The sequence below is a fragment of the Buteo buteo genome, chromosome 28 (assembly GCF_964188355.1).
Source record: "Buteo buteo chromosome 28, bButBut1.hap1.1, whole genome shotgun sequence".
In the NCBI taxonomy this organism is placed as follows: Eukaryota; Metazoa; Chordata; class Aves; order Accipitriformes; family Accipitridae; genus Buteo; species Buteo buteo.
In genome coordinates this window covers 2911947-2972371 of record NC_134198.1, presented here as the reverse complement: position 1 = coordinate 2972371, position 60425 = coordinate 2911947, and the positions used below count along the sequence as shown (strand labels likewise).

The window sequence follows — 60425 nt, the reverse complement described above, 5'->3', positions numbered from 1 at the left end:
TTGATGAGGAATTCTGTATCTGTAACTCTCTGGTTTAGCAATGGCAGTAACTGGAGGATGAACAGGAGTCTCTGAAATCCAACCTACCGTGCAATCTAGTTGTGATCCAGGAGAAGTTAATGTGATGCAGAACACCGTCTCTAGAATACGTCCGCCTGTTCATACCAAGAGACATTACCTTCCCCTCCTGTCTATGCTGTCCCTCTCCTGAAGGTTTCCATATCAGGATAAAATCACCCCAGAACAAATCAACAAATAAATCCTAAACTGATGGTTCCTTACATTAATATGCTGTGCAGTTTGAAACATTGATTCTGCTGCCTGTTATGAGGTGGTAACCATTAACAAAAGGGAAAAGCAGATAACGAGAGATGGAAATACCCTCTTTGATTGCTCCGCATGAGTCAGACAAGCTTGTCTGGAAATACCCAGAGAGGGCAGGAGATGATCCACGTTCACTTTTTTTAGTGCTGGTAAGAGTTGGTGCGGTGGTGACAAGGAAGGATGATTCTACTCCATTGTTTTGCATTTGAGAGAGCTCATTTCATCCTTTTGGTAATTCTGAGGCTGCCGGGTCAGTCTGTTGATCCCCTGTGTTGTTTGCATGGGTCTTCTTCAGAGAATGCAGAAAACAGAAATGTGGTTCCGTGTCACACAAGTGGAAAGAGGAGTTGCTCTGAGGCAGCGTCTCTTGGGGGCCAGGCACCTTCTCAGGGGACTCTCAGACCGTTTCTTCTAGTAACTTCTATTAACTAGTTTTAGAGCTGTGTACATTTCTTTAAATGCATTCAGCAAATGTCAAGTCCTAAGCACAACAGGCAATAATCCAAGTGACTAAAATAAGAACAAAACTTGGCTGTAACTTTTAAAAAAAATCATTTTGAACTTCAGGTTATTTGCTGTATAGCTCACATGAATTACATCAATGCCAACACCACCATCATCAGCTTTTCCAAACAGTCATTTAGCTTTGTATTATTATCACATACTTTATGTTGATAACATAATTTGGACATTAGTGATTTACTGCACCCAAACTGGGCTATGTTATTACAGTCTCTAGGCAGTCATCCCCAGCTGATCACCCAGAAACAGCAGTGGAGTCACCCATGAGGTTGCTAGCTAATGGTCCAATACAAACTCAAGTGCTGTTAGCTATCTAATAAACACATTTTTCATAGCAGACTCGCTAATAAGGGCACCACTAAAAAGAACATCCCTTAATCATATATAATACAGTGGGTGTATTTTTAGTGCATAATAAACAATCTTTTTACCCAAAACAGGAATTAAGCATCCACTCTACTAAAAGTACACCTCACTTACTACACTCTAAGAATAATAGTACAGTATGTTCAAAAGTCTGTTGAAATAAATAATTTCTGGCTCTTCCCCCCAAAATAATACTTCAACCAGCCTCTGCTTGTCTGCAGCTGCTTGGTTTGACATTATGGAAAAAGGCAGCTAGGTGGAGGAGTTGTTAACAGTGCTCAAGCAAATGCAGCCATCCTTCGGGCTGGACTGGAGGAGGTGCTTAGCTTTATGCACTATAAAGAGTTTTGTCGAATCGCTGAGATTACCCACGGGATATAAAATTAAGCACAAATGTAATTATTTCCTAGGTCCATCATCACTTGCCTCGGGGGTTTTCTAGGCTGTTTTGGTTTACTTTGTTCTCCTGTGGTTACATTAAAAAATGATTTTCAGCAGTTAAGCTAGGATTTTTTTCCAGTGGACCTTTTTCTGTCTGAAGTTTCTTGGTCCTTTGAATTTAAAATGCTAGAAGAAAATCTAACCAAAGCTGTAAGCACTTTCATGCCTGTAGATAATAACTAAAGATAGTGAAGTAACCTTCCCAATAGGAATTCAGTGAGTTGGGCACCTTCTCATGCCCCCTCTGCTGCAGTCTCGGGGACCCCAAACTGTGGGGCACTCCGTGTGCTGTGGGGTCTCCATCCCTGCTGCTCTCAGCTCTGCGTGGGGGAACAGCGGGACTGCCACGATGTGAACCTGTCACCCAAGCAAGGCTCACAGGATGCAGAGATGAAAGACAAATTTTGGAGTGGTGTCTGAAAGGAAGAGCCATCATCTCTTCATTGGACCCAGGAGATAAAAAGAGTGACTGGGTTGCAACTATCATGTAATGTCAGAAATCAGAAGGGATCTGAGCTATTGAACCCAATTAGCCAGCCATCAAAGGAACCAACACTGTCTTATTTATCTTCTTCCCCCAACACCTTGCAGTTACTGCAGACCTGTTTAGGTGGAAGTGCCTGCAGGTAACTGCCCTCCTTGCCCACAGCAGCTCCTTAGTGGGCCATTGCCCTTCATGGTCCGTGTGTGCTTTTCGCATTGGCTGTATCCTTGTGTCCCGTTCAGGATGGTTGTGTATCTGTTTGTTTATCAGACAGGATTCACAGAATCACAGAGCCGTTGAGGTTGGGAGGCACCTCTGGAGGTCATCTGGTCCAACCCTGCCTTGCTCAGGCAGGGCCACTTAAAGCTGCTTGCCCAGGACCATGTCTAGATGGCTTTTGAATACTTCCAAGGATGGAGACCACAACCTCCCTGGGCAAGTAAGTGCTCAGTCACCTCTGACAGTGAAGAAGTGTTTCTGGATATTCAGAGGGAACCTCCTGTTTCAGGTTGTGCCCGTTGCCTCGGGTCCTGTCTCTGGGCACCACTGAAAAGACCCTGGCTCTCTCCTCTTCGCACCCTCCCTTCAAATATTTGTACACACTGATGAGATCCCCCCTGAGCCTTCTCTTCTCCAGGCTGACCAGTCCCAGCTCTCTCAGCCTCTCCTCCTATGTGAGGTGCTCCAGTCCCTTCATCATCCCTGTGGCCCTTCGCCAGACTCTCTCCAGTAGCTCTCTTGTACTGGGGAGCCCAGAACTGGACCCATCACTCCAGGTGTAGCCTCCCCAGTGGTGAGCAGAGGTGAAGGATCCCCTCCCTCGACTTGCTGCCTAATGCAGCCCAGGATACCATTTGCCTTCTTTGCGGTAAGGGCACTTTACTGGCTCGTGTTCAACTGGTTTTCCATCAGGACCTCCAGGGCCTTTTCTGCCAAGCTGCTTTTGAGCAGGTATGGGGAAAAAGAAAAGAAAATGCTATCAAATTAGATGAGCTGCTTTATAAATTTCTGAATTGGTAGGCTAGAGAGCTAAGTAGATCATATAAATGCCATCCTCCCAGGTTAGTGAGAAAGAAATGTTATAAAGTTTTAATAAAACAGAAACCCACATTTCTGCTGAGGAAGCACATTATATATTTTGTAGCTATTAATAACACTACGCTGTTATGGGGAGTCAGTAGTGACCTGCTCAGTTTGACATTAAAAGTGTGGCTGATTCCATATCTGAGGTGTGACAAACTACATTTCAAGTATTGGGGTACACTGCTCAAAAGGAACACAGTAAAAGGGTGTTTATTTTTGCCTACCTCTTCCAGCTGCTTTAAAGTCTATAGTAGAAGTGCTAGAGAGACTCCAAATAAAATTTTGTACCTTTTCAACAAAAATGAGATCCAGCACCAAGACCGCACCTCTCCAGCAGAGAAGTGATGGATGCTCCGTGTTCAGCCAATCCCTCCGGAATATGTTGGATAGGTCGAACATTTTCTAGCCCTGCAAAGGCAGCTGCCAGCTTCTGGATGCTCCCTTTTTTTTTTTTGTGGTGGGAGAGGTGGACAGCCCTCCCGTGCTGCTCCTCGAAGCCATGCAGCTTGCTCCCCGGAGAGGCTTGTCCTTGAGGTGGCCCTGGAGCGAGCCGGAGCCATGGGCTTGCATGTGGCAGGGGGACAACGTGCTGTCCGCCAGCTTGTACGTGGGCCCCCCCCCCAGCTCCTGGGAACGCTTCCTGGGGCAGTAGTTTGTGGGGATTTCTGTGCTAGTTTTAGTAAAGCAGATTTCTAATTTTTTAGAGGGAAAATGTGGATTTTCAGTTGACTCTGGACTGGCTAATAACCCTTGCAAATTTTGAACGGAAACAAAACCTGTGCATATGCTAGCTACAAGCACCCGTATTTTCTCGAGCTTTAATTACTTAGGTAATTGTGGGAAACGATGCAAAATCCTCTTTGAACAGGGCCTCTTCTGCAAACGAGAAGAGTCAGGATGAGCAGTTGGGAAGCCCCTTCAGACAACCTTCCTGGGGCAGCTCCTGCAAAGCAGCCCCTAAGCAGCTGTTACACGACTGGAGTTGCAGAAGATGCAAAATAACTCAAGTAGCCACATGGTGGAGCTAGGTTTGAGGAGAAGAAAATCGAAGCATCCCGAGAGATGCTCCTCCCGGCTTTGGGAGAAGAGATGCTGCCTCCCAAACGGCTGGCAGGTTTCCTGCTTGGTATCTTGCAGACATAAGTGATCAGTAGGCCTTCAGAGAGCAAACACACACACAAAAAAAGCAATTCTCAACAGGGAAGAGATTTAGCAAGCTGTTCAGCAAAGCTAAATAGCGGGATTGAATGCCAGCAGGCACAGGACCCCAGCTACAGACCCAACTGCTGCAATGAAAACATAAGATTAGGGAAAAAGTTTAATTTTCTAGATGCTTGAACATCGTGCCTAATTTCCACCTGAAAAAGTATTTCATCAGGATCTCAAACACAGCTTGTGACTCAGAATAAGGCTGTGATTCTTTCTGCGGACACTACTAGCTGCGAATGGGAAATGTAACTGAGCAGCGGCATCCTGTATTTCCAGCAGAAAAAAAAAGGATTGCTGCAATAGCTCCTTTCAGACAACTTTCCTGGTCACTGCGATGAGACCGGTTCAAAATTAATTATCAAGCAAGTATTGATTAGCCACATCATTTGAAGGAGATGCTGGGATTTATCACTCCCGATGGGTCTTCCCACCAGCTGGGCAGGAGAACCCGGCGAGCCGCTCCCCACCAGACCCCAGAGCAGTAGGTTGCAGCACGTCACCCCTTGAGAGGACGGTTTGGTGGCTGGGAACTCCAATTCATAACCGAGCTGGTTGGGGGACACCGCAGGCTCTGCAGAGACACCGCTTTATGTCCCTCCAGCAGTCCTCTGCGGGCTATAAATTACCTGTCCCTGGCTTTTGCCGCCAGATAACCACTTATTCACCCCCTTCCTTCCCACCCCTCACAAACACTTCATTGTACGGCAGCACCAGCATTTGGTTTTGCTGTAATTTTATCCCAGTTATCCTTTTCAGAGAGGGCTAAAGGCAGCAAGCTGTGATTGAGCACAATGACCGTCCCTTAGGGAACGGGATGGCCAGAGATGTTAGTTCCTATTAAGCGGCGATGCCAGAACTTCACAGGATCAGGCTGTATATGACCGGACATATTTAGCATTTTAGCAGTACTGTAAGTGAGGATGTGCATCGTTTCCTGGGATTGTCAAGCCTTTGATGGAACTCTTGGTATGCAATGAATAGTATTATTACAATACTGTACTTTCTTAAACATAACGGGCGTAATTAAAGTCCCACCCGCAGAGGTCAGATCCATCTGACTCACTATTGTTAAGAGTTAAGAGACTTCCATTTATTTTAACAATGGCTTGTTTAGAATATGAAGTCAATGAATTTCTTGTCTTTGTGGAAGGTGTCATTTTACTGTGCCAGGGACAATGCGGAGCTCTGGAGTAAAGCTAAAGCCAGAGGACCGATACTATTGGGTCTGTTTGTTTGTCACTTAACAAAAATTAAAGCCGCTTTGATGAAATCAGTGAAATTATTATTTGCATCAGTGTACCATCTGATCCTGTATATTTAAAAATGGATCTATATCTTTAAAGGTAGGATTGCTAAACCAATAATATTGTAGATTATATGAAGCAATAACACTTTTAAAAATTCAGTATTTTTAGCTATTCTGCTTGCTCATTTTATCACAGTGAACTAGTTCAGACAAAAGATTATATTTCTCGGTTTTATGTTAGTTTTACCACTTGGAGCTTTTGCAGAAGCACAGAACCAGTGCACTGTATTTGTATCGAGCATTGCGTTGGAACATTTAAGGGGATCCCATCAGGATAAAAATAGTTTGAACTACTGTCACCAATTACAGCAAAATAATTATTAATGAAAGCAATTTGCAAAAAGCAATCTCTGTTTTTTTAGCTGATTAGTCTATGCATTTGATAGCCCTCTGTGTATAATTAGTTTTGTGCTTTTACTGATATGGCCACTTAGACCCAGATCTTCAGAGGCATTTCAGTTTGGAAATCTAGGGCAAGCCTGGCGCCCGTGTTTATTATCAGGAGCCTAAATAACTTTGTGGAGTCAGACATTAGTCCTGATAACGGAAACACATTAATCTGTACCTAACTGCTACTGTGAACAGTCTGGTTGTCGAGCTCGGAAAGAAAAACAATGAGAAAAAAAACTTGTTTCTCAGTCTTTAAGTAAGGAAGGCGGGCAGAAAGCTCGCATCCAGCAGCGGGGGAGATGCCGGCTGTGTCCCGGGTGGGTGTCTTTCTGCACGGCAGCAGCGCTCCTCGCCTCTCGGTGAGAGGAGCGTGCTGTACCCACCGTCACGCAGCGGCCATACGGGACTGCGATTCCAGGCAATGCCTCTTCTGCCTTTCTTAAGGTGAACAACCGGACTACCGCAGAGGATCAAGATCCCTGAAGGAGACGTCTCTGCAACGCTGCTCCGCTTCCCACCATGTGCCACCCCCATGGTCACCCTCGGAGATTTTAGGGCTGGCTGCGCTCATCCCCATGGTCACCACGTGCTTGGTGGGCAAGCCATCGCCTTGCCCGAGTCCAGATTTCCTCATCACTGGAGCGGACTTAATCGGCTGGGGCTGCGATTGCATGTTGTACTACTTTTCTTTCATACTTGCATGAGAGAAACACATCGGCACGCGTTGCTGCATGTGGTAGCGATGAACGTGCTGGATAACCGAAGCAAAAGTCGCCGGCAGCATCTGGCGGCGTGAGCAGCCGAGCTGGAAAGGAGTAGGAGGGAGAGTGCCTGAAAGCCACTTCTCAAATCACTGTACGGATCTCTGCAATTTTTCTCCTCAAGCTCAAGGGGAGAGGGCAGGGTTCAACACAAAGCTGGAATGAGTCTAAATTTCGTTCGTGATTGATTTTGCTGTCTTGCTTACATAACCCACCTAATCCTGCCTCTCAGCTTGGTAAATTGCAGCCCTCTGCCCTCTTCTTAGGCATCAACCCGGAGGATCTTGATGAAAAGCAAATCTCGTTACCCATCAGCCGTGCAAGCCATAGAGAATGGAAAGTCAAGAGAATTATAATGTTGCCGCCTAGACTGAATCAGTTTTATCTACATTTTTATCCACAAAAACCGTTGTGCCAGGGGGTTGGGGAATGAGGTAGGAATTGGACTACAGGATTGTCCATGACCAGAGGAGTCTGGATCTCATGCTGAAGGTGTGGGATTAGGGAATCAGGGACCATGCTTATTCCAGCATCCCCAGTTAAGCCCTCAAATGAGTAGTCAGGATTTACAACGAGATACTGAACTCTCTGGAAGAGCGGTCTCGCTGTGATATCCTGGCCAGTAATAGCAATGTGAGGCGCTTCTTAAAAATATGCTCTTATTTGTTGACCTAAGCAGGAGCTGAGCAATTTTGGCAATTTATCCCCAGTGGAGAGACTGAGCGTCTGGGACATCTGACCTTGCACACCCTCCCTTGGTACTGGGGAGGTGCAGTTTTGTCTTTCGTTCTTCATGTGCAAAACCAAGGGCAGTGCTGAAAGTATTCGGGGAGGGCAAGGGGGACCCCTAATTCAGTCACTACCACCTTGAAAAAGGTTGGGGTTTTACATGAGTAACTTGGGTCTTGTTTCTTCAGACGGTTGTTTTTTTCTTAAGGTAAATTTGCTCTTTGCTGAGCCTGAAATAAGAAGGTACGGTCAATGGGCACACGGGGAGGAAGGGGAAGGGGGAGCAGAAGGAGGCATTAGCGCGGCAGTCGTTCACAGGGGTCTTTATTCCTCCGAGGGTTTGGGGAAGTGGTGCTAGCTAGATACCTGCTGTCCTCCAACCGTCTGCGCCTGGAAAACTGTTCTTCAGGGGGAAGGGCCGAGCTCGGTGTTCAAACCAGCCCCTGCAGACTTCAAGGATGAAGTAAAGGAGGGTCTCCTGGTGAGACGGCACCGTCTTTCCCAAGCCATCCTTCATCGAGAGCTTAATCCAGCCCCCGGCAGAGCAGGGACATGGGATCATTGCTCCAGCCTGCAAATGACGGATGGAGGCGATGCTGTCAGAGCGTGCACGGCCCCGTCTCTCTTCGACCAGCTCTGCTTAGGAACCTTGTGTTTTGCAGCGGTAGCAGAACACATGTAATCAGGAAGGCCATGTGAAATCAATTTCTGTTTAATTATTCATTGCGTATCTGTACCCTGTACTGAAGAAATCATTCCAAACCCTATAGTACCCAGCTACTTTCAACTGCCTTCCTGAAGGTAAGTGTGTGACTCTGGTTTCGATTGCTACTGTAAATATACAATTATTTATAAACTACCTCACAGGGACCATATGGTCCCCTTTTGAATAAAAATGCACAGACGGAGCTGGAAAAAAATCTGTGAAAGAGAGGCATAGTAAATTGATACGTAGCATACCATCTGCTTCCATGTGCGAGTGATGTTATAACAAACTGCAGGAGGCACAGCTAAGACAACTGTAGAGAGCCAACTCCTTCGTGGTATTTGCAGATCTTCTGCTGGTCTTCTAGTATCAATTTTGTGTTGTCGTTTGCTGCAGCAATATACCAGGAAAGCCATATTAGCTAACTAACTTCCACATGCTTGGGACTAACAGCCCTCTGTGGTTTCCCCTGCATATCACTATCCAGTGAACACCCCTTAATTTGATTTCAATTGCTTTGAGTTTTGCTAGGTTTATGAAACACATTGAGTATCCCCAGTCAACGGGGCTAAAGTTAAAATGCTTCTGACAAGGTTTGTTTTGTAAAACAGCAAGAAAAGTGATGTAGGACTTCTCATTTATTGAAATATTTTCCATACAGGACCAAAACTTACTACAAATTTGCTTGGATGATGTTAGAATAATGTTTGTTCTCAGTTATTACAAAGGAGCTGTGAAAGCTGCAGAGATCTGGGTTTTATTATTGTTGTTGTACTATCAGGGTGCCGTAAGTACGGGTGCCAAGTGGAAGCACCGTTGATGCCACTCGGGTCACGGCACACTGGTGCGGACCCTTGAAAGGGCCGCTGGGTCCGCGGGGACAGGGTTGCTCCGGACAGGCAAAAGGGCAGCATAGGTGGTTATGGGTGCGAGCACGTTGTCCCCGTGCTTTGCTCCGTTCAGCGTTACAGGAGCCAGGCTGCCGGCGGTCCCTCGAAAGCCCAAAAGGCAATGACTGAAAAAAATTACGGGTTTATTATGGCAAGAAAAGAATGGGCTGGATGAGAGGTGGGACGGCCAGTCCTAGCACCGACCCCACGAGCTTGGGAATGGTTCAGCGAGCCTGTCTGGTGCACGCGGTGAGTTACTTTTGCTCTCCCGTGGTTTGGGAATTCGGCCGGGGGCCAAGAAGCCGGCTCTGCCCTTCCTGCCCGGCCCCTAAGAGCAGGCAGGCAGAGCGCGAGGGTCCCCGGGTCACCCGGTGCGTGGGAAAGGGGACCCTCGGGTCTGAGCCGCCCCCGCGTGAAAATCCAGCTGTGGCTACACCGCCTGGGCGAGGGGCAGAGGGGAGGCAGGGTCTTTGTAAGAACTCAAGGAAAAGATAATTTTCGATAAAAAGGCAGAGGGAATGCACGTTTTAAGGATATAAACAATGCACATTTTCTGAATTATTATAATAATGTAACAATATTTTGAATAGTACTATGACTAATATTATTAAAATGCATTCAAATGGCTCATGTTTTGACACTGAAATTCCAACCACAGGGCAGAGGCTGCATCAGACAGAAAAGGACAGAAGCGGCAAAAAGGGAGTTAAAATAACTGAGCTGCCCTGTCCTCCTGGAGCCCCTCAAATGCAGGACAGCAGCGAACAGACCTTCTGGCCAACGTCTCCTTGCGGGACCAGCTCTGCGGGGTTGTTGGGTCTCTTGTGTGCACTTTCTTCCCTTGCAGCTTGTTTTGTGCCTTTCTGCAGAATACACTGCACGGAGACATCCCCACCTCGACTGGTTGTGCGCTGGGGGCGGTTTGAGACTCTCTCCTGAGAAATAGCAGGATAAAATGCTGAGATGACAGAGTAGCATGTTACTAAAAATGAAGGCATGGCTCATCAAGGGACCTATGTTTTCACACAAAGCTTTCTGACCCTCTGTCAGTCTTTCCTTCAACAAGTATTGAGGTTATGTGTGCAACCTTTTCCTTTTACTCCCCTTCGAGGCTTCCCAGGCACTGTGCAGCTTGCTGGAGCATCACTTTATGGGCCCTCCCCAACTCCTTTGGCTTGAAATCAGCCAAGATGGAAGACGGTCCTTCCCAAAGCACCATCTGCTGACTTGAAACAGAAAAAGCAGCAGGCACCCAGTGTCTTGCAGATAGGTTAAGGCTGTCACAAGCAACGTGAGCTGGGCTGCTGAATGACACGTACGCGTTAGCATCGTGGTATGACTGGTTTTTTTCAGGTGTTGAAGCAAAACGTGAGGTGTCTGTCTTTATCCCAGACCTAACCCTGTGAAACACGCTGTGAGTCCCAGTAAGGCTTGTGGTTGCCCTTCGTTTCCTTGCCGGGTGAGGTGGATTTGTTCCACGGGTCATCAAGAGCTTATGCACTGGAGTAACACTTCAGTTTCAGTGTGTTCAGATATAAAACAACAGTGCAGGAGGAAATATTTTTGGTGACCCAGTTTCACCAGAGTTGGGAGCAGACGTATTTTCTATAGCATGCAGTTCTGCTGTTGGTTTAGTGCTAAACGGCTGGTGTCTGTGCTGATTTACCTCTTGACTTGGATAAGAATGATAAATTTGTATCAGGAATTAGACTGCACATGTAGCCCACAAAGAGAAATCATATAGCTAATGATGTTATTGCTCAACTGACTATGGAGATGAGGAAAAAGAGCAGCAACAGCTAAAGACACACTTAGAAATACGAATGCCTATGCAAAGTAATGTTGCCACAGGAGCAGAGAAGACTCTGGTGCCCAGTTGTGCCATTCTCAATAGCCATCACTAGCCATGTTGGCTAGCTCCTCACAGCGTGGGCCTCCCCCATTAGATGGGGTTTCGCTGAGCTTTGCGCCCACACTTGCACTTGCCTTTCATTTTTTTTATTCTCAGCTGAGATTTGCAATAATGTTGCCCTAAAAACCTGGAGCTCCTGCAACTCCAATGCGGTAGTTTTCATTCCTTAAAATGTTTTCCTCGGCAGTGCGACACTGGCATCCTTTGCTGTTTATTTTCCTGGGGTTTTATTGTTTCTCCACATCTTTTACGGAGTTTGTTTAGATAATTTTTCATTTCTTACCAAGGTTGGAACCAATAAAATATAAATCCTATATCAGCAATAAAAGACACAGAGACTTCAAGCCTACCTATTATTTCTCTTGTCCCCTTCATCCCCCCAAAGCAATTCACGAATAACTTAGTATCTTAGTATAAGGCAGTTCCTCAGCTTGTGAAAGTCTAAGACATTTTATCAGATTATATGAATCTAAGGCTAATTCCATTGACCACAGTGGACCTCAACCATTTCACAGCAGGCTGTGAACCTTGGAAAGTCTGTGGAAGTAATGCCTGGGAATAGCTCTGTGTATCTAATTAGTAAATTAGTCTGGTCCTCTTCAGTAGTGTTCCCACCACTTAGTGGTGGCTGCTAGTGACCTTTGTTGAAATAAGCTCTGTACCAACCCAAGATCTTTGTGCCTGAATTTCTTTGCTTCTAAAACTTGGCACTCTAAATGGCATCCTTGTGAGTTGTTAATTAACTCTTAATTCTTCGAAAATGCACAGCATTTGTATATGGGTGCTGTCTAACTAATCTGGTCTGTTGTAACTGGACTGTGGGTTTTCTGCCTTGGGCTCATCCAGATCTTCCTGGAAGGTCCCTGGGATTGAAAATTTGCTGGGGAGATCCATGGCAAGGACGCATGAAATCTCTTTTGCAGCTTTGAGCCGTAGGACATCCCAAAGTTAGTACTTCCCCAGTAAGGTAGCAGAGGTGTCACCAGCTGTGTGCTGGGACAATACTGCCTTTGGTGGAGCACTTGGGGAGGTCCACTGAGCCAGCACCTATAAAGTAGCGGGGCTGGAAACACTGCATGTTCTTCTTGTGGGTAAAAATGCCCTCGTCCTGTCTGTGACCTTGTGAAAAGTACACCTCTCAGAGCCAGCTTCGATGAATCCTGCTCTTTGTGAGTGTTGTTTTCATTGCTCAGCTGTGCTAACCATGGTGTTTCCTCAGAGGTAGGTGGGTAGGTAAAGATGGTGTTGCAAGAGTTGTTTTCTAGCTATTAGTTTTGACCTATTTTGTTTACTGGCATCTGGACTGTTTGTAACTACCAAAATAAAAAAAAAAGCTTTCCAATTTTAGGCAACTGTCCTGAGCCCTAAGAGTGGTGCTCAGATGCCCTCAGAGGAAGTATGGGTTATTTCTGCAGCGAACAGGACTATGGTCTCTTGTGCTTGATTGATAGTTGTAATGTAAATATAGACATGTTCTTGCTTGAATGAACTGATTTATAATTGTCCTCTCTTTTAGGATAGTGAGATGGTCCCCAGAGAAGTCAAGGCGTCGGTGATGTGTTTGCCTGGGGTGTCGTAGTGTCACCCCACTTGCTCGGTGCTTTAGCTGCCTGCATGGGGTTTGCAAACTGCGTGGGGTGCAATCTTGTGCTTGGCGGGACTCGTGCTCTGGTCAGCCATCAGGACGAGCTGCCTCTTCCCACCAAGAGCTGAGTTTGCCGCCGTGTAATCTGGAGCAGGCAGGGACGTGCCGGCACACTGGGCAAAGGAAGATAATTAGATGGCACACGTGCGTCTGAGCACGCTTTCCACTCCTGAGAGAGTACTCTGCTTCTTGGTGGGCACTGGCACCCCCGTACGAAAGATTTCAGGCCATTCTTTACTCCTCGACCCAGAGCAGAGGCGAGAGTATCATCCCCTGTCTGGGTTAGGTTGGTCCTAAACAGTACAGTCACATCTTACACTAGGGAATCAGCATCCCGTGTGAAGATGACACATCTGCTTTTGTAGTGATACCGAGTGTGTGTTGAAGCCATCAGCATAGCTAAGAGTCAGTTATTCGGGCTTTTTTGTCAACCGGGTTTTATTGTTTTCACTACCAGAACTCTTGAAGAAAACAAACAATTCCTGCATCTCTTAGTAGCCGCATTCCTGGGTTTTATTCCATTAACTGCAGGGACTGCGGATTCTGGTTAAAATAATCTGCCTCTGAAAAGCGGAGAAGTTGACCCTGTTTGTTCTGCCCGGAAAGATGCCAATTAGTTCTCCACTCGAGTCAAAATTTAACAAAGGCTTGAATGTTCCTGTGCCTGTTGCTCAACAAGATTGTTTATCAATTTACAGGGAGGCCATGCTGCCTTTTCAGAAGTGCTGCTGGAGGCCTGCCAGCGGTAGTAACAGAGACTGCACTCATTGTTCAAATGCCACTGGATGCGAGAATGGCAGACTGATGCCTGTTTTCCTTTCATTTTATGATGATCTAATTGCAAGAGATATATAATTCCTCGTTATGTCAGGGAAGTTGTTTCTCCAGCATCTGGTACTTCTCTGATTATCTACAAACGGTATCTGAAAATTAATAGGAGATACAGCTTTCATGTAAGAAATACAAGTGGGAACCGTTGCCTGCACCAAGCCCGAGGAGACTTCAGAGTCTGCAGGAACTGGCTTTGTCAGTGAACATATAATTTTCTTTTTTTTCTTTTTTCTTTTTTTTTTTTTTAACATCCTAGTAAATTACAGGCTTTGGTTATGGTTTGAAGAAATGTGTTCTACAAATGTTGTAGCATCTGTATGCTGCTGTTTTTACTGCAGCCGTTGTACAGGTCATTAATCTGATCTCACGTCGTAAAAATTTCTCCACCCTCTTCATGAGTTTCTTTGTTATCATAACACTTTCCAATACCTTGGCGCCTAACTCCGCTACGCTCCCTTATAATTACCCGGGGTAGAACAACTGCTTTTTTATCCTCGACGTGCTCGGCTCCTGCAGCGCTGCTGCCGAGCCCCGCGCTCGCCGCATCTCTGCGGCGGACTGCGCGTCCAGGAGCTCTCGAGGGCTGGTCCTGGGCACCGAGAAGACGTCTGGCCAACAGACCCTCTCCTCCTCATCGGCTGCTCGCCACCACAAGCTCAGAGCCTGGAGAAGGGAAACGGCAGCCACGGATGGTCCTGCATCCGAGACTTGGTTTTCACCTGTCTAATAATCGCCGTCAGACACCTCTGCGCAAGGGTTGCCGTCCGGTGCTGTGCGAGGGGAACGGTTGAGCAAACCCCTCCTGAGCGAGGTGAGGGGAGCCGCCAGCTTTGCCTGGGCTGTGGGGCAGGTTTTTGTAACGGGCGATAACGGGGATGCTCCAGCTGTTGCAAAGCTTACATGAAGTGAGCACTGCTGGGAAAACAACGGGGTTTGGAAAGAATCGCTTTGGGGCGTTTAGCTGAGCACGGGTCCCAAAAGGTGTCAGGGAAGGAAGAGCTCGTGGGAGCGTGTCATGGGCACGGTCAGGGCCTGGTACATTCAAAGGGTGTAGTCTGAAGTAACGATGGCCACCAAAAACGAGGTGAATTTCACCAGCTTTTCGTAACCGGCAAGAGGACAGTGCGTCAGGTTTGCTGCCCACTGGGCAAACTGCTTTCCCAAGGGGACGTAGCAGGCAGGAGGAGGGGGGGGTCTGGTTACCTCTGGGAAAAGGACCCGAACCTTTAAGCCAGGTGGCATTTTCCAAGGAGGGGATGTGGATTTTGTCTCCGGAGTACATGCCGACTCCTGTTGGTGATAGTCTTCCTTCCATTTTTCCAGGGCAGCAGCCTTTGTGGGGCCATAGCACGGGGATCTCAGAGAGGGCGGCAGTCGGGCACCACCATCAGCCTCACAAGGTGGCTTTGCTCTGCAGGTTGGCTCTCAGACAGGGCTGGCCTATGCCACCCCGGCCCATCGCAGTTTACTTTCCTAGCCCTATTGTCTAAGCCTCGGCCGAACTACAGCTTTTTCCAAAAATCCCAATAACCTCATGTTTTTCAAGCAGTGAGCCATGGCAAGGCTGAAGCACACCAAGCCAGCAGCGCCGTCCCTTGCCGGCACTGTGGCGTTTAGCAGCGCAACACCAACAGCTTTAAGAGCCTCCGTTTTCTGTAAGTTGAAAGAGAAATGCATGGCACTTAGTATTTGCAAAACACAGATACCCAGCTGCCTGAAAACTTCTGTCTAACCGCACTGGGATCTGTGTTAAGAAGTATTTCAGCGAGAGATTGCTAACACAACCGACTGCAAAGCAAATGGTGCTGCTGGCCTGCATGGGTCTGAGGAGAACAGGGTGTAAGAAGCAAAGCCCACGTTCAGTTTACTGTGGGTTTGTGGTTAGAAAGGCTTGGAAATGGACTTACCATTTCTCCCTGTTCCTACAATCTCCACTTACTCCACACTTAAAGTTGACATGAGTCCTTAGTTCCAGCTCTTGGTGTAGTGGGGAATGAGACATCTTAACAGTGACCTGAATTTGGGCTTCAGCCTGAAGACTAACTGCTATTTCACATGAACTTAAGTCAAGCCAAGACCCCACTTGAACCATATGGGGGAATCTCTTCCTTCAGACAGTGCTGCATCCCTTGCCCTGGGAAGTAGTAATTTTCCTTTTCTTTCTACCCCAAGGTAGGGAGTGGTCAGATGAACTCAGAGATCTGGCTGACTTTGGGGATACAAGAAGACCATGCCAAGCCAACGGTAGAAGTGTGTAGCTGGAAAGGAGGTTGGTGGTTTTCCTTTTGGCTGTGTGGTTTTAGGTGAGCTTTGGTTTTAGGGGAAGCTGTCGAACTGCACTGCAGAAGGTGACATATGTTTGTTGTTAAGGAAAAAAAGAACTATAGCTTCTCCTCTTTTTTCCCGCACTCCACAACCCATGTTTCTATGTCTTAAGGTATGGCTATGAGATGATCAAACTTGGCTGGGTAGAGAAGTGGGTGCAAATGGTGTGCCAAGCAGGAGAGACTATTAGACCATGTCAGTGCAGAAGCTTGTACCTCCGTGCTCCCAGGATTATGGCTTTGAGACATGTCACTGGGCTTGGGGAACGGACAAAGGCTTGCCAAGGACCCTCTGGTACATAAATCCTCCCCATCACTTCTCCTGCAGAGGGGCCCGGGGAGCTGTGCCACCGAGGTGTTGGCTGTGCTCATCCTGTTCATCAGGTGAGTTCTTCGGTCATACGGCTGGGACTCTAGCCAAGAGGTCTTTTTGTAAGTGGTTACTACAGCCTGAGCACTGGTAAAATCATTGGTCAAAGGCAAAAAATTCGCATTTTCCTCGAAGCCCTCTAAGGCTTTGACAGAGGCACTTTGGCAGATCAAGCTGGGAATGCTTAAGACATTACTGTCTTTGGGTATCCTCCTTATCCATCTGCTAATGGCTTCTGCTCCCATAGCAGAGAAGGTCCGGCAGGAGTTTAGCCACTCCAGGCACCAGTTTGGCATCCGAACTCAAACCCAACTCTTAACAGCAGCCCTTAAAGCTGAACTGCCTGACTTGACCCTGAAACAGACTGGCAGGCACTGGGATGCTCTTCAAGGAGCAGCCAGAAACAAGCACTGGGCTTGAGAAACGCTGTCATCTTCAGCAACCCCAGTCTGTGGTGACCATATGCCCTGGCTTCAGGTCCCTCTAAAACTGTATCAGAAACTTTAACATTAATGCTCCCTAGCCATTTATTGATGTTTTGTTCTACATACTGCACCGAGTCTAGTATAGCTGGCTTTGCAAGAGCTGCACGCCCCGAGTTCTGTGAAAATACTTGCATAAGAGCAGGGAGTACGTGCTGGTTAAGGCATTATAATGATATATAGTGATCCCTTTGAAAGAATGAGTATGGCCCCAACATTAGTTTAGATCACAATTTTAATGTTTAAAAACTATAGAGGTAACAGAGAGATTATAGAACTTAATACATTTTTTTTATTTATTTACACACAGAAACTGAAAAACTGCATCGTTTATTTGGATATGAGCAGCACAAAGTATGGTGATGTTAGCAGGAGCAAAATATTACCAATGACTCACTTCGACAATCTATTAGAGACGAGCTCGTATCAAGCATACATCATTCAAACAGTATTGTTTATACTAGATCGGGGTGAGCCTTAACATACCTTGGGACACTAAAAACAGGTTTCTATAAAGAAGTTAAAGTTCAAGTCTTGTGGAAAAATACCTTTACAGTTTATATTTTGTTGGCTATAACACTGAAAACAAAATGTACACTTGTATTAATTTGAAAAGCTCTGTAGAAGTGACTGCATGTAGGTTTTTTCCTCTCAAATTTGTGCTTACGGTGAAAGCAAATGTTATTTCAAGTTTCATTTTCATCCAAGACCATAAAGTAAACATGGAAAAAAAATACAATTATTTTTAGATCCATTTCTCAACCTCCATTTTTCAGCAATGAAAACGTGAAAAAACACGTTTTCGGGCTTTACCAGCGAGAAAGTCTAGGCAAGGCTCTTGCCGGAGGCACTCTGGGGACGTATACAACCCTCCCCTCCCGTCATCCGCACCCCTGGCCACGCGGCTATCCCACGACAAAAACGAGTGGCCTCTGCCCGTTCGGAGGGTGGGATGCGCACGCAGTCCCCGGCCGGGGATGCTCTCGCCAGCCTCGGGCGCTCGCGTTTTGGTTGTAGGATAGTGGCGTGCCGGGATCTGCGTCGGAGGAGCAGCCGCAGGACCCTGCAGGAAGGGAGTGGGCTAGAAATGGCACGAATTGCTCTGGTTGCTGCCCGCCCCTGGCTTGTAGCGCTTTTTTTTCTGAACTATGGGCATTTCTGGTGGCTGCAAATGGAAATGCAGAAGTCCTGCCCTGACTCCTGTTTGTACTGGTTAGGTAGATAGGTGCCTGGACACAACATGGCATAATGCTGGGTCAGATTGCTGGCTGCAGTTTTCTCTGGTTTCTGCATAAAGCCTTTTCAGCACTTTACTACCACCTGACCTCGGCTGAGGAGGTACGAGGTGTCTGGGTACCAAAGGGGCCCTTTACAAGGGAGATGTTTTACCCAGCAGGAAGACTGGCTAACTTGCTGTTGAGAAAACAGGGAGTCACGCACTGGAATTAATCCTAGCAATTTCACCGGACCTTTTGTTTCTCTTTTTCTTGTTACATTAGTGATGTAATTATAATTTCGAGTTTAGGATTCAATTGTTGAACTCTTGGGAGAAAGGAAAGGATATACATTTTGCTAAGTCAGAAGCTAAAGTATTTGGATTTCTATTAAAATTATTCTTAATATGCAGAGCCTATCTCAACACTTCTATATCATAGGGGATAAACAACTGCAAAAATATACAGCATCCTATTTATTTACAATATATATATGTACATAAAAATGAAATTTCCTACAATACAACACAACTGCATAGATTTGTCTTCAGAAACATAGGCATGTGTACAATTTGTGAATTCTAGACCTTTCCAGCCCTGTACTTTTTATTAATTCATTATCTTTTTTTTTTCACAGTTTGTTACAGAAATCCTTACATTAGATACAAATAAAACATTCTTTGTGTAAGTTATAGGAAATAAGGATTTTCCTGACACCGAGGGCTCTGGGGAATTGTTTAAGAAAGGACCCTGGTGCCAGGCGATAAAGCCATCTCGTGGAGCTGCTGATGGAGCTGAGTACATTCTGCTGTGCCTTTTTCCTACAGGCACTGGGGTGGGACGGTAGGACTGGAGGTGGGACACCACCACGTGGAAAGAGTTTTGTTTTGACCAAGATGCTCTTTAGCCTTAATGTAAGGTTCAAGCAAAGAAATGTATTCATTTAAAGATAAGCTAGAGATACTGTTAATTGTTACTGTTAATACTCAATATCAGAGAGAGCTCTGGTGCTTATGCATTGTAAGGCAGATGTACAGACACAACCCATATATCATCCAACCTGCATTTGCACGTGTGACCTATTGCAAGTGGAGCACAAGCTCGGTCGTTGTGTGGCTCAGGAAAAAGCAGCCCTCGGGAGCGGATGGGCATCCCCATCCCTGACCTCGCAGGATGAGACCGGCCGTTCTGCCCTGGGCCGGTACACGGGCCGGGCACCACTCAGTCCGTATCAGCCCTACGAAAGGTCCGTGCTGGTGCGCGGATTTGGCATCGGCCCTCTGACCAGGAGCAGGCATCACCCAGAGAGGTCACTGCTCCCGAGCCACTGTTCCCGAATAACAATTTACTGTGTTTTACTTACGAGGTGTGTTTGCCGTCGGACAGAGAAGGGCAGCTGTATTCTGCAACTTATGTAAGGGTGCTTTAAGCTCATGACTATTTTCTTTGCAATGTGCTGTGGACCAGGAGAGGCAGCAAGGCCATCTTTTAAGTGTAGGATTAACTCCTACCATGTTATTAGGAGCCCCTGCTTCTAATTAGTCCTTCCTTGTCCCTCATCATTCAATTGTTGCTATTACACAAATGAGAATTTTAAAGTATTTTGTTGTAGTTATTAGGAGCAATTTTGCATCCAGTCTATGACATTTGCAGTGCTCACAATAGTGATAAACTCTCTATGAAAAGAAAGCATGCTACCACCTACTAAGTAGATACGGTACTCTGGATCCTATTAATTTAACAACAGAGAAACTCCTACAGCATTTCACTGTGCTCTTAAAATCCTAGCTAAAATGTGGGACTCGTACATTGTTGGCTACAAGTTCACTATTCCAAATGAACTGAATAACAGCAGTACATTTTACAGATAACCTCATACAAATATTGTCATCCATCACTGATGTTGACAGTTACAGCAGGGTCTATTGCATTCTGTTAAGAATGTATAAACCTGATGAGAAAACAAAAAGCACGTTATTTCACGTTCATTACCACAGACATCAATAAACACATGATTCCTTTCCATAAATATCTATAAATATGATGCCAGTAAATCAGTCTAAGCAAAATTCCCTCTTTTTTTTTTTTTTTTTTTTCCAGAGACCCAGAAACAAAGTCTGTTTAAAGACTCAATATTTTGGGTCTCTATTTTTCAGTATCTAAGCTGTGCTTTGATGGTCCAGTACCTCGGGTAATTTCACTCTGTGCACACACCCAGCTCATTCTTCTCCCTATTTATCCAGTAAAACTCCAGTATACAAACAAACTGGGAAAAAGAAGGCGGCAGAATAGCAAAGAGGAGAGAGATGGGGTAGTGATGGAGGAGATCTGGGAAGATGCAAGGAGCAATCAGTCACCCAACAGCCCTTCAAGTCGAAGGAAGCTGGGTGCCAAACCTCAACGGTTGGTATTTTAAACACGAGACTACAGACTATTTGGGGGGTTGGGGGGGTGGGAGGGAGATGTCGCAGTTGTGACCTTGCTGGGACGCTGTGCAGCTGATCAGAGCTCTAGCTCATACCCGGGTACTTGAAAGTGGCTCCCAGGATCTCCTCTCTCACAACCCCCCGATGCACAGAGCCGCCCTGCTCAGAAATCGGTAGTAGAAGGATAAAGCGGGGAGGAAAGCAGGAGAGCCCTGGAGCATCTTGAGAATAACACTGTACAGCATTCTCAGGTCTGAGTTAGGTTTTTTAGGATAAGATCCAGAGAGATTACAAGGCACCTCAAAACCTGAAATGCCATCCCAGCAAGCCGAGTCAGAGAACGGAGTGAGATGCCGGGCTGCTGCAGTGACCAGGGAGGGTTGGGTGCCTGCAAAAGGCGAGCCACAAACTTACACCCCGAGCTGGGAAAATGCCTGGAATGAGCTGCGAGGAGTTGGGAACCAAGCATAGGTTCTTCTCCAGTTAGAGCTTGACTAACACCTGGGCTTGTAGGCTATGGTATGGACTTCTCCGTGAGCAAGGGCAGGGATCAGCCTCACGAAGAGACGGCGCGGAGAGAACCGGTGACCTGCGCCATCATGGGCAAAGGTGTGAGACCACCCGCAGGAAAGCATGAGTGAGCTCAGGCCGGGGGTCCCAGGTCGCTCAGCGGTTCTTGTGTTAAATGCTGGGCTGGGGGGTACTGGGGAGGAAGGAGGCTGCACCGGAGACCTTGCTGGGAGCCTGCGAGTGAGGGTCTGAGGGGCCAGGAGGAAGGCAGAGTAAGGGAACCGCGCTCTGCAGCCTAGCAGGTCGCGTTGCCCGGTGGGAAGAGGCTTCCCGTTTTGTTCTTGCTGCTGGGCTGCTCCGAGGACTTGGGCTCCCTGGGGCTGGCTTCTCCACCAGAACACCAGAGAGAAGCACCACATTTAGGACCTACGCTTCTACAACGCTCGTTTAAGCTCTCGTGATTCCACTCTGCCTTGGTTCTGGATCACAGTGGGGTATCGGCAGAGCCGGGTACCTCGCTGCCTAGGCTGAGGTACAGGTCCAGAAGTCTGGGTTTATTAGGCTTGGTTCCTGCAGCATGAATGCTCTGCACCTCGATGCCCAAATTCCGGGGAAGGCCCCAAACTAACCTCTCTGGATGTTACCCTTAGAAACCAACTCTCAAGGTCCTGAGAAGCGCTCTGGGGTCTCCACTCTCAGTGACTTCAAGCCGTGTGGGACAAGGCAATGGCAACTGAGGCCATTCCGTAGCTCACAGAAATCCCACGATCCCGAATTCTCCATCCCTAACCTTAAAAAGAGCAAGCTGCAGTGGCAGGTTCCCCCACCGCTGATGACAGTCTCCTTCCACAGTTACAACGGGGAGTCGGCAATGAACCGGCTACTGGGAACAAGAGGGTCGCTGCTTACTGACAGGTATGGCTCGAGCATACCGGGGGCATCGCTCAGCCCTTGGCCGTGAAGCGGGGCTCCCTTTAGCCATCGGTTCTTTCGGTGGGAGCCGGGTTCGTATTTTGAGACGCTTTTTGGCTCGCACGGTGAATGACACAAAGTGAACATGTTTATGCTGCTGGCAGTGCACTAATAGAAGATGTCTGCTCAGGATGGTTAACGATCACCTGCTTAGCGTTTTGAGTCTCTATGAGTAGTTCTCTACACCAGCTATAAGGCATTAGGCAAATGCTTGTTTTGTGGACGACAGATGCAAGTTACAGTGTTTCTGCTAGTAGTAATTGAATGTCTTTTCTTTCACTGTCATGGAGAATCGATGGGAAATGTAAATGAAACATGTTAAATATCAAAAGTGTTTCTGTTTGTTTAAAGACATGTTACAGATTTCGATTTCTATTAGAAATCCAGTAGTTTGGCAGGGTGAGTCAAATCCTGCTCCCACTGCTGTCCAAAACCCCACCGACTTCACTGGGAGGAGGATAAGACACAAGAGAGGAGCCAGTCTCTACAAGGTATGTACAAATAAACCCCAGAATGGAAAAGGCATGAGGTATGATTAAATGCTTAGGTTTTGATAAAACTGGAGCTTGGGGTTTTTTTTTTTTTTTTTTATGAGAGAAGTGGGGCATTAGTAAACAGTTTAACGCTGAAGAAAACTCAGACTTCCTATGGAAATCCCCAAGCGTCTGCTTCTCTTCAGGCTCAAGTACTCATGGTTTGGGGTCAAGTCTAGTTCTGGTCGGGCACCAACTGAAGTGTGCCAGGGGAACGGCGGCTGGTGGTGGTGGCCGTCCTTCTCCTGCTCTCTGGGGCTGGCTTCTCCACCAGAACACCAGAGAAGGACCACGTTTAGGACCTACGCTTCTACAATGCTCATTTAAGCTCTCGTGGTGCTTTTCGTGCCCGTATCCAGAATGCTACACTTAAACCAGTGAGGCAAATGGTGCACAAAACAGCAACAGAACAAACAAACAAAACAACAAGCCGGATGCGTACAAGTGGAGAACAGAGTTTTGGCTAAAAGACAGGGAGGAGGAAGGGTGTGGACTGACATCACTCCAGTCGGGGTTGGTAACAACGGGCGCTGCTGCCCTAAAGGAGCAGAGCTTACGGTTGAAAGGCTAAGGATAATAACGGAACAATGCAATTCATGGGTGGAAGAGGGGAAACAAATTAATTGTGATGAATTCCTATGAGCAATGCTCTATATAGTCTCACAGACAATTAACACAGACTTAGCGCTGATCTGATAACTCAGTATCGGGGGACAGAGTGATTTCCTGTTGGAAAAATGAGTCTGTTTTCTGCAAGAAAATACACCCAATAACAGTATTTTCAGTACTGGATAATCATTATTTGGATTTGATTTGAGTAAACTCACAAAAGATGGAATAGATAACAGAACGGATGGTTGCGATTTTGGTGTGTAGCAAACAGGGGTGTCTTCTTTTCAGAAGGTGAACTTCAGTGGCCTTCGGCACTGCCTCCTGATTGTACCCAGTCATAGATGACCAAGGGAATGCTCACTAGGGAAAACATTATCCCCAGTGCCAAGAAAAGAGAAGCCTGGAACAAAAAGGAGACAAAATTAATGAATAAGAAAAAAACACAATTAATTCAAGTATGCTAACTTCTCCTCTTAAGGAGATTTACAAGGTGATGTATCAAAGTTATCAGCTAAAATGGGATAGCACTTCTGGTAAAGACAAGACCCATAGATAATTAAACAGATTAGCGTCATTAATAATTACGCGCTGAACACCAAAACCAATTTTTTTCTCCTTCCAATTCACTTCTTAAACACTGATCATCCCTAAAGAGGATTAAGTGAGTGTGTTTTTAGGACCAATCAGGTTTGCTCTTTTCAAAGCCTCATGGAAATAAGTATACTCTTCCCATCGGATACGTGTCCATCAAAGTTCAGCCCTTTTGTCTCGGGGCCTGTGGATGGAGCCACAAGTGAAACACGGGTTCCCTGCCTCTCTGCTCAGAGCGGGAAGGTCTGACCTTACGACGCTTCCAGCGCACGCCCCGTCAGACTGGGAATACACAGGAGCGTTGCATCTTTTCAGCTGCAGCTCTTTCTGGGGCTCATAGAAAATCTTTCCAAGGCCCATTCCCATCTGCTCACGCATGCCAAAGGGCTCACATTTCAGCTGGCCGCTTCTGGTGGAAGCACCCTAAGTCTGACTCGGGCCCATTAAAACCACGAGGAATACTGCAAACGGGGCGCTTTGCGCGCTTTCTGGATCAACGCGCTGAAACGGAGGAAGCTTGCTGGGCTGAAAGGTTTGCTGAAGCCAGCCAGGGGAAGAGCCTCTCGCCCCGCAGAGAAGGGCCCCCCCGAACACAAGGTGCCCTGCGTGGTACGGCCCCTCCACCCCAAGACCCCCAGGGAAGGAGAAGGGCAAGCACGGCTGCCGACTAACTGGAGCAAGGAGGGAAAGCAACGTAAAGAAGCTCACACACGCCTTCAGATCGGGTACACTTCACATCTAGCGCATTGTAAGGAATGACAAGACAAAAGTGTTGTGTGGGTGGGAAAGGAATGCATACCCAAATCCTCTGAGTCAACTTTGATCCATCCTGCTGTGTAATTTTTAAATACAGCGATGAAGGAAGAATGAAAATCAGCATGTTGGCAGAAGTGACCCCTGCAAAATTAAAAAAAATGAGTTTTGTTAGCTGTCAGCAACAGCTAATTACTGTGTTGCTGATTAGCAACAGTCTTTTATTAGCAGTACAAAACCAGGATACTGTACCTACAACTCCGAAAATATCCTTCATGGACGGGATAAAAATGACTAACAGGTTGATGATTACCAAAAGAACAAAAGTAACCAAAACATGACGGCATAAGTCAAATTTTGTTTTTCTAGCCAGCTCAAATAACGATGAACGCACCTGTAGGAAGAGAGAGAGTTCTCTGTCAGGAATAGTCTCTAAGCCAATTCAAAGCTTCCCATGTTTATTTTAACTGGCTTTTTATGTGACAACAAGCGCTGTATAGATCTGTCAGAAATTTTGGGGTCTCTGATGGAATGCCCTGTGAAATAATCCTTCAAACTGATTTTGATATTTCAAAACTGTAGATATACACGCATCTGCAGTAGGATATTCCTCTCTTTCTAACATGCCTTTTGGGATCCTTCTGCACTTAAAAATGAACTTCACCTCTGAGCCTGCTCCAGTGAAGTAGTGTGAAGAAAGAAAGGGCCCTTGTGGCTTCAATTTAAAACAGATTTAAGACCAAAAGCGATTAATTTATTTCCTGCAGGGAGAACTTCTCCAGAAGTTAGTGGGAGTCTGGTGTGGGAAAAGACCGATCCAAGCTCAAGCGCTTTTTGTAGCTGCAACATCACTGTCTTGGCGACTGCTGGACTGTGTTTTGGAGAAACGCGCCACGTCCAGCTGTTACCGACTTCCAAACCGTGGGGAGCTCTTTACTTACGGTGAAAAACAGCACCGGCACCGTGAGTATCACTGCAACGATCACAGCCAAGCGCACGGTCAGGATGAGGATGTCATCTTTGCTCTGGTACTTGTGAAGCAGATCCGACTGCACATTGTCTATGGAAAAGACAGTAAGATAAGTGTTCTGGCAAACAGGCAATTCGTTCACAAAAATCATTGCTTAACAACAGCCTTCTTGAACAACAAGTGATTTATCTGCAAACAAAAGAGTATGGAATGAAACATTCTTGAGTTAAAACAGCGCTTTGAACCAAATCCTAATGATCCCATTATTCCAGATTAATCCTTTGGAGGCCTGATTTAGGAATGCATCCTAATTCAAGAGAGCACATGCCTAAGTCTAAGGTAATTTTCACTGTAGGAAAGACAACAGTGAGACATACATGAAAGCTTGCTTACATATATATAAAAAAATAAGTAAAGTGAAATAAGCTATTTCTAATTGGTTCCGTGGGCTTTTCTTTCTTTTTTTTTTTTTTTTGTAAGTTTCAAATGATATAAAAATAACCACATGCACTGCAATGGCTGAACTTAATATAAACGACAAGGTTTTGAGCTAAATTGGTCTAAAGAGCAAATAAACTTCCAGCGAAAAGCAGTGCCCCTGTTCTCAACCAAGAACAAAGCCCATCTCGGGTCAGCTCTCAGTGGGACGCTCTGACATTTGCACTCAAATCCCTCGGCAGCTCCTCCGAGGGCTGCCCTGATGGTTTTTTCTCTTGAACCTGCCACCCCCCAGGCAGTGCCTGCAGCTTGGCCCCACGCCGGCCGGCGGCCCCGGCAGCCAAGACAAATCACTGGGGGGTGCCTAACGGGGAGGCAGGCGCTGGCCATATTTTAAGACAACCTCCTGCAAAAAGTGTTTCCTTGAAGCTGTGATAAATAGCGCAGAGCGGGTCTGCCTGTGCTAACCAACAGGAAAACCAAGTTGCCGAGGGACCTACGTGTTTGCTTTGCAACTTTTAAATATCTAGGAGCAATAACCTAAGGGGGCGGCTGGTTAAGCGCGCCACAAAAGGTGCTCGCTGCCCCTTTTTAGGCTCATGTTTTGTTTCTGCCTGCTAATCTTAGAAAGCTGGTGGTAAAACGTTAACAGCTCCTAAACCAAAGTCCTTAAAGGGAACTCTGCAGCCACGTCTAATTTAAAATCTTTGGCACTCGGTAAAGCCTCGCGTATTCCTGGAGGCAGAGGGATCCGTCCTGCGGCGAAATGCCTGCGCTCCCCCCAGGACACCCTTCTGGGGAGAGACCACGGGTCAACACCACCTCCGCGGTGCTTGAATCCCCCACCAGGAGAAAGAAAACGCTCTCCCACCTCCCTGCAGATTAGGAGTGGGGTTTTCAAGCCGGGCACATGCACAGCTTCTGCGACACAGAGCTTACTCTGCTCCTGCAAGCACAGACTGCAACTTCTGTACCGCTCACGGACTGCAGCCAGGTAGGAAGTGAAGGGCAAGGCTTACAGTTGAAGGTCTGTTTTCCTTTCAGCTAGATACACCACAGAGCCCAACCACAGTGTGACCTTTTAGGGGAAGAAAAACACCTCTTTTCTGTAATTCTGCAATGTAAATATAGTCATCACTGCAACACTTTCGAGAACACAGCAAACAGACAAGCACTATTGGTGTAAAGAAGAAATGGCCACAATACAAACGCTGTTCTTACCCCGGTAAGGGTAGCGAAGAGGGTTAGAAAACTCTAAGCGAACACGGGACAGGTAAGGTTTTGTCAGTCTCAAGGGGAAGAAGGATCAAAGTGGAGGACTTCTGTATTCTCTCGGTGTCCCTTTTGCTGCCTGCCACGGCGCTGACCCTTGCAGGAGCCGCGGCAGAGCCACACAGCTTCCAGCCGCGGGCGCTCGGCGCCGGGAGCAGGGACGCCTGACGTGGGGAGAAGGCACACGAGACACCCCAGGGATTCCTCCGCCATTCCCCCTCGGGAGGGCCAGAAGGACGCAGCCCCTACCTCCTCCATGGACTCCAGACCCTCGTCCTTGAGGGGTGTGGGAGATTCCCAGAGAGGAGCGCCACGGATCTGCCTCCTCAGATCCCTGGGGCAATCACATCAGAATCTCCTCCCTGCCAAAGCGAAGGGGTCCGTGCTGATTTACACCCACTTGCTCCCCGGGGCTGCTAGTTTGATGCATTTCTACGAAAACGTGTTAGACGGGAGCAGTTGGATGAGAACGGCTGTGGCTGTTGTCACTTGCAGCGGTTTTATTGGGAAAAATTGGAACAGGTGACCTCAAGTTACTTCAACGCATGCAGACTCAAGGCCTCATAATCTGAATGAGAGCCTGAGAAAACAAATACGAGATAGGTGCACCTTTGGGAAAAAAAAAATGCCACATTTCGTATTTACTTATTTTCTTTCTCTTGCAACACGTGGCATACAGGGAATGGTATCATGAATGAGGAGACTGTAACAAAAAGGTCGCTTGGGATAGGGTGGAGAAGACCGATGACCTTTTGGTGACTGAGGTAAAAGGCAAACATCAGTTTTGTCATCTGTCTTGTAACCCCTTAATGGTCCATGGAAAAAGACACTACTTTTCAGCATTCCCGTTATACCGGAACATGGGAGTAGCTTCCTGGGCAACATTCATATTTTATCCTACTTTACTTAATAATTGTGCCTTTAGGGCACACGTGTTGTATCCTTTAGCGATACAGCATAGTTTGTTTGTTTCTTTAAGTGAATTGTTGTGCATGAAAAGAGACAGGGTACAAGTCTCACACACTGAAATAACCATCCTTTGGTGGCTGAGCTGGGACAACACTCGAAGCTTCCCCACCTTCACTGCCAGTTTACTTAACCAAGACCTGAAGGGGTCAGCTCTAGGGACGCAAGGAAAACATTTGGTCCTTCGCCTCTATGATGAAAGCATCGATAAGAAAATGAAAAAGCTGCACTGGCTGATTTGATACTCATTTCCTAGGGCCTGCTCTCAAATCTGTCTCATTTTATGCAGATATGCACGCTTCAGTCATTACTAATGTACACAACATGCAGGTGAGGACCTTGGAATGCAAATCGTAGTGGGGCCCAGCTAATCCCCAATTCAGTTAAACAAATATCTCCCTCATATTTTGAATACGCCTTTTGCAAATAATACTTTCACTTGTGCTTTTCATCCACAGGGGAAAAGGAGGAAAGGATTTGTACCTTCCATATGAAAACATAAAGGAAAATTACTTGAAAAATTATTTTAATATAAGTGGATGGGACTTTCCTTTCCAGCTGGGATACGCTATTGATTTCACATGTATTCCCTTTCTACTTTGATCAGTAAAGAACTGCATACTTACCGTAGAAAGTCAAATAGCCAAATATGGCAGTCATAAAGTACATCACAAACATGGCAAAAAATGAGATATTTGAAACCAACTGCATTTTTTTCTGTGAACGGCTGGAGAAAGAAGAAAAAAAGAACACATAAAAACAGTTGGGCTGGATTTTTCAATAGCTGTTTAAAAATTTATTAAGTCTTTGCATAAACATAGTAATTCTGGGGAGACTCATGAATGCATTTTCATTTAGAACAGGAATTCATTGACAGCTGCACAAGGAAGAGAAGGACTGGGGAAACAGACCCTACTTGGGGCTCTGGTCAAGAAGTGGTGGGTCTGCCCCGTGGCTCTGCTCCCCGGCCATACCCGTGTAAACAGAGTGAAGGGTGAAGCCGAGTGGAGAGGGGCGGCTCTTAAACACTTCAGTAATTTAATTAAAAGGTCAAAATAAAGGAAGAGTGAAATTACACAAAGGGGAAAAAAAACACCAAACGTTCTGAACGTTTGCAGAGAAACATTTGTGTCCCCGTGGGTGGAAAATAATGAATGTATGCAGACCACTATAGACCTGTAAAATAGGTTCAGTGTAAACATTTCATTTTTAGATATTTGTTCTGAAATATTCACACTCCGGTACCTAAACTTAGACTTTTAAATCCACACAGGGATGCCCTAAATAGGCACCTGGGAACCTGCTGAAGTCGCTTAAAACTCAAAGCGCCCAGCAAGTGGCCGGGACCTGAGGGCACCCATGGGTCTGACCAACCCCGACCTCTCCCCCGGGGCTCCCCCCGTGGCCCAGGACCCCATTGCGACCCCCGGGGACCACCAGCCATGTGGCAGCAGGGCAGGTCTCCAGCTCCCCACAGCATTGCCCAGCCGGAGGCGTCAGCAAGACAGCAAAGGTCTTTTAGTAGAGGCGAGGCTGAAAGTACTTTTTTTCCTGGTACCACAACAGATTTTTAGTTGCGCTGGAACAAACGCCGTTAGCTGAACACACGCCCCTCTCCTGTGCCAAATAACGAACGGCACAGTTTGGCTCTCCCCAGGCTGCTGTGTACTTCCAGAGAAAAATCCCCAAGTATTGCATTATCCTCAACCTCCCTCACCCCCGCCCCAGCGGCATGCCCGGGAGACCAGATTTCCTAGCTGACAGCCACGCTCGTTGGCTTGTTGGGTGTTATTAAAGCACATCTCCTCTGAATGGCACGAATGACTCAGAGCACCTCTGCACTAACATTTTCCATGTAAGGCCGTTCAAAACAATCGACTGGGAAAGAAGAAAAAAAAAAAAAGAGAAAGGCTTACTCTTTAAGTTCGCTGTAAATCGGGAGGACTGATGGGTGGCACACAAACGCAAAAGCAATGGTGGGCAAAGCGTACACGGTCTGTTCGGAGAGAATTTCAGGAAAGAAGTTAAGAAGAAATATTTCCCCCAGCGGCATGAAGAAATGATCCGTGTTCAACTACCTCAGCTCCCAACTCTCTGGACTTTTCAACCGAACGTTGAGAGCCTTCAGAGAAGGCAGACGACCTGTCAATTAGCACGTTCTTAATGAAAGATGGAGAGCAGCGCTCTTTCAACAGGAGGACAAGGTCTTCGCGTTGGTCACGCGAGAGCACAGCCCTGACTCTGCTCGCAGAGCGCAGCTGCTGGTTTTGCTCCCTGGGATGGGTTTCCCTGCCCAGCTACTGCACACCGTCACGCGTAAAAGGGACGGGTGGTGGGTCACCGCTACGCTACCCTGCCTCGGCATGGAGAGGGGTGCGCACCCACGGGTGCTAAGGCTGAAGTCCTGAAGAGGAAGCCCATATCCAGACTGTAAGAAAAGAGAAGAGGAATGCAGAACTTACAAATAAATGGATATTTCAAGGTACCAGACTGAGTCCCTTCATTTCCCAGGCCAACAAAAGGGCTAGGAGGGCTGTGGAGGGAGCATGCTTTTCCTTGGGGAAAGAGAGAGACCGTTACGTCACCAGGAAGCGCAGGAGGCCTCCGGGGGGGACCTCACCCCCTTCTCCACCAAAACCCTGAGTGGGTTTCAGTCCTCAGCATACAGCCAATCTTCACAAATGACCTCATCGCCCAAGCACTTCCGTTCTCCCCAGGGAACGGGTACGAGCAGAGATCGCACAAAAAAACCCAGGTCCTCCTGCGAGGACAAAACGAGTCCATCCCTACATGCAGCTCTCCCCGGCCTGCTGAGAGATGCTCGCTCCGGCCACAGGCATCCCCTTCCCACAAAAGCCATCCTGGGGTACGCCCCAGGCCCAACAGATTCAGTCAATAGACTGGTTGCTCTCCAGCGGTCCTTCCTCACCCAGGCCTGTGCCGCCTCTTCTCCCTCACTCACAGCATGCTACTGTTGTGGAGTCTCCATCCGTGGAGATGTATTCGGAAATTGCCCGGACACGATGGTGGGCAACCAGCCCAGGGTGGCCCTGCTTGAGCATGAGGGTTGGACCAGATGACCTCCAGAGGACCCTGCCAACATCAGCCATCCTCTGGTTCTGTGAAACTGTCTCTCCACTCGCATACCGAAGTTGCTAAAATGATTGGCAAACTGTTGGCCCTGGGGGCAAATCGCTAGAGTTCAGCTCCAGCGTGCCTAGTTCGGATGGATTGATCCTTCTGATGTGCCTCCATCGACTCTGAGGCAAATGCTGACATTTACTGTAGGAGAAGACGACTGCCCTTCAGCGCTATCTAACATATACCTACACCTAAGCTGCTATTGCACACCAAGTTAACTAATTCTTGGTGCGTCACACCAGATCTGGGCTGATGGCTACCCCCTACTACAGACAAGTGCTTGGATTGGCTTCTTCAACTGAAGCTGGTAGGATGAATTTAAAAAAAAATTTAATTTTTGCACGCATGTGCTCTATATGCGCATTCCCTATGAACGCGACGGCGACACCCTGCGGACCCTGCCCTGCTGGATAAGGTGCTGTTTAATGAGCACTGCACCCCAGCACAGCTGATGGGAGCAATCCTGCTCCCACAGCTACAGCCAGTTGCTCTTTCGCATTCTCTTGGCACAACTTTCCCTGCAGCTGTGTGGCGATGGAGGAAAGCATCCAGCTGAAAGGCAATCAAATTTTTTTGCTGGATTAGCTTTCAACTGTATCCTTTTCACAATCCAGTTCACCATATGGCTACAGAAATGCGTACCCTGTCACAAAGAGGTGGTTTGTGTGCAGGACAGAGGGATTACTTCTGGGCTTTGGATGCAGGAACGGCTTATTCGGGAACTACAGCCTAAAGGCGCAGTTGCAGCACGGATAGTAAGAAGCAGTGGAAAGGAAAACTCTCCCAAAGAAAGCTTTAGTTGTCTGGTAGTAGCTCGGGCTCACGGCCTTAGCACATCTACTACCGGGGCAGAGCAAGACCGCAAGGAGGTACGTTCAGCACGGCATCTCCGTAAGACTGGGCAAGGAGACCCATTGTGCATTCACCATTGGAGCACGAGTGGAAGCATGGAGAACCAGGGCCTACGTGGTGCTGATCGGATTAAGAACACGGGGTGTAGGTGCATATATTATGTGAATTAAAAATAAGTATTATAAAAAGAAACATACCTTGGAATTAAAGATAACATACTTTGGCTTACACATATGTTCATGTGCTGAGCTATTTGATAGGATAGGTGATGTTGTATTTAGCTCCGGTCCGCCACAGGGAATTTGAAACTTCTTGTAAATAACCTAGAATAGGAGTGGAAGACAGCTAATTGCTAACAATAATAATAAAAAGCAAATTAAAATTAAAACATCAGAGTAATGGTGACTATCCTATCAAGTGACTCTCATCCAACAAAGCAAGCAAGCTGAACTTACCACTACCAGGAAAAATACCATGCAGCTTAATGAGAATCCACTGGTGTAGCCAAGATACCCTGAAAGAAATTAAACAGAAATCTCATACAAAATTATTTTATTGCCATATCTTGGTTTTTACTTCTTTTTGCTGCATCGTGAAGTTTGAATGTATTATACATTTACTCTGTATCATGAGCTTCTGGGCAGGACAAAAGCCTGTCCTGTTGGTGTGGGAGTCTCCCACGTCGCAAGCCTCCTGTCTTTCAGACAGTCCTGAGCTTTGCCCTGACCAGTTTCACTTCCCGAGGGTCACCTTTACGGCAGTTTAACTAATTTTACTTTTGAAGGAGGCTGTGATAACTGAAGCAAACCTGAAAATGTGCAATTACAATCAGAACATGACCCAGATTCCCTGATACACTTCAGCTGAGTATGGGTTATTTTCTCAAAAGGAAGATCCCAACAGGACTTCAGTGCCCAAACTTGTAATATGGTTTTAAAAAATACATTGTGTACCTACTGGCATCTCTGGGGACTCAAACACATTTGAAAATGCAATCCTCTATACACGCCCTACTTTGAAGTCCAATACCTCCAATTAACCTCATCACTAAAAATTTTGATGCTGATAGAAAAATAAGTTATTTTTTGTAATCTCACAATTTGTGAACTTATTTTTACAGGCTACACATAAGACAGAATTGCCTTATGAAGTGAAAACCCTCTTAACTATAATTTTTTAAATCAATTTCCACAATTGTTTGGATGAAGCTGGTTCATACTGAGTTCAACTGCTGTGACAATTTAGGCCTACTTGTTCCAAGATGCTCAAAACACAGCTTAGTCCTGCACCAGGGAGGCTGCTTAGATGACAACGACAGCACATTTTTTTTTTGTTATAGTTGAGTTGCCAGTGTGGCTGTCAGTGGCATGATGTCTGGGCCCCTTTATTTTGTTCCCACAATGGCATTTGCATCTTACCTAAGTTCTTAAGGAGACATAAAGGGAGGATTATACCAAACGTCACTGTGACAACAAGAATCCGCCCATCCACGTACCATGCCCTGTACAAAACATTAAAAAAAAACAAACCAGCATGAGCACACCTTAAACCCTTTCTGGTTTTCCTCACACTCAGCCATCCTCTTTGATTGCTGCAGTTACAGAACTATATTTGGTCTCCTTACCCTACAAGCTTCTACAAAAGGAGAGATGGGGGCCACATCTAAACTCTGTAGACTCTAGAATATCCAGCCCTTAAAACACAGCACTGCTCTGACTCAGATACGGCACATTTTCATAGTCACTAGACAAAATATCACCCTACTGCTGAGATCAGTGAGTGGGACGGAGAGGCAGAGCAACACCCTCCATAACCTGATATAACCACCCTGCCAGGACAAGGGAAGATCATGCAAAGGGCCACACATGCAGCACAGCGGGGCAGGGGGGGGGCACCACGATTTGTTTGCTAAAACACCCGGGCACATGCCTGGAGCGGCAAACCAGGCTCCTGCGGGCTGGCACGTACTAGCCAGCCCAGGGCTGTATCTCCTTCTAGCAAGGTGCTTTGAATCCTGCTGGAAAGCAAGAAAGGGGAGAAGGGACAGCATTAGTGATGTTCTGTAGGACCTATTTCCACTGCTCGGTCCAACTTAGTATGAAAGCCTGAGGAACGGGATCTCTACATTCTTCTTGTGCACTACAGCACACCATATAACCCAGTGTAAAAGACATTTACCACTATAAAGAAATACCACCCCTCAATTAAAGAAGCTGGTTAAATGTCAAGGAGTGATAAGTGGCAGAAATCTAAGTATAATACTCTGCTGTTGTCATAAGCTAGTATCGAAGAACTTCATACTACGGACAGTGCTTTAGGACCAAAATCCTGTAAGATGCTAAGGATGCAGGGAAATACATAATATCTTAAACTTGCACTGTTCCCAGTATCTTCAAGTGTTGCCTGACACTGTAAAAGACTGCATGCTATGATAAGAGGTTTGCATAAATGACAATTCTTCATGAAAATCTGGTGTGCGAAGAGAGTAACTACTGATGGCTTAACCTTTCATTTCATATCCATCCTCTTTTCCTTCCCAAAGTTGTCTTGGTTTTTATTAACCACCTGATATATTCCTGTGAAAATGTACTTTGACAAATCTGAAGAGTATCCAATACTTAAAAGCTTTTATAAACATACACTTAAACTTATCTACACAACGTTAAATTCTATAACCTAATCACCAAAATTAATTCAACTTACGAAAAAGATTCTTCTTTTCCCATTAGAAACTTTATGGCAGAAGGCAGCTCATTTTTGACTATGAAGAGATAGCTCAACATTGCTGGAGGAAGAAGAAGATCAGTTTAGAAAATGGGTAAGATATTTTGCGGAACAAGTACAGAGAAGCATCCTGAACCTTTTCCCACATCAGCATCTGATGATAGAAGATCCCGAACTATAACTGACTCTAAGCTACTGATCATTCAGTAATACAGCATTTTTAAAGGGCTGCATGCGAAGTGTTAGCCACAGCTATATTGAGGAGCTTGAAGATCCCAAGATGTCACCGAGAGAGATGTTCCTGGGTTTTATTTTTCAATGCCCCTCATCTCCTTTACCTCCAACATTCTGGAGAGATGTGGATCCGAAGACTATCATTTTCCCTGGGGTACCAAAGACCTGCTCACCCAGCTTTTCATACACCATGCAGCCTGCATGAAAACAAACAAGGAGAAAGGTAACAAATACACCAGCGAAAGCCGTCGAGTCAAAACACTTACGATTCCTTTTCAGCCAACCACCCATCTGTGCAGCTGTATCTGCCCTTTGCAAGTAAACAGAGAGCTCTCTTGTAATTACTAGAGCTGAAACTTATGTAGGAATGTTTGCTTGACGTCTATAAATGTTATCATTGGCTACCAGTCACTTTTGAAATTGAAGCTCCTAATGAGGCTATTACACCCCTCTAATGAGTCTGTCTATGCCCCTAGTGACACGTTAAGTTCTGGTATCCCCATCCTGGCACATTAGGTGTGCGCCCGCGATGAGAGTGACGTAGAAAGCCTCGTCCCCAGACAAAACTCGGTACACCAGGATCCACAAGGAGCACTGTCAGCCTGGCCACTGCAGACACAGTACCGCGATCCTGCAATTTCACTTGCTTTAACTAAACAATCCAAATGAGGGCAGCCATTGACTTACAGGATGATTTACAATTTCTAATGATGAAGCCTTAACTTCCGAATTCTCCATCTGGTATGGTTTTGGTAAAAGCAGGGAAAGATGTAAATTATAACTAAAACTTCTTTTAAATATCTGTCAAGCTTGAGAAACTCCTCTATTAATTGGTTCATGTTTCTGTTAAATGTTTTTTTCCTTGGCTGTGATTTAGGCCGTGAAAAAGACTGGACATTGTAAAGATGGTGAGATACATGAGAACAGAAAGAGAAGATGTACGGATGATTTTTAAAATGCATCCCATTGTTTGTTTTTCTCTATATTTCCTTATAGCTGACATTTCTGCTGTGAAGCTTGTATAAACAGTAAGTTTGAGCTTAAATGTAACAGCAGCATAGAAACCAGGGCTTAGATTTTGGGAACTAACAGGGCACAAATGTGTCCACAATTAGGCATACGTACCTAATTTAAATAGGCAGTTGCTGCCATTATACGTGCTATAACAGTAACTCATGTGTGTCCAAATTACATATTAAAATATTACAGTGTTCTTGTGCACAGATAGTTTTAAAAATCTGCCTTCAGAGACTGTTACCCAAGGAAAGAGACTCTTGGGACTTCAGAGTACAGTGACATTTAACACTGTAGGTAACTTCTAATTTCAGTAGTTAGAATTTATTTTGCTTACAGTTACACTTCTCTCTGTTTTATTTTCTTCTAGGAAACCTCCTACTACACCACAAAGGCTATCAGGAATTTCACACTAACCATTCAGGCCAAACTGTGTTTCCAGGTAAGCTTCACCACAGGCAAAGGTTCATTATATTTTACTTGCAATTAGTTTTGTAGTGCAAAGAAACCATATGAGCTGTTCCTTCTAGCTCACTGAAGACAACATTTCACAGCAGCAGAATTCACTCTTTGTCATAAGTTTTTTTTCTTTATAGTGATGGCCAGATGCTGTTCTCCATTGCCATGTCATAAATTCTTGTTAATTCTGGGCTTCTGACCCAAAATGTCTTAGGCCTTTTTCTTGTGTCAGCAAAGTGACAGTAACTCCATTTTACACAAAGCACTTGGCCTTATTTGAGCACTTTTTACTTCTTGTTCTTTACAATTCTACTGAAATGGTATAACAACATCTTAAATTACCTGTTTCCTTTGAACACACCAACAGGAGATATATTGAATAAATAGACAGCAGTGTCACTGAAACCAAAAGCAGCCTACAAAAGAATGGAAAATAAAGCTTACTGTAAGAGCTGAGCTCTAACATAGCAATATTTCATGTCAGGTCATATTCCTGTTGATTCCAAGATAACTTTTGTACTCTACTGGCAATGCAAAAAGCCCTGAAAATACATGTAGTTCACATGCTGTTTGCTGTTCCATCACACCACCATGGAGGCAGAAAGCCCTGCATGTAGAGGGATTCAACCAAGTAAAACTCAGCAGAGCTGCAGAGCACAGCTTGTTAGTGAGTTACACCTCCCCATATTGAAAGAAGCAAGAATAAAGATGTCTTATCAGACAGGAATTATGATTTAATCACAGCAAGGATGAGCCAGGTATGTCCCTCACCACCCACTCTAAAGATTTTTTTCTGGGAGCAGAGTAAAAATGTCAAAGGGAAGTCCTCTGTATAAGGACTTCCATAACAAATGGAAGCATCTTTTCCCGGGACATGTTTCATATGCTACCAAAGGGGTGCCCAGATGGCTTTTTATGTGCCTCCCAGTGCCCAAGGGGGAGGGCACAGGGAAGAGGAGGGAAGTTAAGGCTTGACTGGCTTCCCTTGGGAATAAAGGCAGAAACCAAAGGTTTATACTTTGTCCAGGTGGGAACTGGTATTCCCTCACTGATGTCAGTCCTGGTCTGCCGTGATCCATAATTTGACTTCACGTAGAAGAATTGCAGGAAGTAATGACCAAACTGTTTGTGTAGGAAACTTGCTGGCACAAATGATAATTAGTCAGTGCCGGGGGCTAAGTGCATAAAAACACATTTGCTCATTGCTCTATGTCTTTAAGCCAAGCACCATGTGCGCCTTCCCCTCCAACACTCTGACACACAAAGACCTGATGATGTTTTCATGATGTGTGTGAAGAGCATTCAGACAATCTGCTGGCAATTCCTCTCTTTATTATGACAACTACCCTCAGGACACCGAGAAAAACAAGCCTAGAATTTAACAGAAAACAAGCTGCTGCCATACATAGGCAGCAACACATCTTCTTCATAGGAATACATAGAAAGAATGGGATGAGAAGCCTCCTCCCCACACTTTTTTGTTGTTTTAGACTAGAAATACTTGAGCACCAAATAATGACCCACAAGTTTCTTGAGGCCGGAGCAGCAGGGAGAAACATAAAGAGGCGATAGGAGGAACTGTCCTTTTGCCAATGAAGAATGATGGTTGACAACAACACACGCTCTTTGTGCAGCCCAAAGGGTGTTCCTCCTCGAGAAGGTGGGGAAGGGAAGGGAGATTGTGCTGGCTGAGGTCACTCTGCTCCATTTTTTACAGATTTGCTAAGCCCTGCTCCTGCCCGTGTTCCCTGCAGAGCTGTTACGCCCCTGCCTGCCTGCAGGCACGGTGCTCGCAGCCCCTGGTGCTCGGCTGCTGGGCTGACTCACTTCCAGCCCCAAATGGCTCTGGCTCCGCATGCCAGCATCAAGTCTATTTTAATATTAAAAGCTCCCGTTTTTCAGGCACTGAGCTCATGGAGCCTTTGCAGCGGTAAAAATAACACTCCCAAGCAGCCAGGTATTTATCTGATCTGTTGTCCTTAGCTCCCCATAGGGTTCTTACAGAGACACTTGGCATTTTCATTACTGCTGTATGAAAAACTTGTTTGTGTCAGGACTGTGGTATGGACAGGGATATTTGCGCCAGAACCACCCCTTGGAAAGGAATGAAAATGTCCATGCCACTCGCTCTGCACAAATTCAAAACAGAAGCAGGGGAGCTTGGACTGCAGTCCCAAATGCACTCCCCTACTTCTTATTTTGCCTGCTTTTAAAGAAGTGCTGGCAGCTATGCAAGCAACCGGCACATGCACAAGTCACCTCCCCCCCAACAAATCCAGAATAAACAGTTTAGGGCAGGGGACTGATACAGTGCTGGGAAGAACAAACTGCTCCTGCAATGCCACTGCTGTTTGCTCCCAGCTGCCACATTACCAGGTCAGCTGAACCCTGTGCTGTCTCCAGCCCTCTCTGGGGGGGCCAGAAGAACCTGTGAGGCTCGTGCAGTCACCTGCCTTATTGCACAGAACAGCTCTGAACTCTCATAAGGTATCGGGTGCAGAAAAGCACGGCAGAGCATGGGGTTTGCCACCGTATGGGCTCCCAGAGGAGCCTGCCCTAAACCTGTGGCGGAGTTAGGCTGCGGCTTCGTGACTGCTTCCAGCCAAGCCTAGCAGGAGTGGCTGCAGAAAGCAGTGTGAAACTTCAGCTGTAGTCTCATACTATACCTCATCTAACAAGCCCCTGTGCCTCAGCAGGGTTTTTCACATCACGTGCAGTGCTGGGCTAAATGCAGGCTGAAGGCACCTTGCGCTTGGCCGGCCTCTATGTCTGTGCAACGCGATCACCGCTCTGGTCCCGGCTGTCCGCGATGAAACCACAGGCAGCATGTGCTCCTGCCATCCCTTGGTGGCCTGGCCCATCTCTAACTTCACAAAATTTTTGTGCCCTCTTTCTGCAGCAAGTTTTTCTCCCCTTTTGCATACAGGCAAGGATGCTCTTCTTTGGTCTAGGCTGTAGTTATCAACAATACTGGGATTAAGTTCCTCTGAGTTCCTACCTCAGTTGTTCTGCCTAGAAAGCATGACACTGTGCTATGGCACTAAGTTATTACGAAAATAGGATGTGAGAGTATATACTCAGTGCCATGTTTATTTTGCATGTCTTACGCCAAGAACATAGGATCTGAACTGATCCAGGTGTGCATGGCAGCGCACATTTCACGAGCCTGAAGGCTGTGAGAGTGGAAATCAGGCTGGGTCTGCTTTGTTAGTGCTGAAGATGCTCCTTTAATTTTTCAGCCTCTGCTTTCTACTTTTCAGGGATGGTGCGTGCCAATACTGGATAAAGCAACCTAGAAACATTTCAGAACTGTACTGTTCAAGAGCAATGAATTTAAGTGCTTCCTCATGTGCAAAAAGCAATGAAAGTATTGCTAGGACTCTATCTTTAATCACTTGTAAAGCAGAAATGGTTCTAAGATCTACCTGTGATAGCAACAGCAGAACTATACATTTATGGGAAAAATGCACTGAATGAGAGTGTGAGAAAAAAATCTAATGGACTAGGTTTAACTCTGAGATTATTGCATGACAAAAGAACATTTAAAGCAGTTCAACTTTCAGGCGTAACTACAGACACCACATTAGGATCCTGTATGTCCAAGCTTCAAAGGGGAAAGCTCTGCTAGCCTGGTCAGGTAGGTCCTGCTATCTTCCTTACCTCTGATCTCAGCGGGCTGGTCTATGTCTAGGCTAACAGATCTAAAGGTATTATAAAGCTAACAAAAACAATTATCCACTTTTAAATACACACGGTTAATTCTGTAGAGAATAATGCTATTATTTACTTCATAAAATCTCTACATTCAGTTCAAGTTTGGCAGTTTTTTGTACAATGTGGTGGTACAGATCTACACACTCACTACTCTACTCACTCACTACTCTGGCCAAGACGAGCCCAGTCACCATCAGACGTTGTTAGAAGTTTCTCTGGTGTTCACATCACTGTTCTGATCTACTTCACTTAAAAGAAAGTGCCTTTTTACATCCTTTAGAGCAAACACATTTCACATTTCACTTCACTCTCACGAAAAACTGCTGAAAGAATGAGACGAGGATGAGATTAGAGAAAACTAAAGCATTAAGGAGAAATTGAGGGTGCTCCTTAGCTGAGACACTATTATCACAGAAGAGGTAACAAGGCCGAAGAGAGGTAACTTTTTTTTTTCTGGTTACAGCAGTTTTTGCAACCACCAGTCTGTACCCTCAGAGGTGTGCTTGTCAGAGCATGGGTAGAGTATCACATACAGGTTAGAGTACTAGGTAAAAAAAGCAGCAAAAATAAAATAAACTCTTTCGCTCTGCATAAGAAAGAGTTAAATTAGAGTCCAGCTACTTTATAGCCTAGCTTAGTGACAACACAATTATGAGACTTTGTACATTCTTAATATAAATGGATTAACTCCTTGGATTATTCCTAGATTTTACTCAACCACAGCAAATTGTAAGCTGGCAGCATGGATGTAGCTATCCTGGCACAAAACCCCAGAGCAGATGGCTATATGTACCGCTTTGGCCATCCACTCTGCTACATACAGGGCTCATATTATATATTTCCCCAAAACCTAAGAAATAATAAAAGTTCTAGATTTTCAGATTTGACATTCATGAAATGACACCTCTTTAATCTGTAAACTCAATAACCGTGTTGAACAGTTCTCAAAGACTGTAAATTATTGTATTTCTTCCCTCAATGAACATTTATCACTGAAATCTTAACAATCACTTTTCACAATGAAACGTCTCATACTGCGATCCAGAATAACACAGAATAACACTGTGTCTTGCTCATTCACTGGCACCATTTCATTTTTAAACTATAAAATTCTCCTTTACAAAATGCCTCTTTTTTTTTCTGGAGCTAAGCACTCTACCTCAATTCTTTTTTTATACTAAAATCTTGGCTATATTTATGTTGGCTCTGAAGGACTCTCACATAAGAAACTGAAGAAACTGTGGGAGTGAGATGAAAATATTAGATGTAACATATAAAGGAATATAAATATTCTTTTTCTTGGTTAAAAAAAAAAGTAGTTATTGCACCATGCTTTGATGAAAGCTCTGGAGATCCTGTGACACAAATAAGAACGAGGTACTATCCCACTGCAACTATTACTACTGAATATTTCCGATGTATGTTTAGCTTGTGGACCATAGGAAAAATCCCTGGCTAGGCTCAGGTCTGTAGTAAAGAACAGGGACTTAATTTGCTCTAGCATTACAAGTAGTGGCTTTCCCCCCCCCAAAAAATCTGACTGAAAAAAAAATGTCTGAAGCTTGTAGCTAACATTTTCAGGCTTGAATGCTGCCCCTGATTACAGATGGACTATAAATCCCTCCGCTTGCTGGCAGCGCACACATTCTTTAAACGCAGCGAAACTGCACAGAGATCAGCTACTCACCACGTGAATACTTACAGAAAAAGAAGAATTCCCGTGTTGGCCAAGGCAAAAGCAAGACCCAAAATCCCACTGCCCATAATAGCATTGCTGAGGTTGAAGACAGACATCCCCAGTGAAGTAGTTCCTGGGATCTGGAGAAGTAAAGACAGATGCATCAGCAACAGCTTGGAACGGAGCAGGGAAATGCATCTGTGCTTCAAAATCCATGTTTTGCGATATATCATATGTAAGTAACTACTGCTATAGAAACGACTTAATAAAAACTGGTTTGAAAGAGGAAAAAGTGTCGCTGAACCCTGTCACAGCTACACTCTGACTGCTGTCCTGTAGATTTGGTACACTGATGTAGATGGTATAGGCAACACACAACTCATACTACACTTTCAGTATTAAACCCCATCTTTCATGCCACCCATGAAACATCTTAGGCCCATGATTTATATATTGTAAGGCCATAAGGAACCACCAGGACTTCCTGCCTAACGCAGGCCAAAGGGATTCCCTTGCCTCAACTTGACCAAAATGCTTGGGTTTTTTGGTTTTGGTTTTTTTTTTAAGTGTTGAGCACAGGCAGTTCCTACTAAAACCTGAATTTCAGTTATAATTGTGTGTGCCCACCGCTTTTGAAGACCATGTCTAAGGCCCTTCATATACATAACATACAGTTCATTTTGACAGGGAAAAGAACAGCAAGAGACTTACATATTCATCGCATTTCTTCTTCTCCAGGTGGCTGTTTGTAAGACTTCTTCTGCTTTCTCGATCCGAAATAAACTTGCTGAAAGAAGTCAGAGGATTTATTTCCAGCAAGTGTTTAGAAAATGCGAACACATTAATTCCATGAGCAGCATGTGATTACAAAATACGCAACGTATAAAAACTGTATGCAAAAAGAGGTCAAACTCATAACTTTAATGAGCCAGGCTATGCTTCACTGATACCAGCGTGCATTGGGCATCAATAAAGGTAACACGAGCACAAGATCAGAATAAATGTATATATACAGAATGGTCTTTTAGGAGATTTAGTAAAGCAGCAGCACTGATTTTGTGGACGGGAAAGTAATTTGTTTGCACAGACACTGAGAGGAGATACTTCTCTAGGCATCCTGCAAGGAGGGACCGGTACCCCCTGCTCCCGACCCCTGCCCATGTGCTTAGCATAACTAACGCCATTTTATCAGGCAAGCAGCCGTTCTTTGAGACTGAGCGGGCCATGCACCCATTCCCTTTCCCTCGTTATCAGGCCCTGAAGGTCCTGTGAACCAAGCAGACAAACCAAACAGATTTCTCCTTCCCCTCCCTATTGGCCTCAAGAGTCCTGGGTGCCAGCCCAATTACTCCCCTCCGTGCCAGCCTGGAAGGTCCCAGGTACCCTGCCCACCCGCTGATTCTGTGCCACACTAATCGTTAATATCCTGGTAAGAAAATAAAGCTTTATTTGTAACTACAGTTTAGTGCCGTCATTATTCTGCCAAGGATCCCTAAAAGAACCTGTGTGTCCCCTCAGTGCCGGGTGACAGTGCGGCACCCTACAAAACCCTAAATTGCCACCGTGGGGTGGGTACGGCTGGAGTTCAGAGGAGGGAGAGGAGCTGCAGGCAGCCAGCACCGCCCGGACCATCATGAACCGGGCGACCTGCTCTGTTGGTGCATCATTCTGCGCTACTGGATTTTCATTTAAGTGTCTTCAAAACACAATACTGAATTCACCATACTGCAAAATTAAAACACTTCTGTGCAAGGAAACACGGAGTAAACAGCTTTTGTTTCCCTGCACCCTTTACTTGTTCTGTGTCCTTGATATAGCCACATTTAGGAACTTTCCGTCACCAGAACAAGATTTGCCTCCCGTGGCTGCGTCGGTATCCTTCGGATTTACGACACTTCTGATTTGGATGAGCTGTTATCTTCTCCCAGATCCTCTCTTCAGCAAACATTTTAGTTTGTATAAAGCATTCTTTCAGCTTTTCATCTTTTGAAGGTTTATGCACAATTATGTCCCTGGCATCTTCGTTAATCCACAGATGGTTCTTAGGCTGCACTGGCTAATGCATCAGCCATTGTACATGTTACGTACCTAACCAGGGGCTGTCACCAAGTGTCAGAGACCCTTTCTGCTGTAGGTAAATTCAGGTAGACCTTCTTAAATTCAGACAAACAATATGCTGAACACAAAGAGCAGCACCGCTGGCCTTTCCCCACAACTGGGAACGTCTACTGGCTGGGGTTGAGTAGCTCAAACCGTGACTCAAGACTGTGCATCGCTTAGGTACATCCAGCGGTATTCAGGCTGGTAATATAACCATGAACTCATAAAGGCAGAGCTCTATCAAACTTCCCTGCTACCCTGGTTGTGGCCTAATTACTAGCGATATATGCTAGCACAGCTTCTAAGCATATGCCAAAATCACGCAATTGTAATGCTGCTGACTTGGCTTCCACAGCTGGCACTCTGGGCCCTGTGTCTTTAACATTTTGTGTACTACATACACATTCTGAGTTTATCCCTTAAATCCGGGCATAGCTGGCAAAAAGTATGTAGTACTTTTGATGGTTTTGTTGCAACTTTGACTCCTACCGTTGGTCTGCTTTGACTTCCTTTATAACAATAAAAACCAACTACAGGCTTCTCTTATACTTTTTAAACTACTAACTTCAGCAACTAATTTGCTGCAAAATATAGACACCGTGCCAGGTTTACCAGCCCTAACGCAGTTGGAATAGGTGGCTGAACCTCTCCCACTGTTTTAGGAAGTGAAAAGCAATCACTTCTAAGATAGACTGATCCAAAATTAACTTTCCAAAGCTCACCGTGTACGTATTTCATCCTCACGGAAAAAAACCTCAACCTGATTCAGAGCATGTGCTTTTTTTTTTTCATGTCTGTTTAAAGTCCATCTCTTGAACACAGGCAACAGAGTGTGAACGGTTTGAAAAAGACATTCCAGCTCTCTCTCGAAACACCCTGCAGGCAATTTGTACGGGCAGGAGCACAGAGAAGAGTTTTGTCTCTTTTGGATTTGTAAGTGCTGCTGGGAACATCTGTGGACTTTGCCTTCTTCTGTCATTTATGGAGATCATGTGTCATTTTAGATTTTGTCAGAGTTATGATAGAAGTAACTAGTCTGCTCCCCCCACTTCTCCTCATCCCTCTGCAGCCAGTTCCCCCCTTAATAATTACAAAAATAACAAATTTGTAGATACTATTATCATTGCCACCTGGTATTACAAGTTTGATGAAAATTATTGTGAAAGAACCAACGCACGATAAATACAATACTTGAGTAATATTGCTTGACTATAAAGTGACCGTGGGACTTTCCGTTAAAATACTTCTGACAGAGGAAACAGCTTCTGCAGACCTGGCACCTTCTGTGGCCAACAAACACATTATTTCCTTCTGGATGGGACTTAAGAAAACTCGTCTGATTTGATAAATTGATCCAAACTACTTTCTTTTGAGTTAGTCCTACATTAAAATGGACTGGGATTGTTGTCCAGCCTCTCATCTCCTATTACAAGCTCGGCTCCTCATCCACCCCATATTTACCTCACACTGCACGTTTTTCTCCATTTGTGCTGTGTGATGTGTACGGGAGGGCAAAGTCACACACAGGGCTCCCAAATCATGGGGTACGTTGCATTGAGCCCAGCTTTTTTACGGGGTGCTTCCCAGTACCTGCCTCCCAACCTCAGGAGAGCTTGCCCAGAAAGCTCCGCAGCGATGCGGTGGTGGGAGATGGGGGGGTCTGCCTGATCCGGAGGCCGTGCTGCATTTGCTATTGCAGGCAACTTAACCTGCAAGTCCAGACAAGAAGGTTGCCTCGGGACCACGCTCGGTAGGTGGTACAGACGTACCGTATGACAGCCTAAGTTTTCCATAAATGGAATGTATTACTGAACTGAAATTAAAAAAAAAAAAAAGTAGGGGGAAGGTAAACCAATGGATTCAGCAGAAACAAATTTTCCCAAGATTTTGCTTTTTATAACATTTTTTTTTGTTTCAGGGTGGTTTTTTTCCCCTATAGCATATGAAAGGAAACATATGTTGGAATACTGGAATTTCTAGTTAAACCATGACACGCATCTGCTCTGCTTAATAGAAGTGCTTAGAAAACGAGCTATTCATTGTCACAGAATGTTGTATGTTTGACCTCTATAAATATGACACGAACGAAGTGAAACGACTGTTTACTCCAGCCTCTCCCAGCCCTCCCAAGGACTAGAGGCCACTGTGACAGGTGCTGTGGAAGTGCGCAGTCGGACCGTCTGTGCCTTCAAAGCCTTCTGACTCCCTGACAAGCATGAAATCCATTTGCGCTGTTTGTTGTCTTCATTTCAAATGCTTTACTCATCGTTAAAAGACATAACCTGTTCTTATATGTTTCTGCTTTCCTGCTGTGTTTCCTACATCACAGCTGAGTATGAACAGCTTATACACAACTTTTCAGATACACTAATAAAATGCCCTGGCCAAAAAATAATCAGCTCATCCTTGCGATGCATGAAGCCTCACGGTTGGCTTGGAAAGAATTTCTTCATCTAATTCCTTTCCTGGTTTGACTTAGTGCAAAGCAGAAACTTAGTCTTATTGATAAAGTGGTTTTAAAAGGACCACATTTAACTATGGTTTCCAAATTTAATTTATTAAAGGACTTAAATGAGAAATGTTTGATTAAGGTGATATCCCTGAGCTAACCATTTTGGCTAAGCAGAGTTAGCCAAAAACCATTTAGCCATCTCACAGATATGTTTAAACATAATTCAATTAAAGTAATATTTGACAATGCCTTAAACATTTGTTAGGGAAAGCTAGTTTTGCCAAGATGACAGAACTTTATCCTTAGGCAGCTTCTGAAACGGAGTGCTAACTTGAGCAATGGCAAAGATTTCCAGGGCAGGCAGGAACAAGACATGCAGAAGAAACCTTGGTCTGACTTACACTGTGAACTTGGACCAGATCTGGGTATACCTACTAACAACCTTGTTAACCGAACAAGAGGTGCTGATAACTTACTAGTAGCTGTAAACCAAGACAGGCATCCAGCCAGCAGCTTCCCAAGAGCATTGTCATAGTTACAGATAAGGAGTAAGTCATCTAAAAACTGGTATACAGTCATGTGCAGAGGTGGCAAGGTTTTATAGCCAGGATAGATGGTTAAAAGTCACTAAATCCATGTCAGGATTTGGTGCAAGTCTCTTTATTGATATTCCCAGAAGAAATTCAACATCTGCATTAAAGAAAAACCTCTCCCAGTACAGCCCCTTCCAAACAACATCCCCTCCCTCCCTACAACTGCATATATAAATGCATATTTAGGCCCAGAAAAGGCTAGAAGTCCAAACAAAACTAGAGAATTCTTTTCCAAGATGAAAAAATACTTGGAGTTTACAACCAGACCTGGAATCAGCCTCTCCCTTGTGTTCCTTCTCCAAAAGACCCTTAAAAACTCTGCTCTAGCTGAGCTTGAAAAATTATGCACTGGGAGAAAAAAATGTTTAAAATTAAATAGTGCAAAATCAAACAGGTGGAAACAACAACAAAAAAGTTAGTTGAAAATTGCAGATCTAATCTAAAGCTCAAGTGAAATCAACAGAAAAAGTCGCACTGATTTTGATGGACTTTGGAGTTTCACAAGGCCTCGCACCATGTGCCAGGCAGCACAAAATGTGTTGTTCTGTACACCTATTAACTTCTTATTCCATGGAGACAGGGCGTTTGCCAAAATAGCTACAGGAAGGGAATAACCACATCCTTTCGGGATGCGTTTGGCAGGGTCTGCCCGCCTGCTCATCCCCCATGCCGGCGTGGAGGTGTTTGCACCGGGCAGTGGCCTCGGGTGGCTCAGCCCCAGGGGATGCCAACGGGGCTGCACCAGCGCCAACGTGCTGCTGCGCTGGGAGCTGTGGTCAGCACGAGCTGCCTTGAAACTCTTTGTTTTAGACATGGATGGGAACATGAACACACCGGGATATAGAGGGGGAAAAATACTCATGCATGGGATGGATGAATAAGTAGCTGTCCCGTGAGCGCCTCAGCAGAGGGATAATGGACAACCGTAATGGGCTGCATCCTACAACCAAATGATGCTCTGCAGAGGAAAAAAAAGTTCTCCAGAAAGGAATGGAGAATTGTGGAATATGTTCGCCTGCCCTAAGAGCCAGAACAGTAATCAGAAATTCTGCCTCTGAGTTTCTGACGCTCTTTCCTCACCCCACTTTCCTTCTTCCCTTTGCAGGCAGTCTGCCTCTGACCCAGACCTTGCCACGCTTACGATGCCCGAACTCCACAAAGCACATTGTGACCACAGAGGATCAGGCACATACGGCACGCTCCTTCCCCACCCTCTGTCAACATTCACTGACAGATAAAGCGCTAACAGGGTTTCTTCCCCATAACAGTTACTGGTGGCACCAGCCAAAGCGCTGGGGAGGCACAACCAGCCCAGTACAGCCACTCCTTCCCTCAAGGACATAAATGCTCGGCAGGCTCCGGGAAGCAAATTTACCACTGTCAGCCCCTGAGCTCCTTGCCTTATGAAGTGAGCCAGCAGGAAAGCAAGCAGGTTCATACTGGAACTGTTTTGTTTTGGCAAAGTTGGAGGTTTTTTTTTTCTTGCTCTTGCCTTTTCTTCTCCCCCCCCTTTTTTTTTTTTTTTTTTTTAACACAGAAGTGGTTTGCGTTTTGTTTTGACACTTTCCATCAAAGCAGTTGCATCAGAAAATTCCTGACCAGCTCTAATCTTCAACAGTGCAGCTGTACTGCGGTCGCACCGCTACACGGTGCAGCTGGTGACCGCCCCAGGACTTCCCCCGGGGGGGGGAAGGCCCCTGCTCCGTCCCAGGGTTTGGCTGGCTGCTTTTGCTATGTGCACCCTATGGCCAACCTTGGGTGCCGATTCCTGCACGACGTGCCACCAAGCTCCCTGTTCACGCGCACAGCCGCGAAAGCCACACGACTTTACCCTCACATGGGAAAAAACCAGCTCTCACTTCTGTGTTTTACACTAGAAAGTGAGTTTCTCCAGGTAGGCGGAGAAGCTGCTGCCAAAAGGAAGACAAAAAGGCAAGAGAAGAGGTTTTTAAAGACCATAAACACAGGTGACGGCAGCCCAGCAGTAAAGGAGCAGGATGATATGCCAGCAGAGGCTTCCCAGCAGCACCAGTGCCGGGCAGGACTGGATCCCCACACAAGCACCAGCCGACTAGTGTGCTCCACCTTGGTTTGCGATATTTGAACAGGAATTTTGATCGAAAAACAGCTTCTTGTTTTACAGCTCACAAAACCCAGACAGGGTCCGTCAGCAGGTCTCTGCTGTGAACAGGACAGCTCAGCACCTGTTGGGGGCTGGTGGAACAGGCTGCTCTTTGGAAATGACTGTACAGCTCGTAGGAAAAGCCGACAGCCTAATAATTTAAGCAAACCTAATGATTCTCACCCGTACTGATAAATAGATGCATTTTTTTAAACTTGACATCAGTTAGGTATAAGTCTCTGTTTTACCATCTTCTTGCCATCCCTGCCTCAGGGAGCGACAGCCGCTGCCTGGTTTGTCTTGCCGAATCGCGAACGTGGTCCGGTACTACGTTTGCTGCCAACCCCAACAGCTGTAAATCCCCAGGAGCTTGAGTGCACGGAGGTGGCCAGGCAGGTTAAAATTGTCATCTCAGAGATCAAAGGTCAACAAAGAGATTTGCCCCAAATTATGCCATTGGCCTAATTGTATTAATTATTATTGCTTCTTTGCTGTATCCAAGCAGACATTTCAAAATGTTGGCTTTTTGCTACATTATATGTTTGTGCATTTTATTAGACTAATTTGAAAGATTCAAAACGATGAATAAATTGCCACTCTGTTTGCTTTATCTGCTGTTGCAGCCTATGCCCAACAGATGTCACATATGAAATTCAAATTACATCTTCAAATGGAGCATGACTTGGTAATGAATAATTCAAGACATATACTGAAAATTAGAATGCTGTTTTTAAACAGCGTGTTTCTTAGCACAGGCAGCGTCAGTGGAAAAATACTCACCTATTTATCTGGCCATTTTCCACCTCTGTGAAATCATTTGAATCATTGCTGATGTTATCATCTTCAGGGACAGTCATATTCTGCAATTCAGTCAGTTCTAATCCGGCTTTGAAAGGCATCCTGGGTGAGGAACTGTACCTATCCAAGTGTTTCTCCAAATATTAGTGTTTGGTTGGTATCTCGTGAGTAAACTGCAGCCAGACTGTCAGCAACCTAAATAAAACACAAGAAAAAAACCCAAGATGTATACCACCAATAGCAGGCAATATCACCGGAAGAAATGAGTGAAACCTGGACGAGAGGGACCGTCCTTAGCAACCAATTTTGTTTTGTTAGAAGGACCTCAGGTTATAAGCTAAATGCGTTGCACAACGGTAGTAACCTTATATGCCTTAATGAGATCAACTTCACTAACCTTATAAATATACCTGGTTCCGCAACCAACTGCTGAAGACAGTACTTGTATTTATAAACTAGTGAGCAAACCAATCCTATTTGTTTCAGGAAAAAAGGTTAACCACCTACAAACTGAGGAATAAAACTGATTTGCTTGTCCAAGTCCCTTTTTGATACTCAGTGTTTGTCTTCTGTATGTTCTCCATTCCTACTTACAAGTATAAAATATATTGTGTCCGTGGTGTTGCTAAGTGGATGGAACAGAGGGATAGAGTTATCCCAGTGCTCTGTTCTACTAATAGCTGTAGTCCAGGTATTTGTATATGTTCTAGTTTTTTGGTAAAGAGGATGTGCAGAGGATGCTTTGTGTATGGTTAAACTTACTCTGAACAAGGACAGAAACAGACAAAAACAAATCCCTAAGCTCATGTATCATAGGAAGAAAGAGTAATGTATATCTTGTGTCAAGCAGTTATTATCTAGAGATCGGGTGATCTCTCCTCTGATAGGTGTGTTGCATAAGAGCACCAAGAATAACACCAAAGGCAGATCAGCCAAGTCTGCTACAGTGACATATTTCCTCATCAGCAATGCAAATCAACTGAAAGACCAATATTTTCCAGAGGCCAATCACTCTTCGGCTGAGCTACAACTCCAGCGTGGTGCTGAGGCAACAGGATGTTACTCACAAACAAGCTCCTGCACCACAACTCTCTCAATTCCCATTTTGTGAATGAATCTCCTGCAGTATTGCCAAACGACTCTTCACCCAGGGGTACGTGGTGAATGCTCAGATGCCAGATTAATTTGGGGATATTTTTAAACTCCCAGGGCTACCTCAAACCCATCCAACTGCTCGCATGCAACCAAAGAAGCAGGAGCATCCCTGGCTTTTGCAGGGCACTACGTCGAGGCAGGAGGATGTAGTTCACTCGTTCAGACAGACATCTGCCTGTTTCACATTAAGTTTACAGGATCCAATACTTCTGGTTTATACCACATCCCCACCACGCAGAAAAGGCCTTTGCAAATGAGCAATTTTTCTTCCCCTGTAAATACTTTCTCAGAAACGTAGTTTTAAGGTTTACGTGTGCCCTTAACATTTCCTCAAGAGCCCAAACCATCCAAATTTCAGGTGCAAAGTTTAAAGGCTAGCCTCGAGGCTTACAGCAGGGCTGGAACTGCTCTTTTCTACTGAAGGAGCAACTAAGCACGTGGTTATGGTGGCAGACGGGGCCTGGCACAGCCTGGTGCGAGGATGGTGTCGGCGGGGATGTGAGCTGGGTCCTTTTCATCTCCTCTGCGGAAAAGATTTCCACTACAGATACCAGGAGAGCGACCACTCGGGTGTTAAAATGTTGGCACAATTAAAAAAAATAAATGGATTTAAGCTGCCGATAAATGAAAGCAGACTGGCAAGCAGAGGGTGGTTTTAGCAGTGACATTCTGGAACAGTCTTCCCGGAGGCTGCGGGGATAAAATAGTCTACCTATTTTGGAAGAGAAGCACGATCTTTTTATAAAAGGATAAAGCCACAGGAGACGGCGACTGCTGAGGTGGCAAGGACCGAGCCCGCTGAATCCTGAAGCTTCTTGTGACCATGAGTTCCTAAAATAAATAATTCCTTAATAGACCTGACAACCTCTGTACCGAGATCTGTATCCCCTGACATTTAAAAACCCGTGTAAAAAAGCGCATGTAAGATTCAAGCAGAGGAGCTTTCCCTTTGGGCGCCATTTTGCGTCATGGTCCCCCAGGAGGATTTTCAGAAAATGACATCGCCTGTGCTCAAGAAAATGACATTGCCTGCACTCAAGAAAATTCCCCGTTAAGCGTTGCAAAAGCAGGTGCTGAAATTAGCACTCCCGTGAGGTAAACGGCGTGCTGGGGAGCAGACTTCGCGGCTCACTGACGTGCAGCTCCCGCTTCGCCCCTCTGTAGCTGAAATGCTGCAAGGCCAGACCGGCAGGAGAACGGCTCGCTGGTTTATCCGCAAGGAATCTTTGCGGCGTGAAAGCGACACCCTTTTTTTTGCCTTAACCAAAACTCTGATTCTACAGAAAACGGATTGAATGAAGACGCAGGGAAGCCTCAGTGCAAGGAGCGCCAGCTGAAGCACCACAATCATTTCAGCAGATCCCAGGTTTCGGGCAGACGAGTTGCTCCTGAAGCAGCGTGACACCAGGCACACCTCTGAATCTGCCTTGGATTCTCGCTAGGTTAAGTGATTTACTAAAAAAACCAAACCAAACACCAAACAAACCCCTGAAAACAAAAAAATTGTTGAGTGAAATAACGCACTGCACCTCCAAGTATGAGAAAACCTGATCTCGGCACCAAAACAGAAGGAGGGTGAAGAGAGAGCGGTGGGGCTGGGGACTGAAACTTTGACTGTCACAGCATGAACTCATCGCAAATCTTTGGCACAGGATAACCACCCCGTCCTTAGCACCTCCAGCTGTAAAATTAGGATGGTAATAGCGACAGTAACACTCAGTCTGTGAAGCGCTTGCAGATTCAGAAGGAAAGGGCGATGGAAGTGTGATACCTGAAAAAAAAACACTATGCAAACTGCAAATTTTTTGCCAAGATAACTTTATCTTAGATATATACAGAGCAAGCCCTTTGTCGCTGCGCATCACTCTAGGCACCCTCCACAGTCAGCGGAGCACAGGTGGTCGCATGAATTTCACCCCCAAATCACCTACTTTAAATTTCACGTTCACGGATGTGACAAATCGCGGCGTCTAAATAAAATCTACGGTGCCAAAGGGTAGGGTTCAAGTCAACCAGCTTTATTCCCTACAAGTCGAGTATCACTTGGCCTCTTGGCGCTGCCAGAGGACAATCTGCCCTGGCCCACGGGAGGGGTTTGCAGCCACGCTGAGCTGCTCTCTGGAAATGCAATAGCTTTGCTCCCAAAGGGAGCTTCGACACTGGGGATAGCTGAGCTAAGTTGCCACCTCAGGTGTAGGTGCCACTAGCGCCGTGGGAAGAAAAAAAAAAAAAAATTGCTTCAACTGATAAGAATTCACCATATGTTGATGCTGAGCTATCTTGGAAGCAGCATGGTATTGTTTGTACTTTTAAGGCCTTTTCATTCAAGAAATGTCATGAAATAAATGCAAATAAGAATGCTACGATGGCAAAAGTTCCTAGACTGAGTTTTATTCCTAACTCACATTGAAAGGCAGTAAATAATCATCTGAAGAGTGACTGTAGCAACCCCAATCACTTCCAGTCACTGTGCCTACTACTCTGCCCAGCCTTCAACCTCCCAAAAAGGAAACTTCCAGAGACCTGCCATCAAACCTCTCTCTCCAGACACACACACAGTAAATCAACAAGAAGAAACAAGAATTTTGTTCTTACTTCAAACTTGTCTACTCGGATGGACAAACACTCCTTCTTGAAGCAGGAATCATCCTGAGAGAAAACCAGGAAAGAGCTAATGACCCTTCTAAAGGAACCTCAAAGGTCTGTGTTTGGTAGCTGATCTAGCCCTTCCATTTAGCAGAAAAAGCACTGCTCTGGCCTAGGAGCTTGGCTTTCTCTTTAAACATCCCATGACATGTCTTGTAAAAACCATTATGCATAATTTATTCATCGTGTGTTCCTTGCAGAATATGGGAAAGATTACAACTGGTCAGAGACTTCAGAAGGAGGACTGGCAGATGACACAAGAAGATAAAATGAGTTTATTTTTCTCAAGGACATTGAGACCTTCACAAGCCATTAAAACACATTCCAAGAACTGGGGTCATTTTCTCTGTTGCCTTCTGAAACATCCAAAAAAATAAATAAATCTCTGCAACTCCAGTTTTCTGGACTGTTAAAATTCCACAGCAGCAGTAATGGGCTCAAAAAGTTTGTATTTGAAAAAATATGGTAATACAGACAATCTAACTTTATTTATTCTGCTGGCTCAAGCATGAATTCTTTCTGGGCAGTACCTGGAAGAGGTGTAATCTCAGAAAACACTTCGCTAGAAGTTGTGTTTTTAACAGTAACATTATCACTCCTGGTGGTAACGGTGATGGCTTAATTCACAGGCCATTTTTTTTTTTCATATCCTGTAAATGACATCATTCAAAAAGTGCCACCTTAAGACACTTGGCTGCCCAAAAGCTGACCCAGTAGGCGAGAGGCGTTTGGGTAAGCGGTCAAGTTGGACACCATCTCACTGGTCTCTGGGTATGGTTTTTGTCATGAGCCCTTGCACACTCACCAGGCACTTCATTCACTGCGCGCTTCCCGCAATCAAACGGTTGTGGGGATGACAAATATCCAAGACACGCTAGGCAATTTTAACTATGGAATTCAAGATAACATGCTTAAAAGCTGAAATATGACTCAACATTTTTCTCAAAGGAAGTTTTGCCAAAAACTCCTCTTGGTCCGTTACGAGTCATCAGAATCCAGTGCTTGAGTTTCACACAAGCTGGTTTTATTCCTGCAAAGCCTGAGATGTGATATGTCTTTCTGTGCTCATACTTCTGAAAGTTCTTTCAAAGAAGAAGAATACGACCAGTAAGACACGACGGATATAAATAATGAAACACTGAGCCTGAAACTCTGTGTACGGACTATTCACTTAACTGACAAAAAGCAATAACGGGCTTTCTACGTAACAGTATCACGTTGGGAGGCGGGGAGGCAACGATCTCCTTTTTGTTCGGCATCAGTGACACCTGACATGTGGAACATAAAGCTCCCGATTTACTCCTCGTCTACAGGAAGGACAAAACGGAGAGATTAGAGAAGAGCCACCGAGACAACAAAGAGCTTGGAAATTAAAGACTGACTCACATCCACTGAGCAAACATCTGCAGTGCTTGAAATGTCATTGCCTCCAGCTCCTCGGTACTGCCTCTCTGCAGCAGGCTGCAGCCGCAGGACGAAGGGGCTTCACCCCGGCCCCACCGGTTCACGGAGAACCACCGAGGTGCCGGCACGCACCCATCCTGCCCACCAGCAACGCCAAGGGCTGTGAGGCAGCTGGAAGACCTTCCAGCTGCTACAGCTGTTTGCTTGGCAGCTGCGAGCCATCACCTTTCGTTTCCAGGCTCCTCACTCACGCAGCCCCCATGGCACGAGGGATGGAAAGAGTTAAAAGATAAGGTTGGGGGCGGGGGGGGGGGGACAAACAAGTGACAGAAGGCTTGAGAAGCAAACTCAGGAAAGGATGGTCTAAAAAAGAAGCGACGAGCACAAATACGGTTTCTCAACCTCTCTCTCGGTACTGCGTGACCTTGTGCTGCAACAGGAAAATGTTGCTGCTCTGCCCCGTCGCTCTCCATGCTGCCATAAAGAAAGGGAAGACAGTCCCAAATTAAGTCTCGACAGGCTACTCAGCTGATCAAAGGCAGGCAAATAAGAAATCATAAAAACCCAGTCTGATTCACCCAGTGATTCATTACTTTAGGCAAAACACTTAAAGATGAGCCATAAAGGAAAATGGTTTTAAGTACATTTTTGTTTTGAGCCCTTCCCAGTCAATTTAGGGAAGGCATTTGGCAGAGGAATATAGTCAAATTTTTTCCTAATTATATTTCTCTGTGAAATTCTCTCAACAGTCTCCGTTTTTGCTCCAGAGATCCCAGAACGCACCGCCATGGATAAACGAACTGTTGTCTTCCACAGAAAGTGGAAGCGCTGTACGAGTGGGGCTTTATGGGTTACAGCCATGAAACAGACTATCCAGATGTGTTTGTAAGGGCTAAATAGCAGCTCTGAAATTCTTATTTAAAATAATTTTTTTGCTACAGAAGGAAGAACCCTTTGCATAAATTCACATGTAACTCACTTTTCTTTCTGCTCCAGTTTACAAGTAATTTGTTTGCTTCAGTTTTCTTGACTGTAAGAGACTCAGAGTGATATTTACCTGATAAGCTCACACAAATATTATGGGAGTTAACCGCAAAAGGGCCATGTAACACTTTCAACATGAAAAAGCTGCCATTTTTTCCCAAGTGTGGCCGCTCAAACTTCTTGGATTGGATTAAGGCCACAGGAAAAAGTACCTATCAGAAAGGAAACTGAATTCAGGCTTAGAATATTTAAATATTCCCACAACATTTCGTTTGCCTTCACAATACAAACTTTCAGAGCGGTGGTTATTGTCACGCCATGTGCCAAGCATGTTTCTACAGAAATGAGCAAGCTGAGAAAAAGACAGGGGAGAGCACGGGGGGAAGGAGAGTCCCATTTCTGCTCAGTCACCACTCTTCCCCTGGTGAAGAACAAACCCCCAGATCCAGAAAACCCCAGCGAAATGTAGGACAGAGACCCAGGATGACGAGCCCACATGCAGACCAGCTGAGAGAGCCCTGCCTCCCCTTCTAGCCTTTAAAAAGCAGGATTTGGAGGCGAAGGAGAATTGATCCTCCATGTTCTACAGCAGTCTGCGGAAAGCCCCGGACGACTCGGAGGACAATCCTCTGCACAGGGGTGCGCGGAGCGCGGCGCTCGTTGCCAACACGTCTCCCGTCCTCACCTGGGCTGGAGAGCCCAGTTGGTCCAACTACAGCGTAAATGGTCTCAGAGTGACAAGCCAGAGGGGATGCTGCAGTGTGCTTCAGTGAAGTGCTCTCTCTACGGTGCCTCTTAAAAAGAAAAAAAAAAACCTTCCAAAAAAAGGGCAAAGTCAAATAGGAGTCGTTCAGTACGACAGGGAAGCAGATCCCATTTTAGTCAGTGAATTTCCACCGAGCCACAGCAGAAGGCCTCTGCTCACCGGCAATATGGCAATTCCTAGATTTCAGACAGGTTTTGCCCGTAGATTTCAGTGCAATTTTGGCATGGGCCCTAGCCTGAAAAGGGCAGTTATTGATACTCTGTATCCTTCAGCAACAGATGGAATCTCCTTTTAGAGGCTTTTTAAAGGACGTTGGTACTTTGGTGGCAAATCAAGTAAAAGTTAGGTGGAAAGATGCTCTTTCTTACTCACCCTGTAGCTGTTTTTACTTCTGATCTAAGACGGTTAGACTCAGAATGGCCTTTTTTTTATTCTTCCAGAATGTATTTTATCAATTAGCAGGGATCTTTTTCTAATTCTTTACTTTTAGAACAATGGCCCGTCCATGTTACGTTGCCTTTCAAGCACGTGTAAAACCCAAACTAAACCTAAAGGTGGATGAAGTGCCACAAAGCACAGGTTACCATCATTCACAAAGCACAGGTTACTACCATTTGGAAGGGAGGTTAGCAGAAATGCCCCAAACGCAGAATAGCCTAAGGAATACGTGGTGGGTTCAGCTGGTGGCACAAGCGGACGGTAGCTTCGCCTTCCACGAAACCTGCTGCCAAACGTGGGGTTTGTGTCTGTCCCTCTAATGTCACCTAAACAAAGCGCGGGTTTACACACCTCCTGCTCTCCTCTTGCACAAGGAGATATGTCCTAGCTACAGGTTGCACTGCAAACTCTGCAAACCAAGGGCGCAAACCCTCTGCCCTAAGAGAGAGCTGGATGTATACACACGTGAGCAAATGCATACCCAGGCATGGAAACCTGCCCTTTTTTGTTCTCGCCTTCGGCTCATTAAAAGCGAGCAGCTTAGCTGTTACTATGCCTTTACGGGCAAACACACACACACACGCACGCCGTGGGCCCAGCCTGCATTTTCCGAATACCGTAAAACTTCCACTGACCCGATGGCAGCGCTGGATTTAAGGGAAAGGTCGGATTTCTCCAGGCAGGGCTGAACCCGCGGCCGCGCATCCTGCGGGGGCTGCGGCACACGCGGCCCAGCCGGCCATCGCGCTTGCCAGCGTGAAACTCATTTATGGTTTTTTTTTGGTTTTTTTTTTTTTTTTTGCGCTGCCAGCGAAAGCTCGTAGCTGCCGGCCGCCGGGTTTTTCTGGGTGGGTTTATTTTTTCTTTTTCCTTTTTTTTTCTTTTTGTTTAAAGGCACGCCGCAGCGGCTCGCTACGGCAGCATCCCGGCGGCCAGCCCCCCCCCCCCCCGGGAGATGCCGCATGGCCAGCTCCGTTCCCCCCCCCCCTTCTCCAAAAAACCCACCCCAAAACCCGATCCTCCTGGGCTCCCCCCATCCCCTCCCCGACTGGCTGACCTTAAAACCCATTTTTAAGGTTTGAAATCCCTCCTCGCCAGGGCGTTTGGCCGGGTGTGTGGTGGGGGGGGGGTGTTGCGCACACGGCGGAGACAAAGGGCTGCGCGGGGAGCCGCGGCCCCGGCATCCCCCCCCCCCCCCGATTGCATCAGCTGCTGCCTACCTTCCCGAGGAGCCGCGGGGATCCCCCGAGGAATAATCCACCCTCTCCGGCGGGAGAGCACCCCGACAGGTAATTACAGGGATGATAATAAAAAAAAAATAAATAAAAAAAAAATTAAAAAAAAAAAAAAAAAGAGGAGAAGGGACGAAAACGGTGTGTGTGTGTGGGGTGTGTGTGTGGAAATGAAAGTGGCGAAATAAAGGCGACGAGGAAGATGCCGCTCCTCCTCCTCCTCCTCCTCCTCCTCCCGCCGCGGGTGTGTGCATGTGGAGGTGGGCGGGAGGCGGGAGCGCGCCGGGCGCGTCCCCGCCCCGCGCCGGGGCCGCGCTGCCAGGGGCCGCGGGGCGCGGAACCTCCGCGGTCACTCGTGGGGCCGGGCTGGGGACCCCCGGCACCCCCCGCTCCCCGGCGGCGCGGACGTTCAGCACCTTCCTTTTTTATTTTTATTTTTTTTTTCGAAATCCACCCACAATTTTTCACTCTTTTTACACCACCACCACAACCATTTTTCTCTGTCTTGTTTTCTTGCCCACAGGAGAACCCCTCGTGGCAGGCAGAGCCGAATTCTTGCGGCGTTTTCCCTAAAACGGCAGCAGAAGATCTGGCGTCATCATGTTACCCGATTTCCTGTTTCGTCACGCAAGAAGCTCTAAATGCTGCCATTTGTGTGAGGAGCGAGAGCGCTTTCCACTGGGGCAAGACACGCTCTTCCAATCCAGACGGGGATTTGATGCACCGATGATTTGCCGTAGCCCGTTATTTCCGTACTAATCTCTAGAAAGCGTCATATGAGCTTTTCAGCTTGGGAAAAAAAAATACTTTTTAAGAACAAACCTGAAGCCAGACGGTGTTGCGGCTGGCGATTTTGAGACCACAGCCCTTGGTTTCGCGACTTGCACGGGATGTCGCAAGGCACGCAGTGAAAGGATGCTGGAGCGTGCCGGGGTTGGGAGCAGTTTGCGGAGCGGGGCCGGCTGCTGGGAAGCTCTCGTGGTAGCTCTGCCAGCGGCGGCTGGAGGTGTTTGCTCTGGAAGTTCCCCTACTGGGTCTTCTAAATGTCAGGCCAAAAAGGCGGATGACACACACGAAGCACTGTGGTTTTCAAATTACCACCTTTGCGTGGACGAGTTGGATTCCCGTTTTGGTGCTTGTACTGCATTTTTGTGTTTTTTTTTCCACTAGGGTAGCTCTTTGAATGTGGAGCGCTGTGCAAACAGTAATTTAATTAACACCCATCGCACCCCGCTAGCCTGAGAGCCGTATTGTCCCAGTCATGAGAGTGAAGCCAGAGGAAAAGCTAACTACCCAAGGTCGTTAAGCCAAGGGCTGCTCTTTCAACACTTCCTCACGTGAATGAATAAACCTCTCCGGGGCTCGCAGCAGCACCCTGCGCAGCCCCACAGACATTTCAGATGGACAAAGGAGGTGGGGTTGGATTCCAAGTCGGGGCCTGGACTCCCCATCCAGCCCTACGTGCAAGGCACCGTGCCCGAAAGCAGAGAAGAAAGTATTCGCAATTCACTCGTACTCAGTTAGACTTATTTCTCTTAAACTGACAATCAACCCACCCACCCACCCCCAAATTACTAAATAAAAAAGTGTATTATGTAGTGGATGTGGTCAGGTGGTATTGCTGTAGGGAATAAGAAGAAACTCTACTCTGTTTCTTTAAAACAAAAGAAGTATCAGGCTGACTATCAGGTGAATGGTCACTAATTCAATGCATTCTGTTACCACCTTTCCATTTATACCTGTAAAGGCAGGCCTTTTCTACCTGACAGATAATTTGATTCTTACCTTGTCACGCACATTCTTAGAACCAAGGTAAGTATTTTTCATAGGATTTGGAAAAAAATCTTTTTAACATATCTTAACAGAGCTCCACAAAATCAATAGCAC

General features: G+C 45.9%; 1 protein-coding gene across 3 annotated transcripts; it reads right to left on the bottom strand.

Moving 5' to 3' along the window:
- Nucleotides 1-16879: 16879 nt before the first annotated feature.
- SLC38A1 (solute carrier family 38 member 1) lies at nucleotides 16880-59359 on the bottom strand. Of its 3 annotated transcripts, none has more exons than XM_075059133.1 (17): nucleotides 58527-59359; nucleotides 56788-56896; nucleotides 49896-50108; nucleotides 42560-42635; nucleotides 41873-41988; nucleotides 36799-36872; nucleotides 35088-35180; nucleotides 34729-34810; nucleotides 33444-33526; nucleotides 32481-32539; nucleotides 32223-32348; nucleotides 29949-30028; nucleotides 28659-28759; nucleotides 25328-25446; nucleotides 24639-24780; nucleotides 24433-24530; nucleotides 16880-23442 (listed from the first exon to the last, which is right to left on the bottom strand). In XM_075059133.1, exons 3-17 carry the CDS (start codon nucleotides 50012-50014, stop codon nucleotides 23341-23343), a joined length of 1470 nt encoding a protein of 489 aa, XP_074915234.1. In that variant the 5' UTR covers nucleotides 50015-50108; nucleotides 56788-56896; nucleotides 58527-59359; the 3' UTR covers nucleotides 16880-23340. The 3 variants fall into 3 exon arrangements, 2 of the variants coding, with proteins under 2 accessions (XP_074915234.1, XP_074915232.1); XR_012654639.1 differs by lacking the exon at nucleotides 56788-56896 and having other exon boundaries at nucleotides 16883-19940; nucleotides 23258-23442; nucleotides 58527-59357; XM_075059131.1 differs by lacking the exon at nucleotides 56788-56896 and having other exon boundaries at nucleotides 58527-59356.
- Nucleotides 59360-60425: the final 1066 nt, after the last annotated feature.

Excerpts from the sequence above, each read along its gene's own strand:
- SLC38A1 (XM_075059133.1), bottom strand. The coding sequence starts at position 50,014 with ATGCCTTTCAAAGCCGGATTAGAACTGACTGAATTGCAGAATATGACT. Across the intron at positions 42,636-49,895 it reads GAAAATGGCCAGATAAATAG|CAAGTTTATTTCGGATCGAG; the intron begins GTGAGTATTTTT and ends GACTTCTTTCAG. Across the intron at positions 34,811-35,087 it reads ATCTCTCCAGAATGTTGGAG|CAATGTTGAGCTATCTCTTC; the intron begins GTAAAGGAGATG and ends TTCTTCCTCCAG.